At 41.3% G+C, this 72,089-nt stretch overlaps 3 protein-coding genes across 4 annotated transcripts in view; all 3 read right to left on the reverse strand.

Annotated features, from left to right (window-relative positions):
• Positions 1-14,129, reverse strand: part of prkg2 (protein kinase cGMP-dependent 2) — a 27,729-nt gene extending 13,600 nt beyond the window's left edge. Inside the window, exons 1-6 of the mRNA XM_068310047.1 lie at positions 13,993-14,129; positions 12,679-13,204; positions 9,515-9,681; positions 7,018-7,131; positions 3,118-3,223; positions 2,167-2,230 (exon numbers count right to left, since the gene is read on the reverse strand). Coding sequence (XP_068166148.1) covers positions 2,167-2,230; positions 3,118-3,223; positions 7,018-7,131; positions 9,515-9,681; positions 12,679-13,196 — 969 coding nt within the window. The 5' untranslated portion in view covers positions 13,197-13,204; positions 13,993-14,129. The remainder of the gene's footprint in view (positions 1-2,166; positions 2,231-3,117; positions 3,224-7,017; positions 7,132-9,514; positions 9,682-12,678; positions 13,205-13,992) is intronic.
• Positions 14,130-18,037: 3,908 nt separating this feature from the next.
• On the reverse strand, positions 18,038-43,961 carry rasgef1ba (RasGEF domain family, member 1Ba). Its single transcript, XM_068310898.1, has 14 exons — positions 43,698-43,961; positions 36,892-37,074; positions 36,417-36,539; positions 36,144-36,281; positions 32,113-32,328; positions 31,171-31,245; positions 30,204-30,299; positions 29,506-29,608; positions 26,753-26,832; positions 25,423-25,518; positions 22,937-23,032; positions 22,171-22,294; positions 21,428-21,500; positions 18,038-19,570 (listed from the first exon to the last, which is right to left on the reverse strand). The coding sequence occupies exons 2-14, from the start codon at positions 37,066-37,068 to the stop codon at positions 19,546-19,548; spliced, it is 1,422 nt and encodes a 473-aa protein (XP_068166999.1). The 5' UTR covers positions 37,069-37,074; positions 43,698-43,961; the 3' UTR covers positions 18,038-19,545.
• A 796-nt stretch (positions 43,962-44,757) lies between these two features.
• On the reverse strand, positions 44,758-53,831 carry LOC137592412 (myb/SANT-like DNA-binding domain-containing protein 7). Of its 2 annotated transcripts, XM_068310568.1 has the most exons (4): positions 53,720-53,831; positions 52,096-52,731; positions 47,963-48,234; positions 44,758-47,087 (listed from the first exon to the last, which is right to left on the reverse strand). In XM_068310568.1, the coding sequence occupies exons 1-4, from the start codon at positions 53,766-53,768 to the stop codon at positions 46,965-46,967; spliced, it is 1,080 nt and encodes a 359-aa protein (XP_068166669.1). In that variant the 5' UTR covers positions 53,769-53,831; the 3' UTR covers positions 44,758-46,964. The 2 variants fall into 2 exon arrangements, with proteins under 2 accessions (XP_068166669.1, XP_068166668.1); XM_068310567.1 differs by having other exon boundaries at positions 44,758-48,234.
• Between the last annotated feature and the right edge of the window lie 18,258 nt (positions 53,832-72,089).

Consider the following 72,089-nt stretch of genomic DNA (forward strand, 5'->3'; position numbering starts at 1 on the left):
GTTTTTGTAGTAGTAGTAGTAGTAATAGTAGTAGTAGTACTAGTAGTTGTAGTAGAAGAAGTAGTAGTAGTTATAGTAGAGTTCGTAGCAGGAGAAGCAGTAGTCATCCAGTGTGGTCCAGTAATTTTACTGTGTTTGCATTTTGTACCCACCAGAGAGATGAATCTCTCCTCTGATGTTATTCCAGAGATCACATGACTGAGGAAGTTGTTTCACTTTTTTGTCTTTAGTGTCATGAAAGTGTGTGACACTCACTAAAAACTGGGGTCACTCATCTGCCCTCACTCCATGCTGCCTTCGCTGTCCCTCCATGCCAAACCATACCAATCATAGCCAGGCTGCTGAATCAGCAAGCTGCCAGATTGTCTTCTGTTTAATGCTTATAGGTGAATACAGAGAAATGCAAAGAATGAAGGTGACCAGGATGAAACGTTCTCTGGGACAAATGCCAAATCCCTGCTGCAGAGACAATGGATTGTAATCCATTCCACTAGGAAAGACTGGCAAAAAGTGAACAAACAAATCAGAGCAACCATGCGTAAACATTCCCTGGTGTTTACTGTCAAAACTCTTGACACGAGTGCCATTTTCTTTGAGTGTCAAACCTTGTTTACATCCCTTTTACGCTTCAGGAGAACTTTGTTTAACACCTGTCCATGACTGAGGAGACAACAAGGCATGGTTCTGTTTAGAAAGACTGTCTGGATGATACTCGGACTGTTCAGGGGAGTGACAGCTTTTCAGTTGTGTCTCAAGTTTGTTATGTCAGGCGAAGGAGCTTGAGTCCTGACCTCAGGCCAAACATTTACCTTTTCAGGAAAGAAAGAGCACATTCTGACAAAAAAGCTTTAAAGCACTTCTCTTCATACAAAACCTTTTGTGAGTACACTGACCCCAAACAATCACAAACATCACCTTCTGTCCAATCTTTACAATTAACTTGCTCTAATTTGCTTTGCCAGCATTGGTGTTAGAGAAAGCCACTAATGCTCTGCTAGGTTTGGATGCAGTCGTCCTATTTTTGGAGACCGTCAATCGATCACAACACATTTTCAACAGCACATCTGACTCTGCTTTCAAATTGGCATAGAAACAAGAGGAAGGGCTACACCTATATTTAAGACCCCCCTGGTCTTCAGCAGCACCCCAGGTGGGATGATGTCTTATGTAGTTCCTCGAAAGCCCTAACTTTAAGAGGCCGCTGAGGGATGTTAGCGAATGAGGTTTTAGCTGATTTAAAAGGGAAAGATATAACCTCTGCTACTTTCAGCCATTCCTATTTTCATATACCTGTATATATTTTCATAGGTACAACAAGCAAAGAAAACTTGTAATGTAGTTGTTTTAAATGACAAAACAGCTTTCTGATTCAAATGTCGATCTGCAGATCAATGTGTAAACCTGACACAGTATCCTAATAGAAACTCCAACCCCTTTGACGCAATCACACACCCAAAGATAACAACTTCCATCCTCACATCGTTTGACAAGATGCTTCAATATTATCTGGCAGTTTCCCCACGACCATCTGTGCCAATATTAAGTTACAATAATCTCCTGGGGTGCAACAAAATCAGTTGCATTAGTAATGACTGGAAGAGGAAAGTGTCCTGAAGCGGACAACCAGCAGGACGACCAAGTTTTGAGACTTGCTGAAGGAGGCTGGTTTTGACCAGAGGTGGACTCTGCGTTGTCCTTCGCTTGCTGAAATGCTGGTACAGCGCTTGGAGGATAACTGAGACCTGAGATATACTTTTTTCAAGTTTCAGCACACACACTCACATACACTTGCACATTTACATGCACATGTTCTCACACCAAAACCTGTCACTGGCACATCTTTAAGAAATCACTCATCCCCCATTTGAATAAACACTTTCTGGGGCCTTGGTCAAATAATTATGGTAACAATATACAGCGGCCAGCGATGACAGGAATAATATCAGTTCTGTTCATCAACAAGGTAATTTGTGAGGTCTTGCAAACTGGATGTAGTGAGAATATGCTGACACTCAGTAATGGTATAGGGCCAAGCGGTAATGATATTTTGATAGCAGCTATCTGCTATGCCGGGGCTCCCATGAGCTGACAGGAGGTTGTGCAATACAATGAAAAGTCTAATTGTTCTTCCAATGGAAATGTAGATAGTCTGACAGAAAAACTTACCACCTCAAGGCAGTCCACAATTTTGCTTAGCTTATCTTCGGGTAGATTAGTCAAGAGTGAAACACTGGCAGAAAACACAGAAAAAAGATGTATATCATAGTAGACATTACATATGCTGCCAAGAGACATTCATATACAGTTTTATTTCTTATATCAAAATTAATCAAATAAAACACCAGGGCAATTTAAGTGATACATAACATGACCATTTTATATATCCTCAGTGTTTTTCTATACTTTGGACTTTTTTCTCATTCACTATGTAATTTACACTATAATAGTATAATAATAGTCTTTCTCCAGAATTTTAGTTCTGAACTTAAAGTTAGAGTAATCATTGAACTCATCAGCTGGACACAAACAAAACTTCCTGTTTCTGCTGCATGTGCAACAGATTGGTAACAAATTAGATATCCAATGGTGATTTGTAACTTTGATTTTGCTTTGGAAACTTTATGCCCGTCAGTGGCCCTTAATCAATTAATTAATCCAGCTTTAAAAGTATGGGGGTATAACTGCTCTTTTCATTTTTATTTTTTTTTAAAGAAAATTTTCCATGAGACAAACAATGTAGGAGCTTAAACTCATGCCAAATTTTCTGGCCTCTTATACATAAATACATAACTGTATTTTTGAACTTGACAGTCACCCTTCTGTTTTCTACTCACAGCTTCCAACCATCTGAATTGTTACATGTATTTGAGTTAAGCTTCCACCCTTTTCATTTGCTTATTGGATTGTCAAATGGATTTTTCAAAAACAACAGATTGTATACTTTTTTAGAAGACGGGTTTTATGACCAGAGTAGACCAATTACATTCCGGTGCAGACATGGGTTTTATTTTTACAATGATTTCTCAGGGAATAATGAATTGATCCTGATGAAGAAATACAAAATTTTTCTTCATCATTTTGTTTGTCATCTCTGATGCTGGAAAGCTCAGGGCTAACCTGCGGAGGAAGTTGCGGTATTGTTCATGCCGTGTCTCAGCCGTCCTCCTCATGATGTTCTGAAAAACCTCCCGGTCTAAAGCCCACGTCCTCACATTGTTCACCGCTGAAAAAGAAATGTCACATTCATCTGAAACAAGCCCAGGTTCTGATCTTTCTACTAACTAGTTGACCCGATTAGTAAGTATTAAAGGAGCTGCAGCTGTTTTCAATAACAAGGAAAACGTATAGGTTGAAAACTAGGATGGAAAAACTAAGTGGCAAGACTAACTACAGTTAAAGCCTAATATCACCAAAAAATAATTATGTGGACTCGTGGATAAAGATGGTGAGTCTCAGTGCTGAGTCATATCAGATGTAAGGAAACTGTGTTGGTACAAGGAGGAAATACCCACGATGTTTTGACAGAATCAGTAGCAAAGACAGTTCGCCTTTGTCCATTTCATCTGTTATCACACTGAATCCACTCAAAGAGGCTTGTCGAACTGCCCTCTTTTTTCCAGTTCACCCTGAATATTGAGGTCAACTCAGCGTCCCTCCCTGAAGGTCCACCAGTCAATTACTTAGTTAAATATACAAACCCAGACAAAGAGCACTCACATAGTACATGGTGTTGCTTTTCAAATGCCGAGGAGGTGAAGACCAATCAGAATGCAAAGCTGTGGATGTCATGTAAAGCCTTTGTCAACAGTCCCATGAAAAAGCTTGTTTACTTCAGTCTAATGACCCATCTGTTTCTCCTCCTCTTGCTATTGGGCCATTCTTGGCTTTAAGAAGTCACTTCAACTAAGAGGAAGATTATTGATGTGTCTGATTGCATTCTGCAAGGACTGGGAGTGGGCATAATGCGTTTAAGGTTGCTGAAATGGATGGAAAACCAATTTTTAGCAGATACTGTGTCTCTATCACAACACAGGTAGTGACCACCCTTTACTTGCAGTCACAGACTTTGACGACTACGTAACCCATTTGAAGGAACCTTGGTGAAGGGGTGTGCATACAGCAAGTTTCTATGAGAACCATTGAGTTTTGGAATAGAGCCAGATTCCAGTGGCTTGAAGATTATAATGTAGGGTCAAATATACAGCTTTTCTCAATTATACATAAACTACTTTTATGATTTCTGACACACTGGTTGGAATGGTGGGGCATGTGCTGTGGAATAGCCCATGGGATTTTAGAGAGGATCCAGAAAAAGTGACAGGTTTTTTTTTTCTTCCTGGAATATTGAGAACCCGTGCATTTTTCTGAATTAATGTCAATTAAGTAAACTCCTCGACAGATTTTCCTGAATCTTGTTAGTTTATGGTAATTGCATCTGTATAATGGTTTCTTCTTCTTCTTCTCCTTTCGGCTTTTCCCTTCAGGGGTCGCCACAGTGAATCTGTTGCCTCCATCCATAAATCTCCTCTTTGGTCTTCCTCTAGGCTTCCTGCCTGGCAGTTCAAAACGCAGCATCCTTCTACCAATATATTCACTATCTCTCCTCTGGACACATCCAAACCAACTCAGTCTGGCCTCTCTGACTTTATCTCCAAAACCTCTAACATGTGCTGTCCCTCTGATGTACTCATTCCTGATCCTATCCTTCCTGGTCACCCCCAAAGAGAACCTCAGCATCTTCATCTCTGCTACCTCCAGCTCTGTCTCCTGTCTTTTCCTCAGTGACACTGTCTCTAGACCAAACAACATCTCTGGTCTCACCACAGTTTTGTACACCTTTCCTTTCATTTTAGCTGAAACTCTTCTATCACACATCACACCTGACACTTTTCTCCACCTGTTCCATCTTGCCTGTAAATGCTTCATCACCTATTTTCCACACTCTCCATTGCTCTGGACTGTTGACCCTAAGTACTTAAAATCCTCCACCTTCTTGATCTCTTCTCCTTCTAACCTCACTCTTCCACTTGGGTCCCTCTCATTCACACACATGTACTCTGTCTTACTGCGGCTAACCTTCATTCCTCTCCTTTCCAGGACAAACCTCCATCTCTCTAGCTTCTCCTCCACCTGTTCCCTGCCCCCACTACAGATCACAATGTCATCTGCAAACATCATAGTCCATGGAGATTCCTGTCTAACCTCGTCTGTCAGCCTGTCCATCACCATAGCGAACAAGAAGTGGCTCAGAGCTGATCCCTGATGCAGTCCCACCTCCACCTTGAACTCCTCTGTCACACCTATAGCACACCTCACCACTGTCTTACAGTCCTCATACATGTCCTGCACTGCTCTAACATACTTCTCTGCCACTCCAGACTTCCTCATACAATACCACAGTTCCTCTCTGGGCACCCTGTCATAAGCTTTCTCCAGATCTACAAAAACACAATGCAGCTCCCTCTGGCCTTCTCTGTACTTCTCTATCAACATCCTCAAAGCAAATACTGCATCTGTAGTACTGTTTTTTGGCGTGAAACCATACTGCTGCTCACAAATGCTCACTTTTTCCCTTAGTCTAGTTTCAACTACTCTTTTCCATAACTTCATTGTATGACTCATCAGCTTAATTCCTCTGTAGTTGCCACAACTCTGCACATCTCCCTTGTTCTTAAAAATGGGCACCAGCACACTTCTCCTCCATTCCTCAGGCATCTTCTCACTATCTAAGATCCAGTTGAACAACCCAGTCAGAAACTCTACTGCTAATTCTCCTAGACACGTCCATACCTCCACAGGTAGAAAGGTAGCCTTGCTACCTTTCCACCTGGTCTCCTGGACACATAGTGTGTCTACCTTCCTCCTCTGCATCATGTCAATGAACTCTCTACCTTTTCCTGTCATAGTTCCAACATTCAATGTCCCTACTCTCAGTCCTATACTCTTGGCATTCCTCTTCTCTCTTCCTATGAACACACTTTCCTCCTCTCCTTCTTTGACCAACGGGTGTCCAATTTCCACCGGTATCCTGTAGGTGAACATCATAGATGGCGATCCTTGTTAACCCTGGCCTTGACTGATCCAGTATGGAATCTATCCAAATCTATCCGATCATAGATTTGATTCGCATGTTTGATTTGGCAAAAGTTTTACGTCGGATGCCCTTCCTGACACAACACTCTGTATTTATCCGGAATTGGGACCGGCACAATAGAACACTGGCTTGTGCCCTCTTGCGGTTACATTCATCTGTATAATGATTTTATTGAACTAAAATTAACTGTTGGGTATTGACGATAAAAATTACCTGCTTAAGAAATAGGTCAGGCAGTGACAGACCGCCCTGCAGTCATTCCTCACCATGCCACTCTGACATTCACATTGAAAGACTGCCTGGGGCTAAACGTAAATGTCGATGGTTAATGAGGAACAGTTTGCCACACAAGAAGAACATATTTGGCCATCCACCATCCATCCACCTGGTTCTCTTCTTTAATTTCTAGTCTTGTATGGTCTTGAATTTAAATTGTTGCTTTGCAGCTTTCTTGTATTAAATGCGTTTTGCTTTTTAGACTGTTTTATAAAAGGTTATTGTCAGCCTTAAATTACGAGAGTAGTTAAAAAAAAAAATTTTTCATAGAGCAAGGCTATGGATAATAAATATGTACAAAGGTACAATGATGAAATTTACTTTGTGTTTTTCTGTAGCTAAATTAGTGTCACTGAACCTCAGATCATTGCCTTAAAATCCAACAAGATTCAGCTTTAGATCTATTCAACCAGTTAAACCTTGCTAGCTGTGCGTTGTCCGAATTTCAAAAATGCTTCTACTGAAAATTCTAAAGCTGGCCAAGTATCACACTGATTATTGTCTTATTTAACCATCATGTCCACACTGATAAAAGTTTTCATTCATGTTCAGGTGATCTGCTTCTGCCGTATATATAAAATGCATTACATTCTCATCACAAGTTGAATCCTAAAGTGTTTTTTTCTGTATAAATGTAAAAATCTTACCCCGTACTGATGCCGTCCGTGTGCAGTTGTAGAGAATGGCTAATTCTCCAAATGTGGTCCACACTGTTAACGATGTGAGCAGTTTGTTGTGCTGAAACACATCCAGCTTTCCATCTGTGAATGTAAAAGACAATCCGTTGTTGTTATTTTTAATATCGATGACACAAATGAAAAGACAAAATAACACACATCTACCACATTTAGAATTAAATATGATTTAGGCTTTGCTTAGTGAATTCAACTCAAGACAGATGGCTGTTACTTATTAGGTCTTGTTGGTTAATATGTTCCAAAATTGTTTCTGTGTTTGTCATGATTTCACCACCTGGTAGATAGAAAATACAAACAAACATTAATGTAACTGAGGAATCTCCTGAAAACATTAATTCTAGGCTGTATTACAGACCATTATATTGATATGTATCCATGGACTCAATAAAAGTAATCCCTTTTCTTTTCATACCCCCTACTTTCTACAACCCCCCTCCCCCTGTATCTGCTGTTAGCACAAGTCATATTATGTGTTTTTATGCTTGTGGTCCCCCAGTGACCCTGAAAGATATTTTCACTGCACAAATAATGACTCAAATTAAAAACTTCATTAATGAGATTGCAGGCACTAACTATACCAGTGGTTTTTATTACTCAAAAATTAGCACACAGGAGTAGTTTTAATTCCTTAGCAACTATCACAAAACCAAAAACTGAGCTAGAATCAGTTTTGATGACAAAAAAACCCTGTTTTCATTGTGATTTGTTTGCTCATATTTTGACTTATATGATCATAGGACTGCTTTTGTTTCACAGAATCCCTCACCTCATCATGTTTACCTCCTGTATGTCCCTGTCCATCATGACAACAAATACGAGGACATTTAATCTTTATATGGTTAATTTCACCACCAAACACACTGGCAGATTAACAACAATTGTTTAGAGGCCATTTGGTCAGCTAAAAACTCTGTTGCCTGGTTACTTGAGCACACAAATTAAGAAATACTTCAGTAAGTGGAAAAACAATTGTTCGATGTGTCAAATATTGCTTATAACCCAGCCCAGTTGTAGGAGTAAAACCCAGTTCATCAACATGTAAGTCTCATCTGTCATCAAATACCAAGTTAGAACTGGCAATAGGTCACAGGAGTAAACAGACACCATTACAACCACGAAAAGTGAAAGGCTGATGATCGGTGTGATCTGAAATATGGTGCTTCCATTTAAATATATCAAGATGGCAACTCAGGTATGACTGACAGAGACTGGTTCTCATCAATATATTCTACCAGTGGCTACAAAAGTACAGCCTGACGGGCCTTATGGCAGCTGAAAAAAATATAATTTGGTCCATATAGGCAGGGGTCCGGCGCAGCGCAGAGTCATAGGGTTCTAACTGGGACAGTGCACACTGAGATCCACAAACAAGTGGATGAAATAGTGCAGAGAACACGGATATGGAAGGATAGGAAGTCCCCCAAGTCCTCCAGGCCAACCAAATGGTTGAGAACAGAGCCAAGATCCTGTGGGACTTCAGCTTCCAGACTGACAAATAGCTACTGGCTAACCAGCCGGACATAGCGGTGGTTGAAAAACAGCAACAGAGGGTGGCTGTGATAGATGTGAAAATCCCAGTCTGACTGTAACATCAGGAAGAAGGAGCATGAAAAGGTCAAGGAGTACCAAGGGCTGAAGGAACAGCTGGGGCAGATGAAAGCCAAAGTGGTCCAAGTGCTGATTGGAGCATTAGGGGCTGTGCCCACCAAACTGGTATACTATCTCTAGCCGATTCCAGGTACAACATCAGAGGTCTCTGGTCAGGGAATCAGCCAAGATTCTACTGGACCCTCAAACTTCCTGGACTGACATGACCAGAGCTAGGACAACTTCAACTTAAATATAAGAAGTGTTGTGGAACTCCATCTCAGTTTAATAAACTTAATGTCATGTTTCTGAGTGATTTAATCTGAATATTCTTTCTTTCAGACAGTTACCATTTAAAAAATGTTTATTAAAATTTTAGACACTTTAAATTTGTGAGCACTCGAACTGATCAAATGTTTGCTTGATACAGAGCTTCTGATTCAGGTCAGGGAAGCTGTACAGAGGAGGGCAAAGTTTAATAGCATCAGAAAAGACTGGGGAGCTCACTAATACATCTCAGTGTTGCACATGACTCTGCTTTTCCTGAAATTCTGAACCTCAGACCTTTGAGATTTCCCTTTAGCACTTATAACACAGTCAGTCAAACAGGAATTGGGAAGGACAAAGATGGATGGATGGATGGATGGATGGATGGATGGATGGATGGATGGATGGATGGATGGATAGATGGATGGATGGATGGATGGATGGATGGATGGATGGATGGATGGATTGATGGATGGATGGATGGATGGATGGATGGATGTCGTCAGTCATCTGAAGTGGACAGAAGAAGTGGATTTCCTCATGAAGACTGGTGATGATGAATCGGGAGGTGATCAAACGGGACCAGTCTCACCTGCCAGGACAAACAGATGGTTTCCAGCCTCCTCCTGCTTGATGACGTATTCCCCCGGCTGGTAGGTTCTCTCATACATACACTCCACCATGTCTTTGATCTGCTGCAGCTCCAGCCTCTTCAGGTACTGGTTCTTGTTCAAGGCATCTGTCAGCAGCTTCTTTACACTGTACAAACACACAGGAAGGCAGATTTCTGCTGTAATAATAGATGGGATGTTTTGAATGAACTCACACTTGAAGGATTACAAGTTCTTCACATAGTTTTGCTTTTGAAACTTTGTGCCTGTGTATGTTTTATGTCTGTGGGGACAGCTTAGACTGCTATAGACGTACATGTAGTCAAATAAAACACTTTGAGATAATGCAGCTCTATGCTTTTACTGAACTGCATTCAATGACATTTGTATTTACTTGTTGCTTTGCTGATTGAAATGTTTGCTTTAAATTAGATTAATTCAACATTAATATCAACTTTGACCATTAAATAATGTAATAGCGGTATTTTCAAACAAATACACTGTGGAAAGCACCTACAGTATCGCTTTTCAGAGTATATTTTTGTATTTTTTTACTTTTTTACTAATTTTGACTAAATGTAAACTGTGTTTTTAAACTGCTGTGAAATCCAGACACATCAACATTTACTGGAACAATATGTGTCACTGTTTTTTGATGTTGTTGACCAATGGATGAATCCATTAATAAAGTTATCAACACAATTATTGAGCAAGAAAATGTTTTGTCGTTCCATCTATTCTTCGACCTTTCGGCTTGCCTTTATTTTTCTTACATTTTCTATCATATTTGTTCTTTTAGTGTTCTATTTAATTTCTTTGATCCCTCTTGTTGTTATTGTTTGTCTTACCTTTATCTTCTTTAATTTCTTCACTTCATTAAAATCTTCCTTTTCTTGTTTTGCTATTTCTTTTTCTTTCATACTATTTTCCTGACCTGTCGTCTATCATTCTTGTCATTTAATTGATTCAAAATGTGGAATTTTTTTACTGCTTTTTTTCAGTACATATTTTGTACAATTTTGGAACTAAATATGTTTAATTTGGAGCACTTTTTTGCATTCTTACTGAGGTAAAACTTTAGGGCATTGACTTGTAACAGAATTAGTTTCCATCACAGTTTTTATGCCAGGTTTCCTTCAGTATAGAATCATTTTAAGTAATGATTGATAGCAGCTATGTGGTATTGAGCCCACTGAGCCACCAGGACACCCACACCCACATTACTCACCACTTCTTTAGTCTGTGTGATAAATATTTTGTTTCCTGTGAAAAGATGACTATTTGCAGTCTCTGAGCTCCTCCCGACGATGAATCAAATGAAACAGTGAAAACATAAAATCATTGTGAGCTGTCAAAGATCACCATTGTGCATTTTAACAGCTGCAGCAAGGGGCCATAAGAAGAAGACGTTGCTTCCTTTGGGGAGCTGTAAACCGAAAAGGTTAAGAGTCACGGTTGGATGCAAACTATAGCTCATGAGAACAGGTCGCTGCGACTGGTGCCGGTGGTGGGTGGTCTGTTTATCCACAATATTGAGTGTAATAAATTATCACTTGGGGCAAATGACAAAATGAAAGCAAATGACATCTAGTCCTTCCTTTTCCTTTTCACGTCCCCTCCTCCCACCTAGATGTCTCATTACTCTGACTGAATTGGCAACATGTTCTCAGAAAATGAGTATTCTGTTTCAAATCTTCTTATGTCACATTATTGTGGGTTATATAACATCCTGGTCTTATTAGCAGCACATGTTTCAACATGAAGATTGGGCTAAGAGAAAAAATGCCCGCTGCAGTCACTGTCGAGGGTTGTGTTCATGTTTTACAACATGAGATGCATTCACTGTGGCAAAAGAAAATTTGGCTCTGACTTTGGAATGAGTAACAGGACTTCACACTCTCATTAAATAAACTATTGTGCTGAACTTTGGTTCACTAAGCTTGTGGAGGTACACAGCAAATGGCATTTATTGGGGTTCACACATTTGGATTTGGTTAAAATGGATCCCTCTAGGTATTACATCTGATAAAAAAAACAAAAAGAAGACTAATATAAAACATGGTTGTTGAGATTCTTTGACATTCTGAGAAATAGGTTGATTTGTTTTCAAGTAGAAGGGTATATAACACGAGAGGGACCTGGGAAGACGTTACCTCTGCTAGTTGAGTTTACAAATCCTACTACGGTGATGCCATTACCTGCCCTACATTTTTTATTGTTTCAGTATGACAATGGCCTTCCAGAGCTTATCACTGAAATACATGTAAAAAAACAAAACAAGTCCAGTATTAGCTTTTAATAGGTTTTGGAGATGAGGGGTTCTGGGTCACCCGTTGGAGCCTTTTATTTTACGGCTGAGCATCAAAACAGGCAATCAGATCAGTAAAAAACCATACAGATATTTATCCTGTATGAAGCTTTGATTAAAATTCTGATTCTCCAGATTATCTTTCACTTTTGCAAAACCAACTGATCCTCAAGTTTTTGTTGTTGTTTTTTAGAACATCCCCATGAGGCATCATCATTGGATCAACTTACTTCCTTTGATATATTTCCTATCAGGGTGGGACATACTGTAACACAGGGAGTTAGTCTAAATCGATGAAACGACAGTTGGTGGAGAAGTAATTGTCTTCATGGACATCATGAAATAAAGGCTATGCATACTCTTACAGTAGTGATAAATATTTATCATGCGTTTCTTTGACTTCAGTTCTATAATGATATAATTGTCAGGATTAATGCGGTATGGGGAGATCCAAAGATACATGTTATTGTGGAACATATATGTCCAACACTGTTGGATCTGACTCAAAGTCAACTGATTACAAAGATGTTGAGTTCACATCTTAATGTGGGGCTATCAGGCTTAGAAAACCACTTCTTCATAGACCTGTGTTTGTGCATGCTGCCACAATGAAATGGAGTCATCCACGAAACCCTGATGTAAAGTTGAGACTACAACAATGTCTAAGATATGTCTGTATACTGTAGCATTAAGGGTTGTCCACATACTTCTACCCATGTAGTGTATGCCTCCAGTAAGAGCCCAAAACTCTGAGATAAATAAAAACCCCTTGAAGAAAGTGATTCATGCAATAATTTATCATGAAGTCGTCTCTGTCTTCATCAGTCAACCTCTCACCTTGCATCCTTTGATACCCGGGCCTTCTCAAAGGAGAACTTTGGCAGACCGCTAGAGTCGTAGGTTCTGGATGTGGGCTCAGCTGAGACCCCAGCTTTGGCCCCTTTCCTCTTATTCATGGTTTCCTTCATGCGAGCACTGAAGTTGGGGCTGCTCTTGCCACTGACTTTGACGGAAGGGGGCCTCGATGCCAGACCAGCCGGGGCGCCGCTCTGATTCTTGGTCCCATCCTGCAGCTTGCTGAGCTGGTTGCATTTCCTCTGCAGCTCCTCGCTCAGCTCGGCTAGAGCTCGAGTCTGTTGGGCCAGCTGTTCCCGGAGACTTTTGATCTGTTGCTCTTTAGCACAAAGTTCCTCGTCCCTTCTCTTGCCTTCACGCTCCAGCTCATCCACTCGGGCCCTCAGGGAGTCAAGGGACGAGTTCTTAAATCCACCACGCATTTCTTTGTGCGCCCGGCTATTGGAAGAAGAGCCTTCTGGCTGTTTGTACCGCTTTGATTTCATTGAACTGTTCCCCATCCTGTCACCTGAGGACACCAGAAAGATTCAAAGCTAATATTTGCTTTCGTGATTGAAATATTATCAAAGATGAATGAGCTGACAGTGACATTTATCATGAAAAGGTCTGTTTGAAGAAGCTCAAACAAAAGAGCTGACGCTGACAGGAGAGAAAACTGGAGAAAGAGCAAATCAGTATATAATGTCAATGAGTCTGTCTTCCCCATTTATTATTCACAAGGCAGGAAGTATTGCATTACATTTATGGTCACTCCCAAGTCCGCTGGCAGCAGAGGAAGTGCTGCACAGGAATCCCATACGAGATGCACCCAAATAACAAATTTAATGATGAACTTCCACTTTAAATGAACTCTGCGGCAATTAGCAAGAGTGTGTAAGGATAGAAATGTGGGAGAACAATCATGTTTCTGTTGTTTGGGAATGTCGCCCACTCCTGCATACAGTAGACTTCATTCATGACATTCCTACTGTGAGACAGTGAATGTCAGATCCCACTGTTCTCTCACATTATTGTCAATCAAAATTATTTACATAATTTCTAAATCTTTTCATTATTATTATTATTATTATTATTATTATTATTATTATTATTATTTGAACTGTCTGATCCAATGATCCATATAATGGATTCCCGGCTACTGACACACAACTGAAGGTGTATGAGAATATCAAACTAATTGACTTATTAGTCTCCTAAGAGGATCATACACCTGCAGTTTGGATGTCTCACCATCCCTCCCCAGGGATGAGTGAAACGCCTCCGCGTTCACACCAGAGTTTACATCGCGGTACTCACCTGATCCGTTCTCAAAGGGTTGAAGATGATGTCAACAAAAAAAGAAAAAAAAAAGGATGCAACGTGTTTGCGCATCTGAACATCCGCAGACAGGCGGTCCATCTAGCGCAGCGCTCGCATCCTCTCCTTCCTTGATGTCCTCCCTCGATCGCGCTCTCTCTCCTCCTCGGATTTTGCGCGCTCTCGCTCCCGTGGTAACAGATCGACGTAACGGGTGTGTGACGATGACAGCGGTTTTTGAAGTCTAATTTATTTATAGAAAACGTGTTGACATCACGTCAACCCCCCTGTTCTTATTGTCGTTTAAATAATTCGGTTAGAATATTATCGTCCATTATCATCCACTCACCCGAACCCCTAATGTTTAGACGATCATTTCAAATTTCAAACTTCTCATTTATTAGACTTTTTATAATTAGTCAAGCAAACCAGAGGTGTCAACAGAGTCCAGCTTTAGGTCGTAAATTCTCTCTCAAACACAGGCAACTACTGGAAACCCAAAATAAATCAAGACCAGTTCATTTATTGCAAAACGAATCTGACGTCATCACAGGAGACAAAGTGTGTGTGTGTGTGTGTGTGTGTGTGTGTGTGTGTGTGTGTGTGTGTGTGTGTGTGTGTGTGTGTGTGTGTGTGTGTGTGTGTGTGTGTGTGTGTGCATGCATGTGTAAAATAGATAAAATCTAAAACTAAATACGCCCACGTTGTTCTGTGTCACGCATGGCTTTGGGACACTGGCTAAAAGCAAATATAAAATATTAAAAAATGATAAAGAAATATACTTATCATGTTTTAGCTCTATCCATTGTTAATGGTGGCTCTTGTGAATTAAGATATATAATAAATACCTTAGGATATACAGTATATTAACAGGATACTTTCCTGACTGTCCTTCTGTTGCCATCAGCTTCATCCTGACGCTGGAAACAGGCTTCTGTTTAAAGGTCATGTCAGTTCACCGTGAGGCTGCATTAAGAGTGGAGGACGCTGCTGGAGACTGGGACAAGATGTAAATACAACTCCTGAGCTGTCTTAGACACAGTTAGATGCCATGTTTCATGCTGGGTTGTGTTTATCAGAGTAGGTTTCTTCCACTTACGGCGGTCAGCTATACATTTCATTTTTTGGATCATCTAAGGACCGCAGCTGAGGCTTGCAGGCTCTCACATCGGATGGCTCATTTGTTTTTCTCGGTGTGTTTGTCTGTGACATTTGCCTGAGCAGTCTGACCTGCAGCACATTTTATTGACAGGCACAGAACAACAATGGCAGGTGGCCAAAGCTGATTCATCTACTGCACCACGGCATGAATAAACCAGGTCACTGACTCCCCACCTGAACCTCAGAGGAGCCTGAGAGGTCGATCAAAGGTCCCAGGACAAATGAGCAAATACATTTATACTGAGGGCATTTAATGACCCTGGAACTCCGCAGCTGCAGTCACTTGCTTAAAGGCACTCTGGCAGGATATGTGTTCACATGGGAAGAATTGAGTGTTATGGCCGCTGGCTGGTTCAGTTTTGAGCGCTGCCACCCACTGCCAGGAGGTCAGGATCAAACCTGCCAGCCAGCTGGCTTTCTGTTTAACTACATTCTCTCCTGATGGTCCACTGGCTGTTTTCTTCTGCTTCTACTTCAGAATCCAACACTGACTACAAGATGAACAACAGTGAAATCCCATAATTCATTATGTCTCGAGTAACAGCTCAGTAACTTCTGTCTGCAGCGTTTTAACAGTCTAAGGCAAGTAATTTTATATCAGTTCAAAGTCACTGTTAAAAGCTTCAAAGTCAAACGCTGTGATTAACACGGCAGTCGCAGACTGCAACATCCCGCAACACCCCTGAATTCAAAATTTTACCCTGACCTACTTGCATAGGTCAACGATCAAAGCTAGTGCTCTGACATACTGTCATTTATCAAAGCACTACCTTTGATCCATGGTCTTACTCACACTGGTCTTTCTATCTTATCCGGTTCCTGAATGTACAAAAGTTCAAATTTGACCTTGACCTAGTTTTCTCAAGGTCAAGGTGATCATCTCATTTTCATCCCCTTTGCCGCCCGAGTAATGTGCTTTTTGTTTTTTTTCTTTCTATTTGCAAAGGTTGCGAAGATATTTGGTGGACTAGCAAAAGGATGAACGAATAAACGAACGAATGGACGAACACACAAATGCTGACAATTACAGTACGTACATCACCGCTTTGAAGCGGGATGTAATAACCTTTATAACTTCTAAACCACATGTGCCAAACTCAAGGCCCAGGAGCCAAATGTGGCACGCAACATCATTTTATGTGGCCCACAAGGGCATAAAAGGTCAATGTCTAAGATTAAAAAGGTCAAAAGCCTGCATTGACCTGAAACTACAATCCCCACAATGCAGTAATTAAGCTGATTTAACTCTTTGAACAAAGTTAATGTACTAACTTGTGTTTGATGTTATTTTTCTTTATTCACTTGAATAGTTCGATCCTTGATTGATGGAGTTCTGTGATTTTCATAACCTGAATATTAAAAGGATTTATGTTTCAGAGCAACACGCAAACACACTTTTTTTTGTGTAACTGTCATGTTTGTATCTTGAGTAAGTAATAACTTTAGAGTTAATTAACATTAAGGAGTAGTTACTTTTATTTTCCATTACATTCAGTTACATTTAAATACATTTATTAGTTACATGGGGCCCTTGGAGGACAGCCATTATGCTGATGTGGCCCTTGGTGAAAATGAGTTTGACACCATTGAAATGAAGCAACTTCCTCTTTTGGCACGTCAACAGTGGTGGAATTGTTTAAGAATGAAGTTAGATAGATAGATAGATAGATAGATAGATAGATAGATAGATAGATAGATAGATAGATAGATAGATAGATAGATAGATAGATAGATAGATAGATAGATAGATAGATAGATAGATAGATAGATAGATAGATAGATAGATAGATAGATAGATAGATAGATAGATAGATAGATAGATAGATACTTTAATAATCCCGGAGGTTAGGGATGGTTTATCAATTTTCTTGATAAACTCGAGTGCTTAGACAAGTTACTCTCTAGCAAAGCCCACTAAATGACCAAGATTAGAGAGATTAGAGAATGGCATGAAAAGAAACAAACAAAGTAATGAATAATGTCAAAAGATACTTATAAACTGTATTACAGTAAAATATAGTACATGTATATTAATGCCTGTGGTGTTAGATATTCTGCATGACTGCATCAGAACAAAAATATATATTTATATGTCTTCATAATGTATTATTAGATCAGGACTTTTTTCACTCTTCTATATTACAACAGCAGATTTATGTACATTACGTTAAATCCTGATTTATTATTACGTGTAACTTGACAAGTTTTAAATGTGTCAGTGACGCACGATTGTTCATGTATCACGCAATAATGCTCTGGATTAAGTTTTATGTCATTGTGGCCACACTAATAAATCACAGCTGTGCTACGAAATGTTGTTTTACACCTTAGACAGTCTTTCTATCTGTTTATTACTGCCTGAAGCGTCAGTGGACTGAGATGAACTCTGGTAGTTGCACTAGCTACATTTGATCACACGGTGGCGCCAAATAGGTGTTTAAACACGATCAGAGCCCCTCAGATGTTCACGGGAAAGTTTTTTGTGCATTGTGGAGCTACTAATTTCCTTCGAAGCTTTCATTATTATTATTATTATTATTATTATTATTATTGATAGGAAATTACAGCTTAAACAACTGCTTGCCGATATATTTTGATACTCGTTTATTTTATTTTTTTCTGTCAAGACATATACACTTGCATTTTGGATTTTAAACGATTTCCATTTGTTCATCATTAATTTTGTATTTCTGATAAATAGTGTGTTGCCTCCAGCTAGGTGATAACTGTCTTTTAACATTATTTCAACTTTTAGTAGTTTTACTTGTGGAATATAAACATTAACAGGTTGACACAAAGCTCCACCAAGCTTTATTGACTCAAGAACGCCCCCTGTAAAAAACCCTCTACAACCAAAGCATATAGTAAAACCAGAGTCCGTTCATACTTTTCATGTTTTTATTTTTTTCCTTCATGAACTCTTTTAAACACTAATAATTAATTTATAAACAGTTCCTCTATTCCATCTTAACAAATACAAATGAATGCAGGGAGGAAAAAAAAAACACAGAATGTACACAACAAACCACAACATCACCTGGTGTTGAGGGACAAGCAGTTAAGGCAAAGCACACATCAGTCAAAATATTTAACTTCATACTCATACTAATGCCTTTGGAAAATAAGTATCTCATACAAACTTGTATAAAAATAACAGTAACGCCAATATTTGAGGACTACTTAAACGTCTTATGCATCTAGTACAAAATTAAATAACAGTAAATACTGGCAATGAGGACTACACTATTAAATTTATAAATAAAACAAATAAAGAAGAAACTGTAGTTTTAATAACATGAAAAACTGAATAATATTTAGCAGATGTAGGTTTTAAAACATAAAACTTCATTTTTCTCAAACAAAAGAAACCCATTCACTTTTCACCTCAACCACCAGGGGGCGGCACAACCATTCTCATCTTCTGTATATGGCAGGTGAAGGAGGGGTAGCTTCTGAGCAGGCTGCCTTATCTTCACAGCAGAGGCCTGTTTTAACACTGATTATCAGGAACAACAGGAAACAACCATCATCACACCTTCCAGACGAGCTCACTGTGGAAGGTGTCCATATGCTTCACATGAAGTACTTATCGGAGCATCCATCAAACTATGTCCTACATCTGTGAGATACGAGAAGTAGGACGTTTCAGAAGCTGTTCAACCACACAAGAAATACTTTGGTTGAAGCTTAGTGATGCATTAAGTCATGCAAAGCATACTTAAGCCTCGACTGTGTCAAGGACAAATAAAAATAAGTGGAAAAGTAATCACAACCCTTACACAATACAAACAAAACATCTCTAGCATCTTAAAACTGCAGCCAGTGCTCTTTTTTTTTTCTGACACATCACAACCGACAAAACCTTCAGAAACCTAAAGAGATACTCGGTATTGTACAAAAGGAAGGAGACACAAATAGCGGCATGATAACGAGTGATGAGGAAAATGTCTTCATATGGTGGAAGCCAGCTTGACCCAGCAATTTTGTTGAGTTAGCCAACCAGCAGCTAACTTTGTAGCTTCAGTGGGGAAAAAAACTAGGATAAACCCAGAGAAGGTTTATAAGGGAGCAATGCTTCAGGAAAAAACATCGTGCCTTTTACTCTAAGGGTTTGTTGCATTTCAGTCTTTAAAAAACGAATACAAAGTCATACAAAGAGATGCAAAACCAGCTGTTCTGAAATATACAGCACAAGGAGAGAGAGGGTAAGGAAAAGCAGAGCTGAAAATAAATCTAATGCTGGGGGGGAATTTAAGAGGTCCTCGCCAGCCAAAGTAGAGATTGTCGTTTCCCTTCCAACATCGGGATACTTTGTTTGGATAACTGCGATGTTTACGGGCCACAGCTCGCTTGTCGGGTTAGTCATCAGTCTGGTTTCTTCAGTTCGGATGTTTAGACCCTGCTTAGCAGTGTGGACCTGTGGGGAGAGGACAGGCACGGCCGTTAACCTCACAAGAGGTCACGAATGGATGTACAGTCCTGTCAAAGTGTGATTTTTAAAGAATGTTGGTTCAAAGGGATTCCTGACATCACCATAATTCAAAGCACTTACTCTAATTCTAACAAAAAAGCCCTCAATCTGAGAGGTTTTTGATTAAAATGTAACCAATTTAGACTACTCAGCGCTGATCCATGACAAATTTGTAAAAATGTTCAAACAGACAGTAAAACCCAAGCAAAACTGAGATTTAAAATTCTTTTCTTTGTAATGTGTAGAGCTTTGTGAAACATTATAAACAATGTTCAGATGTTCACGTTACAGAAGCACGAATCACTTATAGTTTCATCAGCTCTGCGTTAAACAATTAACATTTGCAACTAGACTATTTTCACAGTGGGACCAAATGCAACCAATATTTAATACACTTTGACGAATGACTTACACATCTTGTTTCCTCACGCCAGAGTTAGTGGTTTTGTTACTCTTTTACATTTTAGATTTTTAAAAAAAAGCAGCATCTAAATTTTAGAGTTCGTTTTCAGAAGATTTCTGGGGGTGATGTTTGTCTATAGCTGTTCAGCTGACGCCGCTTGGATAGAATTAAGTGACAGATCGTGTCCCAGCGAAGGCAAAGCTCAGGGGGAAGCAGAGAAGGTTTGGCAGACAGTTAGAAAATGTGATCACACGCAGCCGCACGGATTCACCATGGCCGAATTTAACCCAACATGCACTGAACTCTGGTTCCAAAACCTGCAGTCACCCCTGAGCCCTGCCAGCAGATCTGATTCATACGTCCAGAACGGGCATGTGGAGCCACATTTACAGCACGGACAAAGTCTAAAAATAATGTCTTTCAACATTCTAGCTTCTCTCCTGCTGCTTTTTAGGCGTTATCTTTCTAAAAACTGCTGATCGGTTCATTTGCACTATTTTTTACTTTTTCCATCTCCACCAGTGTGTGAAGGAAATAATTCCCAGCTGAATTTCAACACTTTTTTTACATTAAAGGTCTCAACAAAAAACCGTGATACTAACAACCTCACACTGGATTTTTCTATAATTTAACCCAAATAAATTATAAAATAAATGCTAACTTCATTTCTTGCACCAGACAGACTGGTTAGACGCCTGACCATTGTTTGCTAGTATAAAGTAATGCTTTATCTATGTATAACTGTGGGAACTGTTCCCCAGCTGGTGGACAGTTTTTGTAGCTCATCATGTATTTTTAACTGACTACTATTACTAAAGACCTGCAAGTTGTTTTAAAAATAGGATAATTTCCCCCCCTTGAGTTCAAAAACATTAAATGGAAGTGATGTGTCACAAAGATCTCTTGATGTCTGGATGAACCGTTTTATCGCTGTAGAAAAACTGAATGTCTTTCGACTCAGTTTGTGTCGATTAAACTTGAGTGAGTGATGCTGAAGTAAGAGGAAATATCCCTCCGTCAGCTCTCTGGGGATTTCTTCAACCCGCTATAGATTTCCTCTCATCCATCTTCCTACATGCACAGTGCTGTCTGAACACGGGTATGATGTGCTCGAGCAGAGGGACGTAATTGTGTGAAAATGACTGATGTCCTTTGTGCATGTCTGTGCAAGCGACGTTGTGACAAAGAAGGATCGCAAGCACCTGTGTGTGTGTGTGTTTAATACGTTTATTGAATAGCTTGCGGGTCAGCATCGGCGTGTGACCTGCATCCCTCAGGGTCTGTCTGGTCAGCAGGGAGGAGGAGGAGGAGGGGACGTGGTGGGACAGCCGTGATTGAAAGACTCCACAACCCTGAGGGTGTGTGTGTGTGTGTGTGTGTGTGTGGTGTTTCACACACACCTCAGAGTCTTCCATCTGTCCTTCTCCATGTGGTTCTCAGGACCTTCGCTCTCATACGAGGCCAAGTACAACGCTGCAACGACAAAAAAAAAAAACGACGTTAAAGAAAAATTTAAAGCGGATCTGATCCCTTTAATCATTTGTTTGTTGAATTTACAACAATTCTACCTCTCTTTCATTTTCCTGTAGTAAAACCATTCAGTGACGTCTGGCTGTTTCACGTTAAGCTCAAATGAACCTGCGTCCCCACAAATGCTCTTAACTGTGACTATCACCCGTGGACGACGGCTTCAGCTCTAGAAGAGCCGAGCAGTTCAATTAGTCCTTACAGTCAAGGGTCAGGAGGGACTGACTTCCTGTGTCACTCTGATAACAGAGGATAAGAGCAGCAGGCAGAGACATACGACTGATGTGGAATACGAGACAGAAATTATCAACACTGCGTCCATGTGGGGGGTGATAGCAGGAGGTGTGCAGGAGAGACTGAGAGGAAACAGAACCCATCCTGTTGTTTCTACTGCTGATCACATTAACAGGGACAGTGAACAAAATACACTCCACACCTCACATGGTAATCATGCTTTGTTTTTTGCCGATTTTTGACAAAATAATAAAGATTGTTTCGCAGAGATGTTTAATTTGATAATGAGTTTGATTCAGGATACAAAAGCTCATCTAATATGTTTCCGATCATTTTTTCACCTTTGAAAAATAAATGTGTTTTTATGAATTGATTAACGCACCATCTTCTGTGAATACTGGTGCCGTCAGCAGGTACTGCAGAATCTTGCGATCCTTCTCAAATGGACACTCCACTTTTTTCCAGGTCATGAATTCGCTCACTTGTTTTGCAAGTTCCCAGAATTTCTGGAATAAAGTAAAAACAGATGATTAACATGTTAATATTCAGAATACATCAGAATATTCACATCAGTCCATTTATTTTGTGATTCAAATAATCAGCTATTGTTCCATTTATTACCATTACCCTGTCTCAGAGCAGTTACTTGGTGCTCTGATATATTACGCAGTGGTTATAACAGGGGCTCTGAAGCATTAAAATGTTTAAATGTTCAGTATAAAAGGGCAGGACAGGGAAAGCAATCAGCAAAGCTTCTTAGGGTAGAAGCTTTTTTGGGTCAGCAGTGGCCCGGTGGTAGAGCAGATCGTCCAATGATTCAAGATCGGCGACTTTGAGTGTCCAGAAAAGCGCTATATAAATCGAATCCATTATTATTATTATAAAATGGTGTGTGATTCATGAAGCTGTGGGCTGAGACCAGTGGAACTTTTATGAGTACTACTGGTAATGACTTTGTCAAATGGAAACAAAACTGAAATTTATAGCCTCAGGTCTCACTTCTTCATTCTGTAATACTCTTTAGGGAACTGGAAATAAATGGTAACAAATCTGTCACCAGGCGGTGTAACCCCTGTGACGTCGTCTCACAGAGGAGTCAGATAATCCGTTGGTGGGGAAACTCCTTCTGATTCCGAAGGAGAGTTTACCTCAAAGTTGATGTGGCCGTTCTTCAGCCTGTTGACACATCCCTCGTTCAGGAAGTAAATGTCTTTAATGAGCAGACTGAAGAAAGGGATGACAATCTATAAGAGAACCAAAAGAAAAAAGTTTACTGCCGAGATTTTAACGTGACTTTTTAGTAACACGGATTCAAATAAAGGATTACAACGAACAGCGACAAAAAACACATCATCTTGTGATCCGATTCTATGGTGAATTTCATCAAAAACACTCCCTGTTACTTTCAATTCTTACAGCAGCGTGTATTAATAACCTAAAATAATTGCCGAAGACACAGGATAAAAGAAAAAAAGGAGAACTGAGACATGCATGGAGTTTCCAGAGAATTCCCCCGTAGAGATCCATCTCTAATTCATCTCCACCCTCATACATCGATTCAGGTCACCACGTGTCGAGGTACTAACATACAGTAGCTATTGATGAAGAGGAGGGTGGAGAAGAAGCACCTGACTAGTGGTTCCTTTATATACTGATGGGATTTTCCCTTCCTTTCTTGCCACAAATCAGTCATCAAAAAATGTGATTGACCAGCTTGACTCGAATCTGTTGCTGCGAGTGACAAATAAACATCACTTTAACTCTTCAGCTTCAGGAAATACCCTGAATGTGGCACTTTGACCCACATAAGACCATTCTTTCCTGACAGTCCCAGAACATCCCCAAATGTTATTGAAATATTCATGACAGCAGGGTTTCTGAAAGATTAACTACAAGGAGAGCAGCACACTGAGTAACTTAATAAATGAACGACCAGAAGCTGCCCTTAAACCTCCCGCTCCCTCTCTGAACTACTTCTTCCTGCAGTCGAGTTGTTTTGCCCGGTCAGTGAACGCATCTGATGTTGTTCTTTTTGAAATGATTCTCTTTTTGGAGGTTAAGTCACAGTTAACTCTGAGTCTGCACATAGTTACCCACCCTGAGGGGTCTGGAGGTCCAGGATGTTTACCCACACACGCTTCTACGCATTGTCATGCGAACACATGTCTGAACACATATGTTCTGCTTTCAGATGAAAAGCTTCAAACAGCAGCAGAGAGGAAGTCGTGTTCTCAGCTGGGCACATGTGGGACGGCGAGGGTCTGAAGCCAGAGGTGCACCGGGGCAATAATTAGATCAAACAAAAAGGATATGTCCAGATGAGTGGGGGGGAGCGGGACATGAACCTCCAAACTTTACTTCTTTCTTTTTTGAGGAATATCATCTACCTGTTGCCACACAATCAGACACGCGATGTCCAGCATTTCAATAAAATGTCATTTCACACAAATTAATTAACGCAGAAATCACTGTCGGATTATTTTATTCTTTCTGTTCCAGCAGCATCTGTGTCAGATGGAGATAGAGTGTGAATGCTGGCGTTGTCGATCCTCTCTCAAAGTCAACAGCACTGCGGATGCCTGGAGGAGATCGTAAACAACCGCTCCTCCGTATAAGGAGAGGACACGGGGGCAAGAACATACCAGACTTCTTGGGAACTTTCCGTTTCATGACCCCGAACCTTTTGTCCGAGTGTGTTTGTATTTCTGAGATTTAGAAAACATCCCTCACAAACCTCACAGGGCCAGACACATATTCATGGTACACTATGTCTCCACAAAAAAAAAAAAAAAAAAACACACGCAAAAACTCAAGATCTGATGTGTGAGGACAAACTAACCACTTATTTCTGGCACAAGCGCTGAGATTCGGTCAGGCCGGGAACGCTACGTGGTCTGGCAGGAGTTTTCTTTTCCTCCCTTGGTTCGGAGAAGCGGAGACCCTCCTCATGTTTTGACCCTCTTATATCACAACCTCAGTGTCCCCTCAGGCCTATGCTTGTTATGCAACCTCTGTCCCTCGTCCAAGTCTGCTGCGCTCATGTTTATGGCTGCTGATGCTGTAATCACGATGGGAACGCAGCTCCCAGACGATAACACAGTGAGACGCAGGCTGTGCCTTTCTGCTCTACTTCAGATTCGATGTTGTAATGTAAGAAGTTGATGGCGGGGAGATAATCATCTCAACATTTTACATAACTGCCGTCAGATCGCTGCTGTAAACATGCGTCACCAATGCGGAGCGTATCTGTTTGGTCAATTTTAGTTCCTCCAACCGCTTTTCTGTCTTTAGTGAGGCACCAAACCTCATGAGATTGGAAACAAATCTGGAGTGTAGACGTAAAACTTTAGGTTTTACATAAACACTGAATGTGTCACTGGATTCCATTAACCGCTACAATTTATCTGAACCTGATTTCCCTGGAGATGTTTAACAAGAATTTCAACCTTTATTTCAAAAGTTGCACGTTAATTATCGGCATGTAAACTTATTATTTTTTTGCATTCAGATGAGATCAGAGTGACAAGTTTCTCAAAGAAGTTATATTTGTATGTTGTGCCGCCACATGAACCATCATCATTCCCCTTCAGAATGAATGTTTTGTTCAGCGTTTGTTGCTGGTGTGAGCTCTCACCTTTTCTCTGCTACTGTTGGCGGTGATCGACCTCTGTGTGGCTCCTCTCAGCGCCGTCCTGTAGTTGTAGAAATTGCTGGAAGGATCCATCTGGTGCTGTGAAGAGAAAACATGAAGCGTAAGTTTGAGGATAAGCTCAACTCTGAACAAAAGCACAGAAACAGACAAGGGAACGTAGATGAAAGAGGATGAGGTGCCATCAAATCACAGTGAGTGACATAAGCTCTTATGAGTGCTGGAATATCAGGAGGTAGATGATGGCGTGGCGTCTGACCATGAAAAAACCCAGCAGCACCTTCACTTCACAGACTACGAGTCTGCTAAAGAAAGTTTTGGGCCGCACCTCAGATAAGGCTCGCAGGAACAAACGGGGGGGAGGGAGAAACCCATCAGACGAGTAAAGCTGTGAGGGGGTGTGTGACTGACAGAGAGAACGACGGAGAAGAACTCTGGTGAGACATGAAGGGAACCTAAAGAACGGAGTTTCTGAAAGCGATCAGATCCCACAGGGAGTCCCAGCCTGACTCGTCTCCAGCTCAGATCTCCTCTTTCAAAGGGTCGACTGAAGGCCTGTTGGGCTCAGAGAGCATCTCCTTTGCAGTATTTCCTTAGGTACAGCAGGGAGGGAGGGGGCTGCATTTGAATTTGTCCCCCAGCTGTACATCAACATCTGGGGCTTCCTGTCTGATCCACCTGACTCCATCCCTTTAGACTCGTTTTGAATGTCAGAGATCCTCAATTTTTGTTGTGTCCGGACACAAAGAATAAGTCCCTTTACATCACTGCTACTCAGCTTTAATTCAATAAAAATAAAAAAAAAGAACAGTGTGTGTTTTAAAGCCAGGAAAAGTTCTGTGTATCAAATATGGCAGGAATGGGGATACATTTACTAGACACCAATAATAATGTGATTGTTTTTACAAGTATTCAAGCTGGTGTGGATTAAACCTGTTTGTTACACTTTTCCAATGGAGTACAACCCTGTGCTTCATTATATCCTAATTTGTCTAATTATACTAACATCAAGTTAAAGGAAGCATCCGCTCTGATGGCCTTCATCTATTCGTTTGGGCTCTCCCACCCAGTTTTTAGTATGATTGTGTTGAGCCTTTATCTTCATCTCTACCCTTGACCCAAGAATTCAGTGACAAAACAGGCAGCTCCTTCAGACGTCTACAACATGGTTAGTCACCGGTGTCAAATACACTGAAGAGGAATCTGCTTTTTCTGAAGAAAATAATCTGTTCTTTACTTGACAGAGACAATAACAACGTTTATACAACGACTGCATGTGATTAAAAAAAATTCAGTTTTTTTTCAGGGAACTTACTTCCAAGATGTCAAACTTGGCTGTTTTAACTTTACTCCACGTCTTCTTGAGCCGAGACACAGGACTCATGTTCATCCCAGCTGCAACACAGACACAACAACAAGGGAAGAAGACAATGAGAGAGACATCACAGATCCAAGACAGCAGCCAAACATGATCGCATTAACCCATGGCATTTTCCCATTCATCCAGTCACACACACACACACACACACAACCCTCCCCCCCACGGTAGTCGTCATTTAACAACCCCCCCTCCCTCTTTCTTTCTACTGTTGTCTCATCTGATGAAGCAAAGGAAAAGGCCACAGGAACAATGGAATTAACACACACCTCGTTTCCCCTCCCAGAGCTCTGCTTCCCATATGGTAATCCCCAGTGTGTGTGTGTGTGTGTGTGTGTGTGTGTGTGCGCACGCATGCGTTTGGTACAGGTTCGGGGTCCGAGTTGTCCCTGCAGTACAGCAACACAAACCCTTGCGTGCACAGCTCCACACCAACACTAATCAAAGGAAACAGCTCCATTTCCTAACAAAGACATCAGTGTGTGTGTGTGTGTGTGTGTGTGTGTGTGTGTGTGTGTGTGTGTGTGTGTGTGTGTGTGTGTGTGTGTGTGTGTGTGTGTGTGTGTGTGTGTGAAGACAGGTGTGGGCTGTGGTGGTCGCACCACTGGGACGCTCATTTCCCATTAATATATTGTTGAAGTCTTCCTTTCAGCACCAACATAATGCTCCAGAAGGAAAGACGGGACGCTGATGGAGTGTGTAGGTTTCATCTTTAAGGGTCATTCCACTCAAATTACACACAAGACAAAGATTTTCTCACTTCATTTGAGATATCCACCGATACATAACTCTTTGGAAGACAGACGAAAAAATCATCCTTTATTTGCCCCCCTAGAGGAAACAGTCTTTCCACTGTTTTTTTTTTTCATTTATTTTCATACACACACTTAAACAGTGTGTGCAGGTGAAGCACACCACATTGGCAGCCACATTGCACTGCGCCCAACGAGCAACTTGTGAGGGGATGGTGCCTTGCTCAAGGGCACCTCAGCAGAGTTCTGGAGCTGAGCAGCCAGCTCACACTCATAACTTTTTGGTCCACACGGGTCTTGAACTTTCCACCTGAGCTACTGCCACCCCAAAGCTGCCTCTACAAGCTGTAAACGTGTCTTCAATTTACTCAACACTCCTTTCCTAAATTCGACTTGATATTACGCGTGCATAAGCAATGAGTCCCAACTGCATCAAGTAGCAGTTCTAAATTCAGAAATGATGTTTTCTATTATCCTATCAGTTTTAAATCACCTTTGTGTCTCTATTGGATCAAATCTGGACAGAGTTATTAACTGGAAGCATGCAAACCAAAGCCTCTGGACCTTCCTGTCCGATACAGCTAAAGATGAGTGAGAAAATTTGTTCCACCCATTAATTACACCCCCAACACTCCGTCCAGCCCTGATGGTCCCAGAGGACAGGCTGGTGGAGGAGAGATTTGCCCGTGGCGCTCTGACTCTCTCGGGGGAGAAAGACAGAACAGCTGGCACATCGATGTCCTCTCATCCCCCCCACCCTCTACCCCCCTCTTCATCCCACCACCACCACCACCACCACCACCCCCTTCCCTCATGTGCTTGCACTCTCTCTGGTCAGTGTTTACCATCTGCCTGGATGGTTTGTAGTGAGTCTTTACCCAGCTGGCCTCTCCCTCTGTGCTCCGGACACACTAATCCTCCACCCCTCAGGCCTGTGACGATGACCAGATGCCCCCTCCTCTAAGCACTGGCACAGCTTTGGGAGCTCCTGGCGACACCCCCACCATCCACTATGTCTGACCTGTCTGAGGGGCTGCGAGGCTCTAACTGTGGATTTGTTATCTTCATGTAACCTGGGTAGTTTCACTTGAACTAATATCACCACTTTAAAGAATATATTTGTACATATTTAACAGTCCAATCTGCTGCCCACGGACGTACTTTAACTCCATATTTATTTTCCTGTTTTATCCTGTAGCCACTGGCTGTATGCTCACTTGACTTTCACCTGAACAAACACTTCAGCAAGGGGAATCTAAAAATGTGTCTTAGAACTTCCTCCCTTTACATAAGATGAGGTTTAATTCTCTACAGGTCATCGGTCAATTTCTCTTCCAGCTTAACTAGATGAGATCATGGTGTTCTTGCAATTGAGTGATACCAGAAGAGATTAATAACTATTAGTCTGATATCTACAAAATTACCCCAGTACTGATTAAAGAGAACACATGCAAGAGACAGAGAGAAAACAGGTCAGGTGCATTTTTTACAAGCTTACAAAACAATACTGAGAGTGTTTCTGTAAACACAAGCAGTAAGAGGTCAACTCCTAAAAGCCAAGAGAAAAACTTCTGATTCCCTCCACGAAGCAAATTCTGAAACAATTATCTGAATGAAACGCAGACCCATTCCTTCTGCTGCCAAGTCACTTTGATTTCATCATAGACAGAAGTACATTAAACAAGATGGTAATGAACTGGCACAAAGCCCTGAGGGCATTTTGATTGATTTACCCAGAGGGAGATGGTTTGTGCAAGAATGCAAAGTTAAAATGAGACCTTTTTAAATTGGATCAAACAGTTTTCTCAGATTTTGAATATTTACTTATTAAATAAAGAAATTTTAGAAGATTTAATCAATTAAGTTCATCACAAGCTGACATCAACTCCTGGAAAGAATTTCTTGTTACCTCAGAGGGAAGGAAGAAGAACAACTTACATATGATGGCCATGAGGGAGTTAAAGTTGCCGATGTTGAAGCATTCCCGCGCCACATCGATGAAGAACTCGATGACTCGAGCTCGGTGCTTCTTTTTCACAGGCTGTTAACGAAATGAAGAACATTTAAAAAACTACATAAGCCCTCAGGACTGACTTGCACTGATTGGTAAATGGAGAAATGCCCAAATGCATTAAGCTTATTGTTACTTTTAAATCCGTTTTTGGTGCGTGTTGAACAATATAAGCTTTAAATCATTATTTCCAAATTGAAATTGAGCAGAAAATGAGACAAAAAATTCCTCGACTGTGAAAATATAAACAGATTTCTCTGTTTGATGTTGTAGTAAACTGGATAGACCTTGGTCAGACCAAATAAACGATCTGAACACATCACCATTGCGACAGTGTTTTTGCACTAATTTCATGCATCTCATATTGAATCTGCCTCCTGCCGTGTGCAGCAGGTTTCAAGTGCTGATTGCTTTTTAATCAACAAACTATTTTAATAACCAATTAATGTTTCAAGTCATTTATCAAGCAAAAACTGCCAAATATTTGTTTTTTTGTGTGTTTTTATTAAATTAATTTTTACAAATTAACCTTTTTATCACATTTGCAGCTTAGTATCATTTTTCCCCTTGCAAACCACTGAGGGTTTTCATTTAAAGTGGACTTGGCCTCATATTCATTACTCACCAGGCAGATTTCTGTAGCTACCAGATAACTCAGTCTGTTGAACCATTCAACATAAGCTTCAAGGTTGCTGGCCTTCTTGTGATCACTGAAGCAACTCTGCAATGACAACCGACTTTCAATTAGTATTTACATTAATTGCAAAGCAGAAAATAATGCTGAGATGAGCTTCTTTCTCCATTTTCACTGCATCACTGAGCATCAAAATAAAGTCTAGTCTAAGTGGGCCGGTATATCACGCTTAGCTTCACTCTGCTTCTATAAACACAATAGTGGCAAATGATATTCTTATTATGCAGGCCGGCCCTTTGTGTGGAATCGTCTTGATCTAATTCCAAACATTCCTTTGGCCTTACGCCACTGACCCCCATGGTGTATTTCCCGCCAGGGGACACATCGTTTCAGCAACACGCTCACACACAAACAAAAAATTATTCCTGTCTTTCCAAAGTTGCTTGTTGGGGGTAGGAGACAGGCTAGCCCAAGGCACAAAGGCTGCCCTAACCCCCACATCACCTCACTTCCAAAAAGGCGCCTGTTGCCTAGCAGTAGAAGTCCAGACAAGAGAACTCATTACCAGACACACTCACACACCCCTTCCCAAAACAAAACCCTTGGCTGCAGCGGTTGCTAGGAGATGAGGCACACGCATGCCCATTCCATCCAGACAACAGGATGATTTGAGGAAATTGTCTGAGGTGTGTCTGAGTGTTGCTCGTGAAAATGTATGTGTTCAGAGTGTTAGAGACTTTATTTGGTAGTGTCAAGAAATCCCCTGACCTCACTTTGACCTGTGAGATGAGTCTGTGTTGTGTAAACACATCGGTCTGGAAGAGAAACCAGGTCATCTCACCACACTGACATAAATCACATCTCCACACAGGATTTCAGCCAGAATAAGAATACACAATCGCCGTCTCAGCTACTCTCACCTGTCGATTGTTTGCATTAACAAGAATGCAGACTTTACCTTATCATTATCCAACGGGTCTTTCTGGACGAAGGCCTGGATGAATTCTTCAGGTCCGATGTAACTCAGTCTCTCCTGAGAAGGAAGTCAAAGTCAATCAATTCCATGTACAGTATTGTAAGTTTTTATTTAATCTTGATTAATGCTCTGGGGGTCTTTGCATTAATCCAAACATACAGGACTTCTATAGTTGTGTTCATCATGGGAGTTTTTCTTTAATATATAAACTTCTTGGGATTCAGTAGGTTTTTTAAATTTTAACAAGTTTTCCTTGTGATGTATTCTTGCAGTAGAACATTAATTTTTTGGATAACAGGAGGAGAAGCGGTTCAAAGCTCTTCTACCAACAACCTTTACTGGTATCTGCTCTTGCAAAACAAACCATGCAAACTGAAGTTACCTTTTGACCGATGAATAAAGCTTTTCACCTTAAGTTTTTCAAATGGAACAATTTACTAATTCACTGACAAAATATTGAATCCAAAGCTGTGGCCAAACACCTCTGTTTAAAATCAATGTTGTGGTAGGTCAAACAAGGGAGGAGCTGCAGCGTTCGATTCACCTCCACCACCAAACTGATTCCTAATCCGTCATACGTGTCAACTCTCCCATCTCTCACATGTTCTCCTTTCCAGCATTGATCTGCTCATACTCCTTTAGGCTTGTGCTGTCACAAGTATGCGGGCCGGATTATTAAAAATTATTCTTGGAAGGGTATCATTTACAACATAGTTTGGTTTTCAATTTAAGTAAGTAATATTAAATTATATATATGATGTAATGATTTAAGCGATTTTTATGACTGAAAAGTGAGAATGCTTTTGGGAGGACAGTTGGCACCATCCGTGATGAAAAGAACTAAAAATAATGGATTTTAATATTTTTTTTAAATGTACATAAATTTGCAGAGAAATTGTCATAACATCTGTATTCCTCTCTCACCAGTTCTATGTGTGTGAGCTGTTGGGCGACGGTAAATGGATCGTTGCAGATGGAGAGCAGGTCTCTCTGGATGGCTGCCTGGGGCTTCGCCTTCAGAGCAGCCAGCCGCTCGGTCGCCGTGGCGTTGATCTTGGACAGCGCCTCCTCGTACTGGCTAAGAACAGTCAACCTCCTGATGAGGCCCTGGCTCATTTGGCCCAGCGCCTTCCTGTACACCTGACAGGTGTAAGAGGAAAAAAATGAAATTTAATGACAAAATGCTCCAAAAATTTATTTTTGTTCACAATTACATGGACTCCATCAATGAACACCTTTAAAAAGGTTTGATATTATTGACAAAGCATCAGTGTATGATGATTCTTGAAATGTGATAATGCTGTTATCACTGAACAGAGAAACAGACCTAACAAGATGGACATTCGTTAACGTGCATGTCGGCCTAACAATTCAATATTCCACTTACTTTATTTTTTTTTTAAACTACATCACATTGTTTAAGTTGAAAAAAACAGTTTACATGAAAATGACCCTCTCAAAGTCGTGTGGTGTCCTCCTTACTAAATCTCCAACTTTACCCCAAGTAGACGTTCAGCAATCCAGCTAACAGACAGCGGGTGAACACACTACTTCCTTGGTGAAGGTAACAAGAACAGCTGAGCGTGAGATTCGGTAGTATGTGTGTGGTCACATTGTTTAGCTCTGCTGTAAGGATTTTAAGCTAAACCCAAAGCACTTCTTTGATAACAATCTCCACAGAATTAAAGACCTACATGTTGACTACATGTCAGGAGAACTTACTGAAAACTGATGCCAGATGTGAGACCAAACCACGCAACAACACTAAAAAAAAAAAAACTGTGTTGCCTGAGAAATACTGCAGAAAAACATCTTTTTCATCACGTACTGGGAGGGTCGCTGATGGCCTTTAATGTTATGTAAACCTCTTCCTGCGGGGCTGATTAAGGCCTGTCAGCTGCACAGAGGCAGAGGAGCGGTGGCACCCTGGCCAGAGGTGGAGACGTTTGTCCAGTTCCGATCATTCCGTTGGTGTCACCAACAGGCCACTGTTAGATAATTCTTCCCTCACCGATATAGCTTGGCAAAGAAGTTGCGTAAGAAGGTTGAAAGGGGAGAAGGGCATGTGTTTGCACATGTAGAGTCGAATGCTGGTGGAATAAGCCACTTAGAAACATCCTCAGAAAAATGCCCCTTTCCGCAATCTGGGTTTTACAAGCAAGACTCCAGTTTAACTGAGTGAGAAGAAACAAAGTCCGATTTATAGTGACTGTGGCAGCTCAGTGCCTTGACAGCAATCAAGTGTGAGGACTTGTTGGGATGTTCAGGCACTTGGGAAAAATGAGCAGGCTCTCATCACTTGGAAAAACCCAGAGTGGGATGGATGGATGAGACTTTCTGAAATTCACTTCCCAGGGCATAGCTAATGGATCTGTCTGCTGGTGACGTGACTCTCATAGATGTGATGGCAAATGAAGTGACACATTCACATGTCAGCTAATCAACTGTGGTTCCGTGGATGTTGTGGTTTTGGTGATGGGGGACTGCATGAGAGGGAAGGACATAGAGGGGAAAATTGGGCTGTGGGAAAAGAACGTGAATTCAAATTGTAATGGAGGTCTGGATGTGCTCGAGACACACAGGGAGCAGACATCTTCTCAAATAAGTTTGGATATTACAATTTGGCTTGAAAAGTGACTATGGGTAGTTATTAGTATGTATTAATACAGTATTTATCATAGCGAATGGTTTATGTTGGATTGACAGCTAAAAAAGAAAAGCTACATAGTTTTGTGTTTATAATTTCTTCTTTTCAGAGGACTAAGCCACAAAGATGAAACATTCTCTTGATCTAGCTTCTAAAATTTGATGGGACATAGCAAACAACATAAAGGCAACATGAAGACCAGAAAATGTAAAAGACCAGCTTTACATTGTGATGTAATGAAACACTGGGTAAAGTCGACTAAAGCTTGACCACAGTCCTGCACAGTTGGACACCAGTGAGACGCCACAAGTGGAAGTCACTTTAGTTGCTACTTCAAAGACGGCCATCTGTCGTAGCTTCTGTCCTCTCTACAAACAGGATGGGCCAGGGTTGGCCAAATATAGTCACAGATCTCAGGAGTCAACAGAATGACTGACATTCCTAAGCGAGGGGGGGGGGGCATTTACTCATTAAAAACATTGGCAATATGAATAAGGGTGCTGATCCGTCCCCTGCCCTATCAGCCCTGGCAGACGGCTGCTCAGTACAAGTTACCATGGCTGAGTGTGTGGTGGGCTTGTTGGTTTGTGCCATTATATGACTGGCGGTCTTGTTTTATTTATCTAACTGGTGTCACTTCCTGTGGAGTTTTACGTGACCATCACACAAAGGCCGGCTTTTAAAAAAGGTCCATTTTATAAATCATGATGAAAAGGATATTTCCCCAACCACCGATCCAAAGTGATCTTACATTTAGAAAATCATTTATTACATGTTCAGGTCAATTCACTCGTCACTCCAGCCAAATGACAAATACCCCATCACTCCAGATCAGTTCAAGTCAAGTTGAATCAAATGCTTTCAGGTCTCTGCTATTTAACTGTTAATTATTATAATTATTACTATTTATCGGTTTCTTAAAAAGTTGTTTAAGTAATTTTTATTTTAATATTCAGGCACAAATTACTAAAGTGACATCACACGCATACATATTGTGAGATCTGTTAAATCAACGTCACATCATAATAAAGAGAAAAAAGGCGAGCACTCTGTGCCATCAGGTCAACATCCCAGCGCTTGTTTTCATCTTGGCTGTTGCTTCCCTTTATATCCACCCACATCCATAATGACAGTCTTACTACGGAGATCAAGGTCGTGGAAAGTTCTGATTGTGGTCTGGGCACAACTTTGACCAGATGTTTAGGGCTTCTATTCTGGACTCCAACTCCTTCCAAAAGTGCTGTGGTTGTTTCAGTGAGGAACCAGCATCTAACTCAAACCATAAGCAGGTCTTAAGACAGTTGTGATTTGTTTTCCCAGCATGAATATGTGAGAAAGATGAAGGCAAAAGCAGTGCTGATCAGGCACCTGCTGTCGTCATACGATGAGCTCTTTAGACTTAAACAGCCAGGTTTGTTCTCCTCTTACTTCCTTTTGTTGGATGTATTTTAGAAAAACTTTGTATCACATCTTCGTGATATTCCTGCAGTTTTTTCACCTACGTCAATCTAAAAAGAAAGTCCAACTGCATCGGAATGGTCATACAGCCATACAGCAAATAGCAGCCTCAGTAGTGTTGAGGACAAAAATAAAAGTAGACATTATAACATGAATGGAACAGAAAACATTAAAAATGGTTACATGTTACACAGTCGACCTCTGCACATGACAATTTGGGCAGTGTTTTTTTTTCCTTCTTTATATTTTATTATTTCAATGTGATTTATTTAAATTAAATATCCCCTGGCTGAAAAATATAGTAGAAGACATTAAAAACCAGTTATACTACACAAAAACACTTGCAGAGAAAGTCAAAATGTTAAAAAAAATTCTTGGGAGAAAAGAGGCGACTGATAGTGATGTCTTAAACAATCATCTGTCAATGTTTTAATATCTGGGTATTCAACAGGTTTGCATGAGCATCAGAGCTAACAGAACAAATCAGTTGTATTTGGCTATACAAGAAACATTCATGCTAACATCGCAATGGAGGCGAATGACCCACTAAACCTCTGACATTCAGCTCTGTGGCAGTCAAAGAATTAAAATGCTGCTGAGGAAGGAGCACTACAGTCACAACAATAAAGTCAACCTCGCTGATGAACAATGGGGCTTTTCTCTGAACTCATCAACCAGTCGCATCCCTTCCATCTCCCACCACTGCGATCAAAAGAAAATCTGGCTCTGAACAGCATTGCATTATGTGCCATCTACAAAACAATGGTTCAAATCGACATTTTATATGAACAACCTGTTCATTGCGTGTCTGTCATGAGTGGAGTGGAGAAACCCAACAGCAGGGACTGACCTCATCGCCACTCGCCAATCGGTGCGTCAGCTCCTTCAGGCTCCGCATCATCCTCTCATCCCTGAAGTCATAAGGGAAGGTTTCCGTCCACTCCGTCAGCAGCTGGAGAACCTTGGGAGCAATCTTTCTGACTCTCATCTAAAAATACAGAATAAACACACAAGTATTGATTCCAGGTTATGAAGTAGTTTCACACCAGAGAGCCCCGTTGGGATCCAGTATTACCCTGATACTTCTCTGCTCAGGCTAACTAGGATTCTTTGTTGTGCATACCTTGTCAGCCTGTGGATCACTGAGTCGCTGTTGCTCCATGCACAGGTGGCACACCTTCGACATGAGCTCGTATGGGCGGATAAAGAGGCGAGCACTGAGCAAAAAGGTGAAGATGTACGTCCTCTGTGGAGAGGGAAGAAAGTACGTTTATTGAAAAAAGGATCGTTCAAGTTTGACAGAAGGTTACAGTACATGAAATCAAAACTGTAGCGATACCTTAACAATAACTTATATAAATAGCAAGTAGACAAGTTTAAACTTTTATTCCCTCATGTAGAGAGGGAAAAACAGACGAAAGGAACAAAGAGAAACAATGACAGAAAAAAAATGAAAATGAATTCATCTCAAAGCTCCAGAACTTCTCAGACGGAACAAAAAAAAGATTTACCTCCCTACTTTGATGAAACTGAAGAGGCAAGAAAACACCAGGGATATAAAAAAAATGAAAATGAAATGTAACTGTTCTCATACTCACATCTGGATAATAGTCTATAGTTGGGACCAAGTGGTGAATGAGGGCCTCCAGGGACCCGGACACCAGGTTGTTATCATGGTAAAAGAGGCCAGGGTAGCCCTCCTCCTTGGACTGGTACAGGTTCTTGTTGTAGCCACTGGTGTTCAGCTGCCCTGTGAATGGCGGTGTCTGAGGCATGTTGTCCTACAGGAAGATAAAGAGCAGTCATGAGAACAGTCAGTCAGCTTCTTCTCCAATAGATATTTCACCACAGACACAGATGTAGGGTGGCTAAATAAACCCAAAATACAAATACAGACGGCAAAGGTTTGTTTGGGAAACAGTTTGGATAAAGTCCTTCCTCATCTGGATCCCTAATGTCCATTTAAAACCATTTTGGGTTTGGGTTTAGTTTATTTTGATATATATGTGGCTGACTGAAGAGGTGGAAAAGCGGTGGGGAGAAAACTGTGGTTGACACAGAAAGAGAAAAAAAGAAAGGCAAGAGGTTCATGAGTCACACGCAGCACAATGAGGAGCACAAGAATAACCAGCTAACAGATGCCTTTCCTTTTGTATCCGACTGAGCTTCAAACAGAATTGTACCCTCAACCCTATTTATGCTTGTTGCTCAGACCAAATTATAGTCAAAATATAACTGTAGACTAACGTGTGTATAACCTCATATGTAACAAGTGCTGGAAATAACTAAGTTGAAGAAAGCTTCAGATTTCACATCAGGTATTCTCCAGACATTAAAATATTAGATTCACTCGAATCCAACTTGTTGACGTAATGTTAGAATTACACATCTGTAACCCGTGATGTTGTGGGGAATAATAGCAAATGCTAAATTGTTAAGCTCTTCACAGCCTTTTAAAGAAACGTGGACCATCTTCAAATCCTCTCTCTAACATCTTCCAGTCCAGATGGACCCACAGGCCCGTAAACACCGTCCTCTGCCAGCCTCCTGACCTCTGAACCTGGCACTCCGGCTCAAACCCATGCCAAGCAGTTCTTATGGCTCTGGAGACACAAAGAGCTTTTTTCATTACGAGGCTGGGGAGGGGGTGGACGGTCAGGGGTCGTCGCAGGATACAAAACCCCCAACCCCACGTGCTGTCACACTCTTCCACACCCCTACGTCCTTGACAATATGCTGTCCCATGGCTGCCTGCCGAGTCAGGAAACCTTTCAGGCTGATGCATTGCTGTGCTGCCAAAGACGGATGCAGGGAAGCCAGGATGTATAAACTGCACCTGCCCACAACGGGCACAAGTACTTCAAATAAATTTAGGGTACTATTGTCCTGTGATGTAATGTCTTGCAGCGGATGCTTACAAAAAGACAGACTGCAAATTATAACAATACTATCTGCCATCAGAAAGAAAAAACAGAGAAATAGAACTATTCTGTAACATTTAATAGGCATAGTTCTGCAGGAATATGTAGCTTGACAAACACACCTAAACAAATCCTATTTATTCATTAGCTCACTTAAAACCTTCACCCACAAAAGGGACACCACACACCCTCCTGTTTTCACATGCCGGCCCCACCATAATGCACGTGTGCACACGGCATCCATTGCTAGTATTCAGGCAGACAACCATAGACATTTCCATGAGAAAGGCGAGTGTGAAGAGTCAGAGCGCAGCAGCCTGAGCATCTGCTGCACCATGTGGCTTCAATAGAGAGGAGAGACGGGCAGATCACGAGTGTGATCGAGAAATGATGAAAATCAAGGGGTTATAAAATCACATTCATTTTGCTGAGGGTTATTTTTTTTCCTGAATGAGATAGTTTCTTAGCAGTGATGTACAAAAACTTGTTTACTGACATTGTCTGACATCCAAACACAAAAACTGACCCCTACAGTCCAAAAAAATAACGAAATAAAATTGAACAAGGATTACAAAGATCAGGATTGGGAATATGTCAGGTGATCCAGGATTGGGAATATGTCACAGCCACTTTTCCCAGCTGGAATGGAAACTCCCACCACTATCATCCCACAAACTGACTGAAGGGGGAGGTTTTTTTAGTTGGATGCTGAACGATGATTAGTCCATTATTTTTCTTCTGAGATATTTGATTGTTTGTACAATAACTTCATAGTGCAAAATGGGAGGATAAATCAATAATGAAAAAAGGCATGTTTCAGATGGGGATCAGTGCCTATAGGAGAAACTACAGAAGCACAGAGAAGAAGATGAAGCAGAGAGAAATGTAGAAGAAACCTCTGGAGGGCCAAGTTAAATAAATACACACACACACACACACACACACACGCACGCACACGCACACACACACGCACACACACACACACACACAAAATGTACTTGACATGGCAGAACACATAAGATCAACAAATGAAGCAGATCAAATCCAGCGCTGCCTACAGTTGACTTAATCTCCAGCGCTGTGACATCATCGTGACATCACCGTCCACCACTGATGTTTTTGAGAAGGCAAACAATCTGGATTAATCCCCTGCTGCTAGGGACAGGTGGGCTTCTCTGTGGATGAAACAACTACTTAAGACTGAAGACTACAGGAGATGAGATGCTGCACTTTGTCCACTATGACCTTTTGTTCCTCGTGTCACACCAACTCTCTTGCTTGTTCTAAATCATTTCTTTCAAAGCAAAGTCTAAACATTGTATTCCAAAAAGAAAAGGAAGAAAAATAAGTTTTACTTTGTGGACAAAAAAGCTAATATTAGATTTTCTTTTTGGTGCAGAGAGAAAAAACCGCCAGCACTCTGCACTCGATCCAAGAGCGTCTATTCTCATCTCCTCTGCTCTCACATGCCAGCTGCAGCCTTCGCCAGCATGTGAAAAACAAAGTGCAAGACGCTCACTAGCAGCAACGACTGATGCACTGACTTCCATTTGTCTTCCAGGTGTGTGTGTGTGTGTGTGTGTGTGTGTGTGTGTGTGTGTGTGTGTGTGTGTGTGTGTGTGTGTGTGTGTGTGTGTGTGTGTGTGTGTGTGTGTGTGTGTGTGTGTGTGTGTGTAGGAGTGCTATGCCTGTGGTTTAAGGCTGTGGTGGGTCCGTCATGTGTCACATCCACCGGCCTGACAAAAGCAAACTCAACACGCTGCTGTTGTTTTAGCGTGTTCACTGGTTGGGTGGCAGCTGAATGTAAACAAACAAAACGCCACAGCCTGGCTGTTTGGGGGAGTTTTGGTTGAATGGGTAGTTTTAATTACCAGCCTTGCTGGTTTCTGTGAGTGTAGCCATCTGTCACAGCGTGTAAAAAGAAGTCTGCTTTGGACTAACGTTGGATTTAAAAACAGAGAATGTTCAAAATTCATTCTGTTTCTAATTCATGAATCAAAATACCCTTTTGTACTCAGATTATGTTAGATGACATAAATACTGCTTCAAAGTGAAAACTTAAGTTCCTTTGAACAACATAACACAAAATGGTCTTTTAACAACATTATTCTTTAAATAGTTAAACCGAACCATTTTTTTTATACTTACGTTATCTCTGTTGCAAATCTTATTTTCTATTTACTAAAGATTAGATCACATTTTATCACATGTTAGTGAGTCCAGCTGGGAAAGTTATGTCCCATGGTAGACTGGAGGGGCTGTTCTCCCCGCCCTCGCAATACTCAACAGTACACACACAACTTTGTTGTGACACTAAAAGGCATTAGTCACTGATCAGGATCACTGTTCATGTGCTGGAGCATGTGCAAGTGAACAGTGAAGGTGACTTTTAAGTTGAAAGCTTATAGAAATGTCCAAATATTTCTCTTTTTGATGAGTGGGGAAATTTTGAAAGAACAGACTAAACAGGAGGAAGTGTCCCCAAATGGGCAAATGTCACATTAAACCCTGCTGGTTATGTGAACTTACCTTGCAGCTACAGGCCCTCCACTATCAGAAGCTTGCAAGTAATTTTGCCTCAAAATGTGTGGGTTGGGCTGCTACAATTAAAAAGCTCATATATAGAGCCAGCCGAGGCTCTTCCCGCCCCGCCTCGCTGTTAACGGACACTCGTAATGAGCGGCCATCAGCAGTTCAGAGGCTGCAAAGAAAAAAGGCCTGAACACGCAGGAAAGCCATTCCTGTAGACCGGGATGTTAACACAAGAAGCCAGACACTCGTTTATTGCTAAAGCCACTGCCCCCTGCCCCCCACCCCCATGACATATCTAAAGACCTTCCCCCAACCACAAAGAATGCACAGGTCAAAGCAAAGATGTAATAAACATCTCCTTAACAGAGTGGCTTGAGAAATGGCATTGACAGAAATGGAACCAAAACACACACAAAAAAAAAAAAATTGAATGGTTGCGTCTTTGTTGGACTGGGTTGTGGAGAAGGGGCTACAGCAGTGGGAGAATGCTATGAGACGCTTTAGAGCAGCAGTAAATCACCTGCCCCTGGATAAACACTAAAAGGCATGAGGAATCTCACTCATCCATGGCTTGAGGAAATGAGGGTGAGAGACAGCTGAGTGGCTGCACAAGAGGGTGAAGAGGCCACAGCGGAACGGAGGAAGTAGACTAAATAAAGGCTGGAAGTGACGTTTCAAACTGGTGTGTGGTCAAGCAAGTAAAAACACACATGTACTGTAGGGCTGCAATCCTACCGAGCTGGTCCATAAAAAAATAAAATGACACAGCTACATCTTCCCAGTCTCTCAGACACAGTTCTGTTGAACATATTGACACCTCACTGCGGGAAGAAAGGACAAAACTGTGGAGCACAGGATAGACTCCAACTGCAGCAAGATCATACACATCCGAGAGAATAGAGGTTTCTCCTACAGTTCAGAGCCTTTTAACCTTTATCAGCGATTCTGACATGGTTTCAGGTCAGACTGTACAAACCCACGTCATGCAGGAACAATTTATCCTCATTACTGCTTTTTAGATGCATTTTCCTCCTCAAGCGTTAATTTCCTCCTCAACAACTTTCCCGATCAACACAATTTCTTTTTGTCATCAACCCTTACAGCACCTGATAAATTTTCGACACACAATTCTAAAAATTACAGTATTTTCCACACTATTAGGCGCACCTAAAAGTCTTTAACTTTCTCAAAAACCGACAATGCGCCTTATAATCCAGTGTGCCTTATATATTGTATAGATTTAAAATAGGCCGTTCATTGAAGGTGCGCCTTATAATCAGATGTGCCTTATAGTGCGGAAAGTACTGTAAACCAAAAGGATAAAAATTATTACAAATCATACAATTCCATTTGGTGGCAGAAAAAAACAAAAACATTTTTCCATCATGCAGGGTGCTGGTATAAAATACTGCAACCACTCATCCACCTTTCTTGACGACATCTACACCAGTAATGAATGTGGTACCACAGTCATTGCTTTGACTCTGGTTAGTAGTTGCAGCTGTTGCACCTAGTGGTAAAAATCGCAGCTCTCATGTAGGACTGTCATCAGGCGTCATCAGTGCCTGACACCCATAAGGATCCCCCCCGCAGACATCCTGCACAGAGGGATGCTGCAGTAGAAACAACACCTCTATCAATGCTTCTTCTAATCCTCCCCTAAAGATTTAGAAACTTGATGCTTAGATTCCACACGAGGAAGATGAGAATGGATGGTGGAAATGTCAGACATCCAAATTTCAACATTTGTATATTGAAGTAAACAGATCACTTGTGATCTGTTTACATCCTCAAGTCTGGACAGAGGAGATTTCTCTGTAAACAGCAATTTGACATTTTGCAGGCTCAAAATCACGGAAACATTTTAGTTAAATTCTTTCAATTTCTCTATTTACAAACATTTAAAACACCAATAATAAGAAATAAGAAATGTGTCATCTCTAAACCAGTGTACTGTGGCCTACAAGGGGCTCCACCAAATGGAAATGAGAGAATCTGCAGTTGAACTGAACAAAATCTGCAAATTTCATGCGATGACTGACATTAATTAATAAATGCCAGTCAAAATAAATTCAAAATAATCAACAATTACTTTAAAGCTTGTGCCAAATATAATTCCTCACGAAACAACAGCTCTAGTTGTTAGTAACCACTACTAAACACCACAATAGAGCAGCAATCATTTAACTGCCGTGAATTGACCTGTAAACTGTGAATTTCCCAGGATCAATGATGTATATCTATCTCTATCCACTGCAACAATAACTCACTCCATTGTTTCCAGAGGAGGTACTCGCACATGGTTCTGCTAGATCACCAATAAAAAGATTTAACTTGTCAGCACATTAAGGAATGCATGCTTGTGATACAGAGCAATGGCACAAAAGGCCAAGGAGAGCTGACCAGTTATTCAACAGTGATGTGGGATTAACTTCACTGATCCCTCAGCGTCTTGCAGGGGAGGAGAGGCTGGGAGGGGGAGAATCCTCTTAGACAGAAGGTACTGGGGGTTAAAAATAGTCCGCCATCGACACCGATTTCAGAAATCCCATTACTGGGATAACCTTTAAGGACCATTATCGACTGAAAATGAAAACAAAAAGAAAGCTTCTAACTAAAACCTGCCTATTTGGATATCATTACAATGGCTGTTGAGATTCTGGAGAATAAAGCACTGCCAGCACTGTCACGGTAGTAAATTCATCTGAAATATCGGAATCTCAGGAAAAAAAATAATGCTAGTCAAGTTTTAATACACACATCAGATCATTTTTCCAGTGATCAATTCATTTGCAAACACTGCTCATCCTCATCCTCTGACTGGAAATAAAGTGCGCTCTTTCCACCTGCGCGCATTATCGAAAGGCATTGGGGGGTACTGGGGGTGTACGCACAACACTTACTTAAAAACTCCGAACAAACTGCACACTCAATTAAACTTCACAGCTCACCTCACCAAGCAGCAGTCCAGGTGATCGTATCCTTTACCCAAAATACGCGAAACAGCTGAGACTCTCCTTTTACATGTGAATAAAGCCAGACTGTGAAACCCGGCAGTCCCTCCCGCTCCGCAGTCAGAGCAGCATTATGATGTTGTAAATTTTAAAAAAAAGTAGATATGGATGTGTTGCGGGCTTCAGCGCAGCGGCAGAGTTCGGCTTCGCTCAGAGAACAATCCGCGTCAGTGACCGCCGGCTCCGGCTGCGCGGCTCCGGAGCTCCTTCCTCTATGTATGAGCTGCGGAGGCTCGAGCCGCCTCAAGACCGCACGAGGGCGAGGCAGCAGCCAATCAGAGGACACGCGCGCGCCCCCTCCGGTTCTCTCTTCCGCCTCTCTCTCCCTGTCATGTTTTCCCATCCGTGTCGTTCTCTGCCTACGTTTCAGTTCCCTGCTCGTTTCTCGATGAAGTAACAGCAGATAAATTTTTCTACTAAAGTCAAACAGTTTAGTTTACTGTGTTTATTCTTTAGCTCTTATTTGCTAATCTCTTTTTTTTAATTCCTTTTTTTACATTATAAAGTAATGGAACATGGAATTTAAAAATATCCTGCCTTACCTGGACATTTTGAGATAAATAGGACTTGCCAGTTTATCCTGTTCTTAAAAATGAGAAAACAAGATGTTGATGATAAGCAAGAATAAACCCTTTTTAAAAGTCTGATAAGGGCATGTTTGTTGAGTTCTTAATTGTGGCCCATCTTTGTGTAGAAATGCTTCAAAGGTGTGATGAGGGATCATTGATATTCCTCCTCTGAGCCAGCAGCTGAAGCAGTAAATAGGCACCAAATCAACGTATGCACAAACACCGTGGGGTGAATAGGTCACAACATGTCCAGATTTGAAAAGCAGCGAGGAGCAACTCGAGTGAGCTGTGGTTTGTAACCTGGATAAACAGAAACTTTGAACCAGTAATGGAGCGAAATAAAAGGTCAAGGATTGCCTAGGTGAGGAACAAACGTTTTACAATTTATTCCATGAATCTCCATGCATTTCTGCATTTCTCACAAAAAAAATAAACTTCAACGTCACTTGATAGTTTCAGTCTCAACTAAAGTGGTGGAGACTAAGCGCCAGTCATCGTACACACATTTCAATAAGAGAAATAACTTCAGTAATCATATACTACCACGAGTCTTGTCCTACACATTTAGTGCTGTGTGTTTTATTTGTGAACTGTTAAAGAAATACTGCGTATCAGTCATTGTGTTCACTGATCTTCCACCTGCAACTCTTTCCTTCATCCCTTTAAAAAGAATTTCAATTTCTCGTACAATTACGAGAGCAGAGTAATAAGCCCTGGCGAAATAACAGTAAATCACGTAAATCTCATCAACAACCAGAGGCCTTACGTAATGCGGTATTACTCCTCTAATCCAGCTTTACCCTCACTTAAATGACTGCAAGGAGTTTGACCACAAAGCTCAGGATTGCATCCATTACGCTGAACATGAGGGGAGACTAACACAAAATATGTGTATACAGTGATCAGGTCCAAACTAGGTCTTGATGTGAGGAAAAAATATTGATTAATCAACTTTGTCTCAAATATAAGGAGGCAAAAACAACTTGAAACATCAAATTTAGAGCCGACCAAGTGTAAATCACCTCTCCCATAATTTATTGTAACGAAAAGCAGTGAATGTGACAAAATTAAATGGTTTAAAAGAAAATACATTGAGAAAAGGTAAATGCAAACAAAGGCTTTTTTAGTTTGGAATTTTTTTCAGCCAATTCCATTTAAAACAAAACAAAAAAACACAAGTTCTCTAAACACGTCTTTCTGGTTTGTGTGTTTTTCGTGACTTTTAACTTTTAATTAACATCTAATTGGGGAAGTTTCCTTTTTAGAGACTCAAGTAAGAAGAACTAAAGCTTCCACTGAGTTATAGGTTCTGTGATGGACAAATCCAACTTTGGAGCTCTGGTGAGTTTTTGGAGCAGGACGATTTATGTCGTACTGAACAGAAATAAACTAGACTGTATGTTTGCATTGTATTTAAAGAACACTACATTCAATCCAAAGGTGGTTCATTGTCGGTTATAATAGTTTTTGGACAGTAAAACTGTATCACACGATAACATGTATCAGGCCTTGTATTCACGTGGTACGGTAGCATCAACTCACTGCTGGTTTTATTCTGTAGGACTTATTGAGTCAATCAATCATCTTTTATTAATAAAGAGCTTAATGACATCAACAGACATTTCGAAGTGCTTATAATAAGAAAATAGAATATCCCTCGTCGTCTCCTTTAAGTACTCCAGTGTATGGCATCAAACGGACGAATCAGTATGACCAGTTGACTGCAGTCTGGTTTCAGTCTTTCTAAAGGGTAGGGAAGTGGGGCTTGTTCACAATCTGTCCCTTCAAGGAAGTCTGTCTTGAATGGCCAAGTAAAAAGATTTCCCAGTTCTATTAAGGCAACAAGCAGCGTGGGGCAGCTACAGCCTGGAGGTTCAATAAACAAGACTCCTGCGACTATGAGTGGAAAATAGGGAGACTCACAAAGAGTTGTTGCCATAAACGTTGTAAGAGGTTTAACACCGAACACAATGTGCACCTTTTTATTTTCGTACAGCAACCATTTCAGATTGGGTTAAATAAAGAGAGCCTGGCTAATGTGTTAAAAACTGTGCTAAAGGTCCGTTATCCAAGTCAGACATCCAGGCTGACGTGCTGAATTTCATATGTTCCATGGAGAAAACAAACAAACATTTGTGCTACAGTCCTCATGTAGCGTCAGTGAAGATGGGAATCGGGAACCTGTGGTAATGTTTTCTATTACCGCACAGCAGCCTGGTCACAGTCCTGTATCTAATGCACGAACACGTTCGGAATGATAATCAATGATCTTCTCACTGTCAGATCTGAAACACGGCCCAGCTGAACGATAGATGTAAAGTCTCAATTGGCGACAAAGCAACAATATAATTGTTGCAGTCAGGATTTATACTGTATATCTTATATGGCCTTACTGATGTCAGAGCTCTACATACTATGTAAATGTAATTTACCTAAATGTAGAACTAAAAATATTAGCATCTTATATGCACCATGGTGCAGTGGGTAGCACTGTGTCCTCACAGCAAGAAGGTCGCAGGTTCGATTCCACCTGGGGTCTTTCTGCATGGGTTCTCTTCTGCTTCCTCCCACCTCCAAAAACACACAGTTGAGGTGAATTGGATACGCTAAACTGTCAGTAGGTGTGTGTGAATGTTTATTTCACAATGAGTGGCCCTGCAATGAGCCGGTGACTCGTCCAAGGTGTTCCCTGTGTTCCATCTGTGGTCAGCTGGAATACACTCCAGCACAACCCACAACCCATATTTAGGATAAGAGCCTGACAATGACACAATCACAAACAATGAACAAATGAATATTGACATTGTACAGTAGTCTAATTCAAAATCAATCCAAAACTTGTGATTAAATTATTTGTATGATACATGCACTCAAATAATATGAAGAAGTTGTCAAATGAGGGTCTAGCGATGTGGCAATATTGCTGAATATGGCTGAACATCAGTGTAGGTTACTGAGAGGACAGACGACTTTCCCTTCAGTAACATAAACCCACTGTTTACAAACGTATTCCAGAGATAAACTGGCCCACAGATTGTGTTGAAAGTATTAACTTATTATTTATATAGAAGAGCATAAAACAGTCCAAAATGTTCTATTTGCTACCGTTATCAGAAATCCCCTACCAGATGTATGAAATGTAATTTCTATTTCTGTTTCTGAGAACATCTGACCAGATGTGATTTGGCCATCACTCAGAAATCTCACTGTCAAAAAATGTTAGGGTCCTTTTGTGTTTGTGGTTTATTAAAAATGACCCTCATATCATTAAGGGTTAAGGCCAAAACAAAGCTGCCCTGAAAGTGACCCTAACCCTGTGATTATCAGTACAATTATTTAGTTCCTCCTGAGCTCGGAAACCATCCCATACTTTGGGAAAACCAGTGTAAAAATCTTTGGTGTGGCTGTGTCTTAGTCTATTTTGCGATTTGGACCAGCTGGTGTCTCTGCTATAGTCTGGCTGCCTCCACATTTACACCTGTGTTCTCTGGCTAAGCTTGTGAGGAGCTCTAGGACTCTTATCTCATGCTCCATGCGAGATTTCTCCCTCCTCTCCTCCCTCTCAGCCATCTCCCTTTGCCGGCATTCCTCCCTCTGCAGCCACTGGGCCAGGAGCTCCTGATTCCAGCGCACCTGTTCCTGCCGCTGAGTCTCCAGACGCTCCACCAGGCTCCGAGCATCCGAGACAAGTCGCTGGAAGCACTCTGAAAGGTGCTTGAGGACCGGTTCCAGGAAAGGGGACTCAGGGTAGAGGTGGCCAGAAGGGGGAAGGCTGTTGGAGCTGGGATCTGGGGGAGCAATGATTGGAGAAGCAGTGGACTGAGTCCGAGGGGGGGGGGACGGGAACTGTGGAGGCAGTGCTACAGACGGCGAGGGAGTGCTTGGGCTGTTTTCCACACGGAAACCTATGACACAGACATGAAACCGTACAAATGTGAGATTTTTACAGAGAAAAAGGTACAAAGTGACAAAGTAAAGCAAATGTTTACTTTTTCAAGCAGCAATATCAAATATTCTCTGGGTTCCGCCACACAAACGTAAATATTTGCTGCTTTTCTTTATTTTAAGTTAGAGCAAACTAAAAATTGTTGGTTTCTAGGCATTTCATTGGGCAAAACAAATCACTGTAAGAGTCCTATTAGTTGCCTAAAGAGGCATTAAATAACAGTGATAAATAGGAGCTGTGTAATCAAATGCATTTAATAATAAAGTGCATGTTATTAAAAAGGCTTAAAACACTGATTTGCTTTTGTAAAATGGGTTGTTAATCTTAAATAATATTTCTGAAGATATTTAGCTCAAAATAAATAGTTGAGATATTACTTTAAATAACGTAGGCTAATTGTACCATCAGTGTTGACAGAAACTTATTTTTAAACTTATTTTTATAACATAAATATGCAGGTACCAATGTAGCCGCAAGAGGACACAAGCCAGTGTCTTATTGTGCCGGTCCCAAGCCCGGATAAATACAGAGGGTTGCGTCAGGAAGGGCATCCGGCGTAAAACTTTTGCCAAATCAAAGATGCGAATCAAACCTATGACTTCCATACCGGATCGGTCGAGGCCCGGGTTAACAACGACCGCCATCGGCGCTGTTGACCTACAGGGCGCCGGTGGAAATTGGATTACTGTTGGTCGAAGAAGGAGAGGAGGAAAGTGCGTTCGCACGAAGAAAGAGAAGAGGAACACCAAGAGTATAGGACTGAGAGTAGGGACGTTGAATGTTGGAACTATGACAGGAAAAGGTAGAGAGTTGGTTGACATGATGCAGAGGAGGAAGGTAGACATACTGTGTGTCCAGGAGACCAGGTGGAAAGGTAGCAAGGCTAGAAGTTTAGGAGCAGGGTTCAAGTTGTTCTATCATGGTGTAGATGGGAAGAGAAATGGAGTAGGAGTTATCTTGAAGGAGGAGTTTGTTAGGAATGTCCTGGAGGTAAAAAGAGTGTCAGATAGAGTGATGAGTCTGAAGCTAGAAATCGAAGGTGTGATGTTCAATGTTGTTAGCGGGTATGCTCCACAGGTAGGATGTGAGCTGGAGGAGAAGGAGAAATTCTGGTCGGACCTTGATGAAGTGATGCAGAGCATGCCTAGAAGTGAGAGAGTTGTCATTGGAGCAGACTTCAATGGACATGTTGGTGCAGGAAACAGAGGTGATGAGGAGGTGATGGGCAGGTTTGGTATCCAGGAGAGGAACGCAGAAGGACAGATGGTAGTTGACTTTGCAAAAAGGATGGAAATGGCTGTAGTGAATACTTTCTTCCAGAAGAGGCAGGAACATAGAGTGACCTATAAGAGTGGAGGTAGGAGCACACAGGTAGACTACATCTTGTGTAGACGGTGTAACCTGAAAGAGATCAGTGACTGCAAAGTAGTGGTAGGTGAGAGTGTAGCCAAACAGCATAGGATGGTGGTGTGTAGGATGACTCTGGTGGTGAGGAAGATGAAGAGGGCAAAGGCAGAGCAGAAGACAAAATGGTGGAAGCTGAAAAAGGAAGAGTGTTGCATGACTTTTAGGAAGGAGTTAAGACAGGCTCTGGGTGGTCAGGAGGTGCTTCCAGATGACTGGACAACTACAGCTAATGTGATCAGGGAGACAGGTAGGAGAGTACTTGGTGTGTCATCTGGAAGGAAAGTAGATAAAGAGACTTGGTGGTGGAATGAGGAGGTACAGGAGTGTATACAGAGAAAGAGGTTAGCTAAGAAGAAGTGGGACACTGAGAGGACTGAGGAGAGTAGACAGGAGTACAGGGAGATGCAGCGTAAGGTGAAGGTAGAGGTAGCAAAGGCCAAACAAGAAGCTTATGATGACTTGTATGCTAGGTTGGACAATAAGGAGGGAGAGACTGATCTATACCGGTTGGCAAGACAGAGAGATAGAGATGGGAAGGACGTGCAGCAGGTTAGGGTGATTAAGGATAGGGATGGAAGGCTATTGACAGGTGCCAGTAGTGTGATGGGAAGATGGAAAGAGTACTTTGAAGAGTTGATGAACGTGGAAAATGAGAGAGAACAAAGACTAGAAGAGGTGACTGTTGTGGACCAGGAAGTAGTAAAGATTAGTCAGGATGAAGTGAGGAGGGCATTGAAGAGGATGAAGAGTGGAAAGGCAGTCGGTCCTGATGATATACCTGTAGAGGTATGGAAGTGTCTAGGAGAGGTGGCGGTAGAGTTTCTGACTGGGTTGTTCAACAGGATCTTAGATAGTGAGAAGATGCCTGAGGAATGGAGGAGAAGTGTGCTGGTGCCCATTTTTAAGAACAAGGGAGATGTGCAGAGTTGTGGCAACTACAGAGGAATAAAGCTGATGATCCATACAATGAAGTTATGGGAGAGAGTAGTGGAAGCTAGACTAAGGGCAGAAGTGAACATTTGTGAGCAGCAGTATGGTTTCATGCCAAAAAAGAGTACTACAGATGCAGTATTTGCTTTGAGGATGTTGATAGAGAAGTACAGAGAAGGCCAGAGGGAGCTGCATTGTGTTTTTGTAGATCTGGAGAAAGCTTATGACAGGGTGCCCAGAGAGGAACTGTGGTATTGTATGAGGAAGTCTGGAGTGGCAGAGAAGTATGTTAGAATGGTGCAGGACATGTATGAAGACTGTAAGACAGTGGTGAGGTGTGCTGTAGGTGTGACAGAGGAGTTCAAGGTGGAGGTGGGACTGCATCAGGGATCAGCTCTGAGCCCCTTCTTGTTTGCCATGGTGATGGACAGGCTGACAGACGAGGTTAGACAGGAATCTCCATGGACTATGATGTTTGCAGATGACATTGTGATCTGTAGTGAGAGCAGGGTACAGGTGGAGGAGAAGCTAGAGAGGTGGAGGTTTGTCCTGGAAAGGAGAGGAATGAAGGTTAGCCGCAGTAAGACAGAGTACATGTGTGTGAATGAGAGGGAGCCAAGTGGAATAGTGAGGTTAGAGGGAGAAGAGATCAAGAAGGTGGAGGATTTTAAGTACTTAGGCTCAACAGTCCAGAGCAATGGAGAGTGTGGAAAAGAGGTGAAGAAGCGTGTCCAGGCAGGATGGAACGGGTGGAGGAAAGTGTCAGGTGTGATGTGTGATAGAAGAGTTTCAGCTAAAATGAAGGGAAAGGTGTACAAAACTGTGGTGAGACCAGCGATGTTGTTTGGTCTAGAGACAGTGTCACTGAAGAAAAGACAGGAGACAGAGCTAGAGGTAGCAGAGATGAAGATGCTGAGGTTCTCTCTGGGAGTGACCAGGAAGGATAGGATCAGGAATGAGTACATCAGAGGGACAGCACATGTTAGAGGTCTTGGAGATAAAGTCAGAGAGGCCAGACTGAGATGGTTTGGACATGTCCAGAGGAGAGATAGTGAATATATTGGTAGAAGGATGCTGAGTTTTGAACTACCAGGCAGGAGACCTAGAGGAAGACCAAAGAGGAGGTTTATGGATGTAATGAGGGAAGACATGAAGGTAGTTGGTGTGAGAGAAGAGGATTCAAAGGACAGGGCTAGATGGAGGAAATTGATTCGCTGTGGCGACCCCTGAAGGGAAAAGCCGAAAGGAAAAGAAGAAATATGCAGGTACCCCTCAGGAAAGTCTTGTGTCTCAGATCAAGTCTTTTTGATCAATACATCTTGTGATAACTTGTGATTATTTTCAAGTGTAAGTTCACAGTTAGCATGAAACATTTGTAATTCTTCTAAAGTGGAAAAAGGTGAAAGTATGCGATTATAGAAAACCAAAAATTGCACATCTGTGAGGCAGTTAACACTGTGTAAACATTCTAGTACACACATACCGCTCATGTCTCTATGAAGGGATGATTCCTGATAAATTTGATGGACTCTGTCTCTCGGGCGCTGTGGGACGTCAAAGTTATCTGTTGAATCTTCTTCATCCTCCAACTTGACTTCAGAATCGACCTGCCAAGACTGATGGATGCCTCGTTCCTCTAAAGGACCGCTCAGCCGTCTCCCTGACTTCACCAAACAACCACCATGATGTCCGCTATTCTCAGTGTTACAATTTAAATTAGGCAAGACACTTCCTGTTCTGTCAATGAAGTCAAGCTGGTTCGCCACCGTTTTTTCTTGTGAGACAAAATAAGGCCCTTCTTCCCCTCCCGCTGACCTATGACCTAACACGGCATCCATGTCAGCAAAGTATTTAAAAGTACAAGGCTGTGAGCTGTCAACTGTCTTCTGAAGTTTGGCCCTCACATAGTTAGCCTTCAGAGTTTTGACTCGAAGTCTGCATTGGTGTGGACTCCGAGAGAAACCCATCTCGCTCATGCGGGCTGAGAGATGCTTGAAAACATGGCGGTTGCGAAGGTTTTCTGCCAAACTCTTCTGGACACGCTCATCGCTCCAGGCACACAGCAACACCTGAGTTTCCTCCACTGTCCAATTAACCGAACGCTCAGCTTCTCGTTTTCCTGTGAAAATAGAAACAGGTGAATGCTTGGTGACTCCTGATTTGTTTTTGCAAAGGCCATTACCAGTAGTGATGTATAAACACCACTTTATCCTCACTTACTGTGTATAAAAGATTTGACAAACTTCCTAGAATATGATGGAATAACAACTAAACAAACAACATCATGAAATGAATGGCTGTGATTCATCATATTTTGACATAATGGACTGCATTACATTTCTCAAAATTGAGTTTAGTTCAGGAGTCACTACAGTAGAGAAGCATCTACTGTACAAATACAACAGGCTTGATTACGGTCTACAGGTCTGGGATTTTTAAACTGAATCAAACAGAAACTAGAATCTTTTCATCATCATTTAATGGTCCCATCAGTGGTGTGTTCAAAAACCAGCTTGTAGATACTATGTATGTCAGAAAACAGTTTCAAATGAGACGGAGAGGGAAATAATCTAAAGTTTAAAAATACATAAGAGGGGGGGGGTGTTTGTCACTTCACAACGCAACAATACAAAGGATAACGAAGGTGTCTGACTTTGATAAATAACTAGATATGCGTGTAATGCAGCTGTAAAGTCAGGTAAATTAATGAACAGGGGGATTTGTTTTTACGGTCCGCTGGTGGTACACTTCATTATTACTTAGGTTTGCTCGTTAGCCTGATAGGAAGATGACACTTCGTGTTAAAAGTCAGCTTGTCAGGCGAAAAGTTAAGGGTTACCTAATGAAATTGTCCCCATTACATATAGAAAATAATAACCCTGTCGATGAGTCCGTTGTTCAAAGGGCTCAACGTGTCCCTGGCAAGCAGAACAAATAGCGAAGTATGTTTCAACAGTTTAAACAAAGAGAGTGAGCAGGCTAAGAATCGATTCCTGCTACACTGGGGTTAGCTACAGTTAGCACAGCTAGCTAATGAATCACATTCCGACTTCCTTCTGTCGATTAAATCCCAAACAAAACATGTGGATCGTTTAAAAGATTCTTACTTTTAGTCGTTGACACGGAGTTGGTCGAGTTGATCACCGGGGGATTCATTTTTACAGTCCGCTGGAAATGTAAACAATCCTCACACACCGACAGTCCTCTCTTCCGGGTGACGTCAGCTTCACCAAGTGACGTCACATACAGTTGCAGTGGCGTTAAAACGTTAAAATGAATGAAGGTAGAAAATAAATGGTAATTATCTACTCCTGTTTTTACCCGAACAAATTGTATTGTATCATTTTACGTAATAACGTATCCTCTGCATGATGATAAAATATGTATTTTTCTAATATTTCTAATTTGTAATTGCACAAGTCTAATATTTATTAACATTTCCTGGGATCATTAAAGTTGAATTTTACTGTATAGAAGATTTTTTTATAAGATTACATCAGAGATTAATATTGTTTTGTGTGTATGTCATTCATTTATTATTCACATGGCATTATGTTGTAAAAAATTTAAATACTTTTTAAAAAATATTGTAGTAAGCTGTGGTTCGTGTGTGGATTTAATTCTGGACATTTGCTGTGCATCAGGCACATACACACAGTACTGTACACTATTTCTAAATTGATGGCGGTAAAATGTAATTCCTACGCACATAAGGAAAAAAAGTCTATTTTAAAGAAAAAATTTAGCTAATCTCCATGTGACGATTGAAAGTAATTACAAATAACAAAATGAAAGACACATAAGGAACAATTTTACTGTACTATAGCTCAAGACTATCAGCCACACCGCCTCCCCATTGGTCCCAGGATTATGTGAGTGTGGGTTAAAGTGGGCTTACATGTTTATTGTCAAAGCTCTGTTCTTGCAGATGAGGCCTCTGCATGAATAAATACAGAAACCTCATTTATTTCAACGACACAGAAGTTAAAATAAATGAGGTTGTGAGAATCACAAATCAGTTTTACAAAACAAACAAAAAATGTTAATAATGGTATAGCTCCATCTTTTCTATAGCAATTAAGTAAATAAGGCAATGAAATACACAGTTGTAATAATCCTTACAAATTAATTGGTGCAGTGTTAAAATGTACATCTAGCCTCCATCAACTTAATTGTTGCTTGCTCTCATTCTTTTAAGATCATGAGTCTCGGAGGCCATGCAGTCATCTAGCTTAACACGTAGAAACGGAATGAATTTCAAACGATACTTTTAGAAATTTACCTTGATTAAAGCATTTATTAAGAAAATAAACAGAGTGTGCAACACAGAGAAAACAGTGTAGAAAGAAAACAAGAGAACTGTTCTCTTTTCCTTTGATACATTTTGGGTGGAGTTACGCCTGTATTTACATTTGTGAACATGTAATCATTTCATCAAGTGTGAGCCTGTCCTCAGAACCCAAAAATTCATGCAAATCATTTTGAATAACGAGATGAAATGACTGCACAAGAGGCTGTGAGGTGCTAATGGTCTGTCTTGTGCGTTCTTTGCATGTCTGTTGAGAGCATTGAGATCTCTGGCATCCCTCCTTCCATTTCTCTGGTACACCTCCTTTCATCCACAAACACAGCAATTAGCAGGGAGGGGTCCTAAAGTGTTGCTAATGTGGATTCAGTCCGCTCTCCTGCAGTTACATTTGCATTTTGAGCTTTCAGCCTTTGTTCCTTTATAGTCACATGGAATGAATTTAACAGTAATCTTAAAGGAGCAGCCCATTGTTATTTACACTTAAAGCCCAGTTTCTTTTGTGCACATCTCCTTGTGATGATGTAATGCAGATAGTACTTGAAGTGGAATAAAGTGACTTCCAGTCAAAGAAAAATTGTATGTGACCTCAATGTGGTGAATGTTTAATTTAATTTGATATTACAGTGTTAAAATGGAACCTTACATGTACAGCGTTACCAGTAGTTACATTGCTTTAACGTCACTGAAAGGTTACAATTCAATGAATATAAAGTGGTATTTTATGACACCAGCTGAATGTCCTGTGACTGATATTTCCTATACTTCTTAATATATTAAACAGTGTAATTAAGTCAAAAAAGGTTGGTATTGCTCCATTTATTCTATGTGACACCTTGGTGTATTTTCTCATCTTTGTTCTTCTTTCATATTCAATGTAGTGCACAGCACAGCAATCACATATAAATTAATCTCAGACTCAGCATCCATGTTTTCTAAGTACTTGTGCCCACTGCTTTGTGCATGTTGGTCCTAAAATGAAGTGTGATCAGACAAACTTGTTTTTGCAAATGCAAGGGAGAGGAAATCAACTGCACTACTGACAAAAGAAACCTAATCTAAAGGCAGTGGTGCAGTATTTTCAATGCTGTTCAACAGACAAATTATTCTGATGATGTGACCACCTAGGCAACAAGTGCACATTATGTTTCCCATATATTCAGTTATGTGAGTGTGAGACTGTGGGACACTGAAACATCAAAATTAAAAGCTGTAACTGTAAGGAAATATCCAGAGGAAACAGAATTTAAATGTAATTTCTGAAACTAACAGAATCTGAGAGCCCTGATGAAGCTCAGGATTCATCAGAAGGCTAGCTGATTTCTTCCAAACACTGTCACTATGTAAAATCTGGACTATATGTGTGTCTAAAACCTTTAGGGTATCTAAAATAATAAACACCCTAAAGGTCTCTTTCTTACTTGCATTGTCTAATATGTAGTCAGATGGAGTTGTTCATGAGTTGGTGAAAACACATCTATTGGCCAAAGACCCACCACCTGACCCCCTCTGGAGATGAACGCTGCTGTTTGAATGGCAATGCTCCATGATCAGACATGGCTGGATTTTAAAGATTAAATCCACTTTATTCATCCACACAAAATGGGGAAATTATCTTTTCCACTCCAGTTTTGTACATATATATATATGTGTGTGTGTGTGTGTGTGTGTGTGTGTGTGTGTGTGTGTGTGTGTGTGTGTGTGTGTGTGTGTGTGTGTGTGTGTGTGTGTGTGTGTGTGTGTGTGTGTGTGTGTGTGTGTGTGTGTGTGTGTGTGTGTGTGTGTGTGTGTTAGTCAGAGCACACACACAAACATTGTATACAGGCCCCTGAACAAACACAGGGGCCTGACACCTCCAACTGTCAGCTCACACACCAAAGATGTCTGGCGGGAGCAGGAATAGAGCCGCCGATGGCTGGGCGATGACTGATCCCAAGACGTCCACTCTACCGCTGAACCACTGCCGCCAAAGACAGTTCATCGAATGTCAAACAAATCAGATTTCTTTATCAAGGCTGTTCAAACATCAGATATTTTTTGAATCACTTTCACATGTGGCTCTGCTTGGATACAATACAATTTGCTATTTTCAAACATGAATGCAGTCAAATCAGAATTTTAAATCAGAAGTTTATGTAGGATGGATTTCTGCATAAACACCAAAGCCAGCATTGGCAATGCAGTTAAATTACACAACTAGAGAGCAGAGCTGACAAGAGCAAAACCGATTGTCAGTAGGTTATTAACAGCAAACCCTCGTGCATAAGTTTGCTGTTGTGCCCATTTATGTTTTAAAATCTCATCTTAGTTATTTCAGTTATATGAAATATTTTCTCTTGTTAATGATGAGGGTAACTCGTTAAAAAAATATTTAAAAAAGGATGTGCACTATTCTTTTTAGATAGATATATGTTTTCACAGTAGAGATACACACTGGTCACTGTGGAAATATATTAGTCTCTGTGAACCTTAGAGATGAACAAATATGATTTTATGGTCTCCATGTTGGAAATAGCAGTAAGACCTAAAAGTTGGACATAAAGGTAGTTCTTCACAGAAGAAGGCACAGCACTACTTCGGTGCGTGCTCGTGCACACACACACACACGCACATGCACGCACGCACACACACACACACACACACACACACACACACACACACACACACACACACACACACATACACTCGCGCACAAATGATGAGCCTGCCACAGCAGAGGTAATTGCAGAGGAAGACGGCAGGCGTCCCATTACACATGCATGTCTCCAGGTTGGCCCTCTGAGAGACAAAACACACTTTGGTAACACAGACATGTGACATCTATGTTCTAGATGTGTTTCCAGCATTCCTAAAACACACATCTAGAATGTACGGTTCTACAGCTTAATGATTAAGGTCAAGTTACATCACTAACAACAATACAGTACTTGCCTTGTTACAAATGATGAATACTCAGTGAGAGATCAACAGCCTAACCAGTAATTACATTGAGAAATACCGATTACTTTTACCACCCACAAACTGTGAACACGAGCACAGTAAAATAAGGATTACTGGAGGACACAGGTTCAAATCCATGATTGTTATTTCGGAAAGATCTCATTACGAGTCTATCCATTGTGGACAATATTCAGAAGAGCCTATACAACCAAACAAAGAGTCGGGGTTTTAATGTATGGCTGGAATAAATAACTGCAGAGCGTGGACAGTCTCTCCTGGAATGTCTTATTCCTCATCCTCAAAGGGGAGAGCCAGGCTGTACCTTTTCTCCCAGAGTGATTTGTAGTGTAAAATCAGGTCAGCAAGCAAGATGAAGCAGAGATGACTCACGCTGAGACTGTTACATCATTTCTGGTTGGGTAGAAGGGAGGTATCCCATGATGGAGGTACAACATACCCACCTGCATGCACCTCTACCGTGTGGTTCCGCTTTCCCCTCTGCCATTCCTCCAGACTGCTGGCAGAAGCCAAGCCTTTTCCATCAGTGGTGCAGAAAGTTTCAAACCAGACATAAACAAAAGCAAATTATTTTCAGCTGTTTGGCCCCTAGTAAGTGTCTCTATTAGTAACCTTGATGGATGATGTTCATTAACTGATTTTTAAAAAAAATATTTTTTATACTGTGTCCTGCTCCTTTAGAGGACGGAGTAGTAGTGGTTATATATTCCCTCAGGTGGTCCTTCAAACAGCGTTTTCAGATGCATACTGAGAATAAAGGAGTAGAAGATAGTGGTAGAAAATCCCAGAAAACTTTTAGAGCAGACAAAGTACAAATGAATGATGGCTACCATTCCTGTAAAAGAGGTACATAAATTTTATATTCTGCATCTTTGCAAATAACCTTGCAGAAATGTTAACAAATCATAGGAATATCTGATTAATGTAGAAGCATATTAATATGTTGTAATGTAAGAGTTACGTGTTTTAGCCACACTATTCTCACGCCGTTTTGAGCAATAAACATATTATTTTTGCCTGTTATTTTGTTATTTCCTATAAATTAGGTCAGACTTGTCATAATAGCAGCGCTAGGCTTTACCATAAGGTAACTGATCTACTGATGACTTGATGAATGTTATCCCATTCTCTAGACAAACAAGTTCAATGACAATCCCTTGTAATGCTATTTTGATTCCAAATGAGAGGGACACACTAAAACGAGTGTTATGGTTAAAAAGAGGAATGGGGATTATCCGTAGTCTTCAATTAGTCTTCAATTCAATTCCATACTGATATGAGCTTTCATTTTCTACAGAAGTTGGAGAACGCCATGCCTTATCATGATCTTAGCATCACCTGTTGATATTACAGCAACACATGAAGTTAATGTACAGTATGTTCATGATTTTACAGCTGCAAAGCATACTCAGCACCAGGCTAGGATCCTGAACCACAGGATTTCAAAACACACATGGGAGAACCGCAGCGGATCATTTATCAGCCAGAAAAGTTGGCTTCAGAGTTGTTGTGATGTGGAGCTTTCAGCCCTTCTGTTTTCAAAGCTTTACTCCAGTCTCTCAAACGGATTACAGAACTCATAGACGTACTTCCGATGCCCTCTAATTTGCTTGCATTTTTATAGCAGCCACCAATTTGCAGAGGCCACTCTGACCAACAATTAACTCATAACAGGTTATCTGCGCTCCAAAACATCTCGCATGAGCACCAGATGCATATGTGACAGAAACATCACTCCCACTTTAATATCTTAAACAACATAGATCAATTAGTCATTAAGTGCAAGAGGCCATCTGGGGAAGTGTGTTGTTAAGGTGTGGCTTCAGGAAGAACCTCAATGTAAAATCCATTTGATTTTTCAAATGTTTTCAAACCTGAATGTCAAGAGCAAGCTCAACCCCAACAAAGGGAACAGACATACTTCACCTTTCTGTTTATCAACAGAGCTAAAATTCCCTTCAGTCACTCAGCGCTCTTCCCATTCATCGTATTTAAGTCACAGACATCTGCAATTCTGTGTACTCTCTAGGTATTTCCTAATTCCTTCCTCCTTTGTTTTCATGGGTATTGGCTTCCAACAGGAACTGTGGAGCTAAAAGTGGAACAAAGAGTTAATAGACTCCAAAAATACCTGACACTTTGTTTGCACATATTTACATTCATAAACACCCAAATTCCACAATGAAGGTTTTAGTTAAAAAAAAAAAAAAGGTAAACTGTTCTGTGAGGCTACCCAGTGAATGTTGATGGTAAATGTCGGCTAGTGCTCTAAGGAGATGTATACTGTCTGTCCATCAGCCTGAGAACCAGAGCTCGCTGGTTACATCACGGGGTCAGTCAGCGTGACACTGGGCCATGTAGACAAGGCAAGCGAAAGGACTGAAAATGTAAACCACTGAATGAATGATTCCCCTGTCATGCATTTTCCCTGTTTAGCCGCAGCGGTGGTCTGCGGCCACGAGAGAACATCGTGAAGAACACTGTGACCTGCATATAATAATGAACCGTGTGCAAAATGACCTTAAGACTACGTTTGATATCAATATGACAAAAACAGAAATGGTTGAACACTGGGCAAAATCAGATTGAGAAAAAACAGTGTATCACTGTAATTCCATTATATTTCCATTTTACACTTCTTGTCTTTACTGCAATTCTGTCACCTCACAGCTTGAATGGAGTCTGTTTGCTTTACAGGTGAATATTTTTTGGAATTTGTTGCATTCTTATAGATCAGTTTCCTTGAGCATAGTAGCTAAAATGAGCTTATCTAGTTACAACATTACAATATATACATAGTTATACATTTGTGAAACTGAAGGAGTTAAGTTAAAATGGCTCTCAGTGGAGTATAATTAAAGAAAATTAATCCGGTAGATTCTGTGTGATCCTACCATGGACCGGCCAGCCACCAACTCAAAGACCATCAAACAGGCGAGGTAAAAATTTTGACGATGATGTTGAAACATAAAACATATTGTACACATCTGAAAATACGTTTGTTAATAAATGTGATATTATGAATTGGTATTGAATTTTACTTATAACAGCGTGTCTTTACATAGCAGGTCTATTTTTATACAGTAATTGTGAAACATCACTAAGAAAATCCCATCTGGACTTCTTTCTCATTGAATTAAATTCAGCTGTGGTGATCTGGTAAAGAGGGGGTTGGTGGTTCAATTCCACATGTCAAAGTGTTTCCGAGCCAGACTTTGAACCCCAGTCCAGTTATGTCTTCATAACAGTGGGCATCTGCATACACAGATGTGTTCACACACATTTGTCAGAGTTTACAGAACTCACAAAAACACACATGAAACATCATGTCTATCTCTTGGACCCTCATGGAGCTTTGTGGCCAAGCAGATGTGGAAAATATAAATATGGGGTAAATTGATTTGGATAAGGAGCAAACTTCAATCATGTTTGACTCAGTTGTACCATAACCACAATGTATTTTGACCTGCAAAACACCAAAGGAGCAATCATTGCAGAATTTTTGTGGGAATCTCTCACGCCTAGAAGGTACTGCTCCAGATTCCAGCACCAGTCCCTACCACCATTTACACCCCCATAACCCTCTGAGTTTGGATTCCTGGGATTCCAAGGAATGCGTCCCACCCAAGTCACCGGGGCGACCCCCTTTTGGTGGCCGAGGAATGCCTGTCCTTTGACTGGTTGGACTGTTTTCACAGTGCAAACAACCATCCACATTTCTTCTGGTAAACTGATCCCGACCACACAAGAGGAGGCCCTTTGCTTCCAGACTCCAGCACAGCCACTTCTCCCACATTAAAGCCCCACTTCCATCAATCAGAATCTAATACTCCACACACAGCTGATCAAAACCACGTGGAGGAACTGCTGGTTCCAATTGAACTGAGAATGTGCTTGAATAACGATAAAAAGTGAGTAATTTGATCATTTCCGTGGCAGTGGGAGTGGTATCCCTATGGCTGTGTAAGAAGCAAGAAGTTGCAGAAATCACAAAGCAAGCAACATCAAAAGCATCGCTCGAAGTATCAGTTCTCAACTTTTGTCATGCACATCCTGTTAAAAACACTATCAAAATTAACAAGATGAATGATATGCCTTCACAATCAGATTTGTCACATTTGTCTCCTACTTTGAATTTTTTTAGTCATCATCCTCCTTTGTGTGTGTGTGTGTGTGTGTGTGTGTGTGTGTGTGTGTGTGTGTGTGTGTGTGTGTGTGTGTGTGTGTGTGTGTGTGCGCGTGTGTGTGTGTGTGTGTGCGTGTGTGTGTGTGTGCGCGTGTGTGTGTGTGTGTGTGTGTGTGTGTTGCTATGTCTAAATTATCTACTGCTACTGACTAAAACAATCTGTAAAAAAGCTCACAATGTCATTAATCACTAGTCACAACGTGGTAAAACAACTTTTCTGTTTGCCGTCGTCGCTGAATGTGAATCACTGCTATAGAATACATGGATATAGACACACTGGCTCTGTTATCAGCCCCTAATAGTGTACATCCTCATTTTTACATGTGATAAATTCATACATACATAAATACATACATACTTGCATGGATTTCACATGTGGCACTTTTGTTAATAAAGAATTAACATTCATTTGTTGTTTCTGCTCATGTTGACAAAAAACATTAAGCCCAGCTCCTGCCTGATCTGCCAATTATTAATGATTACCAGATTAATTTTTTCACCTGCCACCAGCAGTGTTAGAAGAAGCAGGTGTAGTGCATCACAACGAGCGGTAAGGACCCAGCAGTGTCGATAATATCAATAACTGCATCAAAAAAACAGAAGAGCTTGTCCGGAAGGACAAGGTTACTAGTCTGGAGCATTTGTAATTACCTTGAGCAGCTGGGGGACTCAGAGGTGTGTGCGCGCGTGTGTGTGTGTGTGTGTGTGTGTGTGTGTGTGTGTGTGTGTGTGTGTGTGTGTGTGTGTGTGTGTGTGCGTGCGTGTGTGTGTGTGTGTGTGTGTCCATGCTCTTGCTTTCATGTGCGTCGCATTCCTCAATGGCAATTGAGCTCATTTGAGTTTAATTCGTTGGCGGCTCTATTAATTCAATATTGTGTTCAATGAATTACTTAAGAAAAGAATAAGAATTTATTAATATTGTTATTTGAAATATAATTTTCTATTCTATCCAAATTACTGTAAAAAAAAAGTGATTAATTTGTTAAAATCACCCCTGACATCAGTTAAACTTGAAACCAGCAGAATTACACATAAATAAATGACAAATGTAACCCTGAACATCATCCTTTAATTGTTTTTTGTTTGTTTGTTTGTTTGTTTGTTTGTTTGTTTGAGTCAGTCTTAAAGCTTGGATTTTTCCCCTTTCTGTTGGGTCAGTGGCTGAGAACCTTGTTTAATTCCCAGATGAGTAGTTCAATGTGGTACCGCTTTCAAAAACCTTACAAATAAAGGTCTGGTGAAATAAATGTAAAATTCACTGTAAAACACTTGGAGCCTTGAATAATCAAAGTAACAGCTCAAATATTTTGCACAGAAGGCTTCACTGACCCCAGATTATCTGACTCCTTCTGTTTTTTCCCTCCTCTTTCTGTGTTTCTCTTTTTATTTATGTTTGCATTATGGGAGAAGTGACTTGAGGAAACTACGGAAACAGCAGTCACCACCAGAACAAACAGCCCCACCCAAATAAACCCCACACCCCCTTTCCCTCACTTCCCTAATGCCCCTCTACTGTCCACAGAACAGCAGGCTGAGGGAGGCTGGACCCTGGATCAATAAACCAACAACACATTTACACACAAAAAGGACTGGAAGATTCAAGAACACATTCATATCCACAGCAATGCCCTAACTATTGTGAAATGTGTTCATAGTGCATCTGATCCATTGATGTGGTGACATGTTGTTTGCTTGTTAATTTTAAAAGCACACAAAATCCAGCGATTTAGGTTTAACTGTGCAACCAGCTCACATCACAGTGAAGCTAGTATTTTTATGTGACCTGCAGAAAAGCTCTGAAAAGACTTAGTTTTCTAGTAACAACAGTTCTAATCTACCAAGAGCTGCCAGCTAGGTCAAGAGCTTTTGGCTGGCCTCAGTTGGAAACGACACTATGGTCTTGCATTGGAGGATCCAATTTGAGCCGGTTCTGGCTGGCCTACATATGGCCAGATTTACTTTGGATTTTGGTTTGATTTCAGAGATTGGAATGCTTTACCCTCTTGATCAAATATAAATGCCCATTGAGCAAACATTAAGATTTACAGCTGGACTAATGTTCATCATTTCCTGTCATCATGGCATGAATTTGGTGACATGGTGTGTTGGACTTTTGCTGCTGTTTGCCTAAGCAACTTTGGTCCATGGGAAATATTACAGTACCTACTCAGGCCTCCAGCATCACAGGAAATTCACCAGCATTTTGTGGGCCAACTATGCCAGGGCAATAACACTGTCCTGTGATCTGGCTCTGGAAGCCAACTGGACACACTCATGTGGCTCACAAGTGTGTCAGATGAGCCTTTTAGTTTTTGTGGGCTAAGGGTTCACAATCCACCATTGGTTAGCAATGTTTCGATGGTTCGAGAATGTCATACATCAGGACTCTATCATTAATGTATGAAAACCTGCTGTTGCGCCACCTTAAATAATGGTGGCGCAACGCCACTTTAATGTGTGATTTGAAATGATAGCTCAATATGGTGCAAAGGAAGGAAGAAGAAGAAGATCCATTTTATTAACCCCGTAATGGGGAAATTACTCTTTACCCTCTATATATCTTTGTGTTAGATACAGAATTTTTTGTACAGGCCCCTGAAACACGACCACAACACACAAGGAGCCTGCAAGCATGCAGTTAGTAACACAACAGTACATGGCGAGCCAGAGTGGCAGGCAAAACCTTCAGGTTGCGCCCCAACTGTGCAGCTGATAAGGGGATGGCGCCTTGCTCAAACGCGCCTCGGAAGTGGCCGGGAGGCGAGTTGACACTTCACACAGGAGGCACGACATTTCTAATACTAGTGTTGTCATCTATAATATGATGCTTTTTCATGTGTTGATACAGTGAAATAAAAAATGTGCTTTCCTTCTTAAATGTCGGCTAGTCTCATTCCCTCTGAGGAGGGGATGGAGCACCCAGACAGTTTTATTTAGTATTCTTCTTTTTGATTGGACTAACAGTTAACTATGACAGACAGTGATCCAGCCTGAAGACAGTGACAGGAACTATTGCTTGAAAATGTGCTTTTGGAAAATAGCAGATGATGGGAGTGCTTCTGCTCCATTACCCAGACACAGACATTGTTGACTGAAGGTCAGTGCAGGAGTTAGAAGAATGTTCAATGAATGTGAAGTTAACAGTTTCTGAAGGCTGCATTCTTCCCTGAGACAGAATGAAATGCATGAAAGCTCCATGGTGAATCTGATACTGTGCTATCGGAGTCAGTAGACAACTTTTTTATGATGCATCAATAGAATCTAACAATATCTGTTTTTATGTGGGAATGTTTCATGACATGACAATATTTTAATTCACACACATATATGCACTCTCTCTCTCACACACACACACACACACACACACACACACACACACACACACACACACACACACACACACACACACACACACACACACACACACACACACACACACACACACACACACACACACACACACACACACACATAAACACACAGAGACTGTGGGCATGCAAATAATGAGAGAGATGGTAGAGTGAAGGGCAGCCACATGGTAGCTTGGGGGAGTCAGTGCCTTGCTCAAGGGCACCTTGGCAGTAATCAGGAAGCAAACTGACACCTCACCAGGTACCAGTTCACACTTTATACCAGTTTACATTTCATGCTGGCCCCGAACCAGCCACCCCAAGCCAACTCCTTGTGGACTGAGCCCCATTGTTGCACCTTCTAAATGGTTTAGTTTATCTTAATGAATTCATCAGTTATGAAAGCAGGTATCATGGAGTATAAAACTTTTAGGGTTGTTAAGACCAATATGATATGATCAATTAAAATTCTATGTCGGGTTATCTTTCAGCAGTGAACCTGTGTGCTCTGTGGTCCTGAAGGAGCTTTTTCTGAAGATGTCATCAGGCTAAACCTGGGTATGGTGACTGCTTTATAAACTGCAGACATTTTAAGGTGTTTCACAGAGGCAGGGAGTGTCACATGAAAGATGCTATGACTGTCAGGATTTGCAGTTGCTTGCTACCGTCTTTTCTAAACCGGACCTTCGCAATGGGTACCATCTTGTGCGCATTCACAAGGGAGACAAGTGGAAGATGGCATTCAATACACATTTGGGCCATTTTGAATATCTGGTAATGCCTTTTGGGTTGACAAATGCTCCTGCAGTTTTTCAAGCCCTGGTCAATGATGTATTGAGGGATTTTTTTGAATCATTTTGTGTTTGTCTATTTGGACGATATTTTGATTTTCTCTTCTGTAGATGAGCATGCTACCCATGTTCACCAGGTGCTGCAGAGACTGCTGGAGAACAAACTATTCGCCAAAGCAGAGAAGTATGAGTTCCATGTTGAGTCGGTTGGATATCTCGGTTACAAGTGAAGTGAAGCCAGATCCCTCGAAGATCCAAGCAGTTTCACAGTGGCCAGTCCCAGGGACCTGTAAACAACTTAAAAGGCTTCTCGGATTTGCTCATTTCTACCGCCGTTTCGTCCGGAACTACAGTTCAGTGGCAGCTCCTCTGACTCGTCTCACTTCCCCCAAGATTCCTTTTGTGTGGTCTTCAGATGCAGATGAAGCCTTTCAGGCTCTTAAGAGACGTTTTACTGAAGCACCTGTTCTCACGCATCTTGACCCAACCCTGCAGTTCATCGTCGAGGTGGATGCTTCGGATACTGGTGTTGGAGCTGTTTTGTCACAGCAATCTGCCTCTGACCAGAAACTGCATCCTTGTGCCTTCTTCTCACGCCGTTTATCCACCGCTGAATGGAATTACACCGTATGCGACCGAGAACTACTGGCTGTCAAGTTGGCCTTGGAGGAGTGGCGGCACTATCTGGAGGGAGCAGAACACCCGTTTGTTTGGACAGATCACAAAAACTTGTCGTACATCCAGTCTGCTAAGCTGCTCAACTCCCGTCAGGCTAGATGGGCTTTGTTCTTTGGATGTTTTAATTTTGCCTTTACCTATCAACCTGGTTCGAGAAAGACCAAACCCCATGCCCTTTCCCGACAGTTTTCTCCTGCAGACTCACCTGACATTGCTGAAAACATTCTCCCACCTTCTTGTGTTTTAGCTGCTGTTACTTGGGAGATCGAGTCCTGCATCAGGAGAGCTCAAGAGACTGATCCTGATCCGGGTAATGGTCCTCCCAACTGTTTGTGTGTCCCACAGGCTGTCTGTTTCCAGGTCATCCAGTGGGGGCATACGTCCCGATTTGCCTGCCATCTGGGAATTCACCGAACCCTAGCCCTCCTCAGACGCCATTTCTGGTGGCCAACAATGGAGAAGGACACCAGAGAATGTTTTAGCCTGTACAGTTTGTGCTCGAGGGAAGACGTCCAATCAACGGCCAGCTGGTCTTCTCCGCCCCTTACCCATTCCAACTCTTCTCTAAATCTAAAGCTTCTCTAAATCTGTTCATTTTGTGCCCTTACCCAAGCTTCCTACTGCTTGTGAGACTGCAGACTTGCTGGTCCAACACATCTTTCGGGTACATGGGACTCCTCTGGACATTGTTTCGGAGAGAGGACCACAGTTCATTTCCCAGGTTTGGAGGCGGTTCTGTGAAGCCTTGGGTGCTCAAGTGAGTCTGTCCTCCGGTTTTCATCCAGAGACTAATGGCCAGTGTGAGCGGGCTAATCAACACTTGGAGGCTGCCCTTCGTTGCGCAAAATCCTACGGAATGGAGTTATGAAGTTATCTTCCTTGGGTGGAATACATACACAACTCTTTCCCATCAGCCGCTACTGGTATGTCACCTTTTGAATGTGCTCTTGGATATTTGCCTCCACTGTTTCCTGAACAGGAAGCAGAGATCGCTGTTCCATCCATCCAAGAGCATGTTCGGCACTGTCGGGAGATTTGGAGGTGTGCTCGTTCAGCCTTGCTTCGTTCTGCTGAGATGAACAAGCGGATCGCTGATAGACACCGGACTCCGACTCCGCCCTACCAAGTGGGTCAAAAAGTGTGGCTGGCGGCTAAAAACGTTCCCCTGCAGGTAGAGTCACGAAAATTGGCAACCCGTTTCATTGGTCCATTCGAGGTTGTTGAAGTGGTAAACCCCGCCGCTGTTCGTCTGAGCTTTCCGCCTTCCATGAAAATTCACCCCACCTCTCATGTGTCTCAGCTAAAACCGGTCCACTCTAGTCCTCTCTGCCCCCTTACCAATCCCCCTCCTCCCCCAAGGGTCATTGATGAATATCCAGCGTTTACCGTTCGCCGTCTTTTGGATGTTTGCCGTCGTGGCCGTGGCTACCAGTACTTGGTTGACTGGGGGGGTTATGGTCCAGAGGAGCGTTCTTGGGTGTCCTGCAGCCTCATCCTGGATCCCGAGTTGACTTTTACCGTGCCCTTCCTGACAAGCCCGGTGGACCGCCAGGGGGCGGTCGTTGGGGGGGGGGGGTACTATCAGGATTGCAGTTGCTTCTCTCTTTCTCCCTCTTCTGAGTCCCTCATAGTTTCCACCTACCTGGGTGTGGCTGCTGCTGGCAGCAGAGCAGCACACCTGTGACTCATCTCCCATCTCCAGACCTTCATGAGGACCAGCTTTCCACCATTCATCGCCAGTTCGTTTGTACTGCTTGTCAGTATCTACACCTTGGCTCACTTGAACTCGCAACTTGACTTTTTGATAACTCTGTTCTTTCTGTGTTCCAGTTCCAGTCTGCTGCCTGTTTGACTATTACCATTCCAGCCGTCTGCCTGCCTTTTCATCTCCTGCCGATTCACCTGATCATCTGGTTCAGCATCTCATTACATTCGTTGTTAAATAAATCTGTTTCCCTTTTACTTGACGTCTGCGCATTTGGGTCCTACAGCAAACCTCGACAATGACACTGATTCCATTCCACACAAACATGATGAAGAAATTGCACATTGTAAATTAACAACATATTAAAATCTTTCCTCCCATGACCCTCTGAATTATAACTACTCTAGCAGCTAAAGCATTGGGCACTTTCTTAATGGTAAAAAAACAGTTTAAAAACACCCTGAAAGATAAACTAATGGTTTTGGAGAGCCCTTTATTCAAATCTAAATAAAACTTTATTTTTAACCTTTGACACATATTTTGGCCTTTTTAAACATAAATTTGAAACATTGCTTTCTGAGGTTGAGGGCACATCTCTCAGAGCTTCAGGAAGGTGCAGGGCCAGATATTTGGTGTTCCCCTTGACACATCTTAACATGAGTGCACAACCACTCTCAAACTGTTCATAAAAATAAGTGAAATACATACACATCACGTGGGATTTACTTCAGGCCAGATGGAGCGCGACTGTTTTGCATTTTTTAAATACTTCTACATAATTTGGGGGGAAATGAATGGCAAAAAAAAAGAAGAAAAAGAAGAAAGACAGCACTCCTCCATGGCATTTTATCCAGCAGACTGATTTTAATTTTTTGATAAATGACATGATGTGAACTCAAAACATGTCAGGGGCCTCCCTGGTGTGCGTGCGTGTGTGCGTGCATGGATGTTTGTAGTCCTATTAAGTATTTACACAGTAAAATATAATCACTAATGAGTGCCAAGCCCACCAGATTTCAATTCCAGCACACACCTCTGTCACTTCATCACCCATTGCTAGCGTTTTGATCTGGGGGGTGGTGGTGGGGTAGCCTGTGGTCATGGCTCTTCAGTAAAAATGCCACATTGAGACTAGAGGCTGCCAATATCAGCTGCAGCTGCAGAAGAACACAACAGTCCAAGAAACAAGCACCCATTAATCTGCCTGAATTCATGCTTGACAGATACACATTCTCTACACCTCCTTTCATCACTCTCCAACCCAGAGAGGAGGAACCACCTACACACAAAAATGGAAGATTGGATAAGATGTCGAAGATTATATAATTTGGAGGCTTTATGTAACAGCGAGGGTGAGCAAGTCAGTTGAAAAAGGCCTTTTTAGGCCTTGTTTCTCCCTATTTCCGTTTGCAAGGAGACAGATGCACTGAAGGGTGGATGGAGAAATGGATGGTTATGTGCCACTGGCGATGCCCCAGAGCAGTACCTCTGTGTCAAACAATGGCACAGATGGTGGCCCAGGGCTGGCTGGGGTTCAGGGTACCACATGGCATGCCACAACAGGTCCAGATGGACTCAGACTCTCAGTTTTATTTGTGCTTGTGAATAGAGAGTGGATAAACTGTGAAAAGACATGAAAGTAAAGACGTAACAAAAGCAGTGGAGGTAGGAGGCTGGCAGAGTACAAAGTGAGTAAAAAAAAAAGAGCTGTGGAGGAGTATGAAAAAAGCAAGCCAGAAAAACAAGTTGATTTTAAAGCTACCTGTCCATCTGCCCACCTACCAGCTACACCTTTCAATGAACACCAAATCCGTCAGCTTTACACTGACTTCACAAAGATGCAGATTCATGTTTGACTCCAGTGAAGGAATTTAAAAAACAGTGTCCACAAACAAGACAACCGAGAATAGCAATGACTTAAGCAATGGAGCGACTGGCAGTTCAACTGCTTTGATTTTTAAATTTGTTTTTTGACTTTTTTCTTTTTTTATAGTCTTTTTCCTTTGTTTGCTGAAGCCGTAGTTGGACATCAAATCAGAATATATAAGTGCAGGTGGTTCTCAACATATGAACATTCGACTTACAAACATTCAAAGATACGAACAAACGCCCAACACCATGTCCAACTATTGTCCTACAGTTCCCCTTTCTGCCCCAACCCCCACAAAGTAACATGATATTGTGATAATCTGTGTTAATGCAGACTGTGATTGCAATGTTGTCCTGAGCCGTAGGCTGCTCATGTATTGGGCTAAGGGGAAGTTTGTGACACAGGGGAAAAGTGAACCAGGTATTGAATTAGTTATGAGCAGGAGTTGTGTTTGTGTTCAGTGTTTCTGTGTAAAGAGAGAAACAAAGCCTAATGAAGGCTGTGTCTGCGAGTTCCATCTCTGCTGCGGTTATAATTAATACCCAGGGTATTAGAATATTATGTGGTTTTAATTGTTTTCTAGTCATTTTACATTTCCATAATTTGTGGCAGATACACATGTTGAGTAAAACTAAGTAAAATTGATTTTTATTTATCCGTATATTTTTTCAAAGCAATAGACGGATAACTGACATTTACTTAAGAATGACTTAACTCAAAACAAGTACCTGTATTTTATTTCATGTGTTGTTTTTATGTCTTGTTATTGTTTCTGGTAAGTTAAAGGAATAGTACTTTCATAGTAAGAGTAGTAATGGCATTTAAATTACCTCAAATGCAGATGATAGATCTAAGTTTAATAGATAACAATTTACAAAGAATTCGGCTTACAAACAACCCCTCTGAAATTATTGTGTTCGTACGTTGAGGACTACCTGTAAATATCCTTTAATGTTTGTCCATAATTTCAAATAGTCTACCAAGTGTGGAATTCATAAAACCTGACATTATTTCATACAAACATAAAAAAAAGTGTAATTTTCTTCTACTTCGTCTGGTAGTGCTGGTGCTACCATAACTGCTGGGATGACAGGTCGAGTCGGCTCCCCTCACACGGTGTAACCCCTCACAAGCAGGTCATGTTGAAGCTCAGAGCTCCTCTGAGGTGGACGTGATGCAGTAGATGTTAACAAAACTAAGATGGTGGTATGTAGGATTTAATGTTTCCAGTCTGAGTCCTGTTTGCTGTGACTGAATTGTCATACACCTATTGTATACAAACACATCCTGATGGACCAGTATGTATGTATGTATAATGTAGAAAAAATCTAAAAAAAATTCACAAATGACATTAAAAAAAGAATGAATGATCCATTAAAACTGCTTAACTGTTTTAACCCCACATTTCATGAGATGATCAGTCATAAGGAGGATTTCATTCCATGTATGAAAAAAAAAAAAATCATTAAAAATTCATCTCCAGGGACAGAAATGTCAGTCAGTCCAAAGCTATTTTCCATTTCACCCCGATAAGACCTCTGACAGTGAGTTCAAACTGAAGAGGTTAGTGACATTTACAGAGTACAGGAGGAAGAGCCCCTCTTTTGAGGAAATGAAACTGAGTCTGTTTCAT

The sequence above is a fragment of the Antennarius striatus genome, chromosome 3, assembly GCF_040054535.1.
Source record: "Antennarius striatus isolate MH-2024 chromosome 3, ASM4005453v1, whole genome shotgun sequence".
Taxonomy (NCBI): domain Eukaryota; kingdom Metazoa; phylum Chordata; class Actinopteri; order Lophiiformes; family Antennariidae; genus Antennarius; species Antennarius striatus.

What these genes read in the sequence shown, in the direction of transcription:
- rasgef1ba (XM_068310898.1), bottom strand. Translation starts at nt 37,068, where the DNA reads ATGCCTCAGACACCGCCATTCACAGGGCAGCTGAACACCAGTGGCTAC. An exon ending in CTCCCTCATGGCCATCATAT is followed by an intron (nt 26,833 to 29,505) that starts GTAAGTTGTTCT and finishes TCTGTGTTGCAG; the next exon opens with CTGGGATGAACATGAGTCCT. An exon ending in GACAGATGGAAGACTCTGAG is followed by an intron (nt 19,571 to 21,427) that starts GTGTGTGTGAAA and finishes CTCTCCCCACAG; the next exon opens with GTCCACACTGCTAAGCAGGG.
- LOC137592412 (XM_068310567.1), bottom strand. Translation starts at nt 53,768, where the DNA reads ATGAATCCCCCGGTGATCAACTCGACCAACTCCGTGTCAACGACTAAA. An exon ending in CTCCGTGTCAACGACTAAAA is followed by an intron (nt 52,732 to 53,719) that starts GTAAGAATCTTT and finishes CTATTTTCACAG; the next exon opens with GAAAACGAGAAGCTGAGCGT. An exon ending in CCTTCATAGAGACATGAGCG is followed by an intron (nt 48,235 to 52,095) that starts GTATGTGTGTAC and finishes TCTGTGTCATAG; the next exon opens with GTTTCCGTGTGGAAAACAGC.